Genomic DNA, 72,089 nt, shown 5'->3' with positions numbered 1-72,089 from the left:
CCTCAACCTCTGAACAAATTTTTTTCAAAAAATCCCTTAGTCGCAAGGTCACAATTTCAGCAAAAAAACTGACCTTCTGGAATTCACTCAAAAATGGTGAAAAACTGTTGCAAACCATCCCCTGAAAAGTTTTTCTGTGGAAACAGATGGGTTTTTATCATCGGAATCAGAATTAGCCCTCGACCTCTGAACTACTTTTTTTTGAAAAAATCCCTAAGCCGCACGGTCACAATTTCAGCAAAAAAACTGACCTTCTGAAATTCACTCAAAAATGGTGAAAAACTGTTGCAAACCATCCCCTGAAAAGTTTTTCGGTGGAAACAGATGGGTTTTTATCATCGGAAATAGAATTAACTCTCGACGTCTGAACAACTTTTTTTTGAAAAAAATCCCTAAGCCGCTCGGTCACAATTTCAGGAAAAAACTGACCTTCTGCAAATCACTCAAAAATGGTGGCAAACTGTTGCATACCATCCCCTGAAAGGTTTTTCGGTGGAAACGGATGGGTTTTTATCATGGGAAATAGAATTAGCCCTCAACCTCTGAACAACTTTTTTTTTGAAAAAATCCCTAAGCTGCGCGGTCAGAATTTCAGCAAAAATATGACGTTCTGGAATTCACTGAAAAATGGTGGCAAACTGTTGCAACAGATCCCCTGAAAGGTTTTTCGGTGGAAACAGATTGCTTTTTATCATCGGAAACAGAATTAGCCCTCGAGGTCTGAACAACATTTTTTTGAAAAAATCCCTAAGCCGCGCGGTCACAATTTCAGCAAAAATCTGGCGTTTTGGAATTCACTTAAAAATGGTGCCAAACTGTTGCAAACAACCCCCTGAATGCTTTTTCGGTGGAAACAGATGGGTTTTTATCATCGGAAACAGAATTAGCCCTCGACCTCTGAACAACTTTTTTTTTGATAAAATCCCTAAGCCGCGCGGTCAGAATTTCAGCAAAAAACTGACATTCTGGAATTCACTCAAAAATGGTGCCAAAGTGTTGCAAACAATCCCCTGAAAGGTTTTTCGGTGGAAACATATGGGTTTTTATCATCGGAAATAGAATTAGCCCTCGACCTTAGCCCTCGATCCCATTAGCTAATGGGGCCTCCTGCTGCGGTCACGCCGGCGGAGCACGATTTCTGTTCTCATCCTGAAGCAAAGTTCTTAACCCAAGGTACTATTTCTGGGTTTGCGAAGTCTGTAACCTGAAGCGTATGTAACCCGAGGTACCACTGTATTAGGAAGAAGAACACTGATATTTACCGCTTGCATATTTCAGGGCTCAAATTTCAAATTGTTCAACTTTTAATCTTTCTATTCATATTTAGTTGATTCTACTACACAAGTGACGTGTAGGTCAGAATATATTTGGCAAGAAAATAGCCAAATGGCTCAGAGCCATGTTCTGCAACCTACAAAAAAGGCTTTGGAGAAACTGCAAGAAACGAGTGTGACGTTATCTTGAAACATGACCATCTATAGCACAGATTCATAGCCAAGATCAGTGTTTGGGGGCTCTGCTTCTTGAGAGAGTTCCACGCAAATGTTATGGGCGTTTGATCAATAGGGGCAAGGCTAAACAGATTCATCAACAATATGCAGTGAGCCACCAGGAAGTATAGAGATGGTCCTCATTTGTTCAGCTGGTGCCGTCCTGCCAGATCTGAGCAGAGGAAGTGGCAGAATGAAGGGTGGTGCGTTTTTAATTTTTTGTATTTTGCTTTTTCCCCCAAAAGGCTTTTGCAGAACATTCTTCTGCAAATGTGTTGAAAGTGTCAGCAGTGACAGGGAATGTGCGAAAGGAGAGAGGCAGCTTTTACTAAGCAGTAAGTGAACCATCCACAAAAGGGTCAAAAGCGAAGGAGGAGGAGGTTTGTGAGAGAGAAAGAAGACAGCAATTGTGGATGATTTCACACAAGAGAAAGGGTGTAAAAAGATGTACCGGAAAGGTGGGGGTTTTTTAAATGAGAAAAAAACCCATGTTAAAGAGCTGAGGTTGGGGAAATCTTGACAGGTTTTGTTTTTTTTAAAATTGTATCATCTGTTCAATACTCCCTTCTTGCCTTCACCTACCTTGTGCAAATCGCTAACAGGAAATTAGTGTATTCCTATTACAATTTCGGGATGCGGGTGGTGCTGTGGGTTAAACCACAGAGCCTAGGACTTGCCGATCAGAAGGTCAGCAGTTTGAATCCCCGTGACGGGGTGAGCTCCCGTTGCTCGGTCCCAGCTCCTGCCAACCTAGAAGTTCGAAAGCACATCAAAGTGCAAGTAGATAAATAGGTACCGCTCCAGCGGGAAGGTAAACGGTGTTTCTGTGTGCTGCTCTGGTTCGCCAGAGGTGGACCTAATGGTCAGGGTCCCTTTACCTTTTGTACAATTTCAAACATTTACACTTTCTATGCTAATTTAGAAAAGGAAAAGGGTGTGTATGTGTGGGAAAGTTACTAATTTGCCTCCTGTGATGGACTGCAACTGGAGTGGCATGAAGCATGTGCATTACCCTTCTCTCTCGAATGGAAGAAGGGGGAAATCAGAAAATTCAGCAACCGATGAAGAGGTTAGTTCTTAACCGCCTAAGTGAAAGTAGTTGGTAGGCAGGGAAACACAATATAAGCTGTGTATTTGCAGTACATTGAGTTTTTACTTACTGCTGTCATTAGGTGCTGGGGAAGGGACAGTTCTTGTACAGCTTGGCCCACAGATCTGTGTGATGTGGGGATTTTTCAAAACAGTGTTGGATGCTTCAGCAGCTCTGGCTCCATGCAGTTCAATGACCCAAATGCCACAGCTCCACAGGAGATGTGCAATTCCCCACAAACGCAACGAGGGGAATCGCCATGTAGAAGTCTGATACAGGGACAAAGGTCCCAAATTAGTAAGAAGTTTTTACTTTCTTGGGCTCCATGATCACTGCAGATGGTGACAGCCGCCACAAAAATAAAAGACGCCTGCTTCTTGGAAGGAATGCGATGACAAACCTAGACAGCATCTTGAAAAGCAGAGACATCACCTTGCCAACAAAGGTCCGTATAGTTAAAGCCATGGTTTTCCCAGTAGTGATGTATGGAAGTGAGAGCTGGACCATAAAGAAGGCTGATCACTGAAGAATTGATGCTTTTGAATTATGGTGCTGGAGGAGACTCTTGAGAGTCCCATGGACTGCAAGAAGATCAAACGTATCCATTCTTAAGGAAATCAGCCCTGAGTGCTCACTGGAAGGACAGATCATGAAGCTGAGGCTCCAATACTTTGGCCACCTCATGAGAAGAGAAGACTCCCTGGAAAAGACCCTGATGTTGGGAAAGATGGAGGGCACTAGGAGAAGGGGACGACAGAGGACGAGATGGTTGGACAGTGTTCTCAAAGCCATGGTTTTCCCAGTAGTGATGTATGGAAGTGAGAGCTGGACCATAAAGAAGGCTGATCACTGAAGAATTGATGCTTTTGAATTATGGTGCTGGAGGAGACTCTTGAGAGTCCCATGGACTGCAAGAAGATCAAACGTATCCATTCTTAAGGAAATCAGCCCTGAGTGCTCACTGGAAGGACAGATCCTGAAGCTGAGGCTCCAATACTTTGGCCACCTCATGAGAAGAGAAGACTCCCTGGAAAAGACCCTGATGTTGGGAAAGATGGAGGGCACTAGGAGAAGGGGACGACAGAGGACGAGATGGTTGGACAGTGTTCTCAAAGCTACTAACATGAGTTTGACCAACCTGCGGGAGGCAGTGGAAGACAGGAGTGCCTGGCGTGCTCTGGTCCATGGAGTCACAAAGATTCGGACACAACTAAACAACAACAAATGATGCTAAGAGGTATTCTCACTAGGTAAATGCAGGTCACATTCGCACCATGCTTTTAAAACACTATGGTAGTACTTTAAACAGGCATCACTACCCCCAAATAATTCTGGGAGCTAGATTTTTTCCAAGAGCGTTGAGAGTTGTTAGTTGGGGCCACGTCTCCCTGAGCCACAATTCTCAGAGTTCCCTGTGTACTCTGGACACTAGCTCTTTGAGGGGAATGGGGACCTCCTTGACAATCTATATTTCCCAGGATTTATGTTTATTTTTTTTTGGGGGGGGGGACATGAGGGCCACAGTTTTCCAACCTCTGCTGTACACAATGGGCAGCAGGCATGTTTAGTTAATGCATGAAGGGGTTAAGACCATAGAGTAAGCAGTACTGGCAGACATAACTAGGTCACAACCCCTTACTTGGAGGAGTTGGGGAAGGGTTCCCAAAGCCTTTCCTTATTCTCTTCCAGCAGAAGGGATGTCAGAGCTTAGACTGCATGGTTTTCTCAAGCCATCTTTGTGTTTCTGTACAAATAATTTAGAAACTCTTACCTTTAAAAAGCTAAGTTAAAATGCCTGTCTTTTCTTGCTGCTGTGTAGAACAGCATATGAATGTGACCTTTGAAGAGTTTGTTAGTAAACCATTTTAAGCTTTAAAGGGGGGGGGGGAGCAGGCAATATGCCCCACTGAACATTGCTAGCCTCTCCTTAGAAGTAAAAATCCCTAGGATGGCTCTGCAAATCTACGCCTTAAAGTGGCACAAGGTAAAGGGACCCCTGACCTTTAGGTTCAGTCGTGACCAACTCTGGGGTTGCGGCGCTCATCTCGCTTTACTGGCCGAGGGAGCCAGTGTACAGCTTCCGGGTCATGAGGCCAGCATGACTAAGCCGCTTCTGGTGAACCAGAGCAGCGCATGGAAACGCCGTTTACCTTCCCGCCGGAGCGGTACCTATTTATCTACTTGCACTTTGATGTGCTTTTGAACTGCTAGGTGGGCAGGAGCAGGGACCGAGCAACAGGACCTCACCCCGTCACGGGGATTTGAACCGCCGACCTTCTGATCAGACTCCGCTGCAATAACTGGCCACGCCTCTGGTAATTCATTTACACGGACTGTCGGATCCTGTGTTTATACGGACTGCTCATTTGTGCATTTGTGTTCACTCTCACATCCCGCACTTGTTAAGCGATTTCAGCTTGGATGTTTGATTTGCTAATGTAGATCTTTTTAAAAAAACAAAAATGAAAGGTCAATTTTTGGGAGCTTATCCTGTCTCTGTCATTTACCTTCTCATCGCCAAAGGGAATAGGATTGCTTCTTCTCTGTGCCAGACAAACGCTAGATGTCAGCAGAGGGAAATAAACCAGCTGCTTCTCCAAAATCTTTTTCTGTTGTGTTATGCTGCTCTTAAATTCCCTCTATCCCAAATGCATCATTAGTATGAGTGGAAATTATGAACGGCACTGATGAGGGTCAAAATGAAAGGATGCAAGCTTAAGAAAACCAAAGTACAGTGGTACCTTGGTTTTAGAAAGAGCTTAGTTTATGAACAACTTGGAAATAGAATGCTGCAAACCCAGAAGTAGGTGTTTCGGTTTGTGAACTTTGCCTTGGAAGCTGAACATATTCCGCTTCCTGTTTAGTGTGTCCTGTTTGTAAATTGAGTCCCCCGCTGCTAATCAGAGGCTTCCTGTTGAGTCTGTTGGCTGTTGAGTCCTGAGCACCCACACAACACAGAGGTGATATTTGAAGCTTTTGTTTTTGCTATTTTTTAGCGTTTTTGCTTGTGTGGCTTTTTCTTTTTTTTTTTACTGTGACTTGTTCTTTGTTTTATGGGACTGACTTGTGACTTTGGCTTGTGACTTCACTTTTGTGACTGTGGCTTGTGACTTCATTTTTGTGACTTGTTTTTGTCACTGTGTGGAACCCAGTTCAGCTACTGATTGATTGTGTGACTGCAGAAATGGATAAAAGCCATTTCAAACAATGACTATCATCAGTGCACGTAATAAAATTTTTTTTATCATCTACAATACTGCCTTATTTATTTTATAGTATAGTACATTGATTATTGCTTTCATTTTATGGATCAATGCTCTTGTTAGATAGTAAAATTCATGTTAAAATGCTGTTTTAGGGGTTGTTTTTAAAATTCTGGAACAGATTAATCCATTTTGCATTACTTTCTATGGGAAAGCACACCTTGGTTTTAGAATGCTTTGGTTTTGGAACAGACTTCTGGAACAGATCAAGTTTGGGAACCGAGATACCACTGTACAGAGAAGCTATAAAAGGAGATGGTTTGGAAGACATGGGGAAAACTTGGGTGTTACCTGTGAATCTATACAATACACTTGCATGATATGAGGCATTTGGCACTTATCTCCCCCGGCTGCATAAAATAGGGTGTGTGTTAGGGGGTCAATTTCACTGAAATTAATGAGAAGTGTTACAAAAGCACAGGCGTTCTTGAAGAATGATCTGCAGGATTCCAAATGAAAATAATGCTTTCTTCCAAGGAGCTCAGAATGCTTCCCCCTTTCCCATTTGAACTTCACAACATCCCTGGGAAGTAGGCTAGGCTGAGAGAGAGATCACCCAGCAAACTTTATCACTTTAGTGCATAGCTGTCAAGCATCCCTTATTTGGTGGGATAGTCCCTTATCCCAGCACCATGTCCTGCTGCTGTCCCTCATTGATGATGTCCCTTAAATTTCCCGGGTTTCAAAGGAAGCAGCTCCTCTCCCTCCCTCCCTGCCGGCCAGGGACGAGGGAGGCTCCAACTGTGTTGCTTGGCTACGTTGCTCACCCAATAAGGAGTCTAAGAATGACCCTTTGCCGGGTTGCTGCGCTATGGGAACCACCACTTGAGGCTTCGCTTGGCTGCTGGTTGACTAAAATCCCTTATTTTGGCTGCTGATCCCTTATTTTCGAGGCTGCTGGCCCCTTATTTTCAAATCTGAAAGTTGACAGCTATTCTTTAGTGGAGGTATGAATGCTGCTCTCTCTGGTTTAAGTCCAACACTCTACCTAAGTTGGTCCCCTGATGTTGAAAGCCCTGGAGTCCTGCCAGGAAAAAGGGGGGCAGCCCTCCTTACATTTCAAATCCCCAATATAATGCTGGATAATGAGAAGGTGCAATAGGCTGAATTGGGGAAAGGGTTGCAGCTCAATGATACAGCTCTATATAAGACAAATTCCTGTCTGTGTATCAGAAACGTGTCATTTTAGCTTGTTTGTTTGCCGAAGTTCCTCTGTAGTGGAAATTAATCAGCCAACACAGATATGGGGAACCTGCAAGTTTGTCCAATGATGCGCTATTTCTGGCCTGTAGTTGTTGTCCATATCAAGTTTTTGTGCGCGCGCGAAATCCTTGACATTTGCAGATGCATACCACATTAAAAACCATATTTTAAACCATATTTCCCTAGCATGGGCGTTAATGACAGGACAGTAAACATGGATTCTGAAAGCTCTTGTGGTAGCTAAGAGACTTCAGTACTGGAAGGATAAACATCCACCTATCACACAATGGTCTGGTGACATTTGGACATAAGTCTTATAGATATCAGTTTCGTGTGGATACCTCATGGGAAATATGAGGGCTTATATGTTTAATTTAATATGAATGTACTGATGGTTCTTATATACTGTATTTTTTGCACCATAACACTCACTTTTTTCCTCCTAGAAAGTAAGGCGAAATGTCTGTGCGTGTTATGGAGGGAATGCCTACGGGTGGCATGCCTACGGATTTTCCTCCTCTAAAAACTACGTGTGTGTTATGGTCAGGCGCGTGTTATAGAGCGAAAAATACGGTACTTAATGTGGGCTGATGGTTGTGGTTATTCAAGACTGGGGGCCCTTAATGAAATTTGTGAAGCCCCTTCTCCTGATCTTCTCCTCTGTTTTTTTTCTAGTTTAGGTCTTTTTGTTGTCTTCTGATGCAATAACTAAATGGGCCAGCACAAAAAGGTAAGGGAGCCAGGCACTTTCTCTCCCTTCCCCACAGAATCTGCTGTGTCCTTCAAGACACCTTCCTTGCGCTTACGTGACATTTTATTGGTTTGTCATGAAGTCAGCACTGCAGAGACTGAGACAATCTTGGTATGTCCAGGAACCGAAAACAAAAACAAACAAGATGTCTGCAATCCAACTGTTGTTCACTGCCGCCTTTAAACTGAAGCAATTGACGAAGTGAAGCTTCTTCCTGCTCTTCATTTTCATGCAAGGAAAAGCCTTCATTTCTTTGGCAACCCTATTTTTGCTGCCACAAACATGCTTCAAGTTGCAAATGCAGCCTCTATATTTCAGTAAGTAGTAAGAAACCTTTCTTGCGTATATTTTGAGCCCACTCACACCCCAGTTCCCTCAAACAAGCTGTGACAGGGGTGAAATTCAGTTCTAAATGTGTTTACTTGTAAGCCCCACGCAGTTCAAATGGGACTTTGAAATCAGTGTGCATGGGAGCACAGCCTTATAGCTACCATTATTGTTGCACACTCCTCTTGATAACTGCCGTTGGGTCAGTTCTGCCAGCCCTGCCCGTTCCCCATATTCCATTGGCAGTGCACGTATGGGGATGGGGCACACACTAATGTAGAACAGAATGTCCCTCTTTTTGTCTGAGGAATGTTGGAGGGTATTGTGGGATGTGAAACGCATAGCAGTCAAGTACAACATTCCTAGAGTGGACATGCTAGGGCAGGCACTCCCAAACTCGGCCCTCCAGATGTTTTGGGACCACAATTCCCACCATCCCTGACCACTGGTCCTGTTAGCTAGGGAAGATGGGAGTTGTAGTCCCAAAACATCTGGAGGGCCGAGTTTGGGGGTGCCTGTGCTAGGGGGATGCTTTGTACCAGCCAGGAGAAAACTTCCTGTTTCCTCCTGAGCTGGGACAAACTTCCTCTGCATGTGACTAGAGGCGGGCAGGGACTAATCTGGCCTTGTCTGCCTGAGTAACAAGAGCAAGACAGATGAGCACACCATCTTTTGTTCCTCTCTTCTGCATTTTGTTTTTCTCTATGTGAGAGCAGAAGTGACTGCCTGTCTGCAGGCATAACTCCCTTATGGGATAGTTCAGGTATAGGCAAACTCTGGCCCTCCAGATGTTTGGGACTACAATTCCCATCATCCCTAGCTAACAGGACCAGTGGTCGGGGATGATGGGGATTGTAGTCCCAAACATCTGAAGGGCTGTAGTTTGCCTATGCCTGGGATAGTTCCACATGTATATATACTTTTGCAACCTGAGTCTGCCTTCAGGGATCTAACTGTGAACTGAATGAATGTGAGTAAACTACCGGTACTTTTATATTGACTTTAATAAGATTGCTGTGTTTATTCTTTTTAAGAGGGACAAGAAGGGATCTTACCAGGAATCCTATATTTAGAGGCCAAAACTAGCCTGCAACAAGCAAACCGCTGTTTGTTTAAAGGGAATGTTTAAACTCTGCTAAGATATAGAACTTTTAAAGTTTTGTATAAGGAAAAAATAATTTTTCAATAACATGTTTAATATGTCTTAATGATCTGATTTCCTAGTCAAATTATATTAAAAGTATTTTTAATATATTAAAAATATTTTAAGTATACAGGAATGTATCCCATCCTGGAAAATATTAAATAAAATGAAGAAGAAGCTGTCTGAACCCATAAAAGTGTGTGAGAGAATATGAAGAAAAGTGTTACCAGCCCACAAGAGGTCCCTCTTTTTCATCTGTAAAATGGATAATATGGAGAATATATAAAATAAGCTATAGCTAAAAAGAGCCTTCAAAAGCAACAAAAATGTATTTTCAATTTGCATATAATCAGGATTCTGCACTTCAGAAAAATCTTACATTTTATTTCATAAACATAGGCATCTGCTGCTAATTAAAGCTGCAGCATATAATTACACCCTTTCTTATTAGTAGATATGGAGTCTGACAGTTGCTTAGATACAAAATAAGCAACTACAGATTGTCTCCTGCACTTTAAAAAGCACAGGGAGTTTGAACAACAGGATTTTAAAGTTCTGTATTATCTTCAGTAAATGTGCCTTGGGGAGGGGAAGGATGTTAATCTCATTGGTGGTATGTAATTTTAGAAGTCATGGCATTAAGTTACCGCCTCCTCTGTCTACCCCACAAAATACCCTTGCAAAGAGAGATAAGTGATCATTGTCCTCTAGAGAAGCACTAAACAAGAGAAAGAGCTTTGCATGGTATTGTACGAGTAGTCAATGTTTTGCCAGCACCAAATGTCCTCACATTCTTATAGATCCTATAATGCCACATTCCTCCTTGCTTTTGAAACCAAACACACACAACTTCACTTTTACCTAAAGAAAGAGTGCCATGAAACAGTAGAGGTTAAAACTGGGTGTGATCCAGCAAAATTGCCTGCACTTATGTTTCAGTTAAGTAATTTGAATTCAAACTTGAGGATAAATACCGAGCTCCTTCAGTTTCAATGCAAGTTTGGAGTGTTCCAACTTTTGCTGGATCGTACAGATTGGCTCAAATCGCACAAGGGCACATAGAATCATAGAGTTGGAAGAGACCACAAGGGCCATCGAGTCCAACCCCCTGCCAAGCAGGAAACACCATCAGAGCACTCCTGACATATGGTTGTCAAGCCTCTGCTTAAAGACCTCCAAAGAAGGAGACTCCACCACACTCCTTGGCAGAAAATTCCACTGTCAAACAGCTCTTACTGTCAGGAAGTTCTTTCTAATGTTTAGGTGGAATCTTCTTTCTTGTAGTTTGGATCCATTGCTCCGTGTCCGCTTCTCTGGAGCAGCAGAAAACAACCTTTCTCCCTCCTCTATGTGACATCCTTTTATATATTTGAACATGGCTATCATATCACCCCTTAACCTCCTCTTCTCCAGGCTAAACATGCCCAGCTCCCTTAGCCGTTCCTCATAAGGCATCATTTCCAGGCCTTTGACCATTTTGGTTGCCCTCCTCTGGACACGTTCCAGTTTGTCAGTGTCCTTCTTGAACTGTGGTGCCCAGAACTGGACACAGTACTCCAGGTGAGGTCTGACCAGAGCAGAATACAGTGGCACTATTACTTCCCTTGATCTAGATGCTATACTGCTATTGATGCAGCCCAGAATTGCATTGCAATTGCATGAGGAAACAGCCTTTTGTGTGCTTAGTTGATGTGTTTCTGTTTACGTATTCCCATCAAGTTGAAGTCCCTTAACCTACACCTAAAACTTAACGAGGAAGATGCTGGGCAGACCTGACTGGGGAAGACGTTTCATAAAGCTTCCAAAGGCATGATCTGAAAGTCCATGGTGCATTAGTCCTGATGAAGCTAAGAAGGTCTGATTATGGTCATTGCATGGATGAGAAATCATTTAGGAACTTCCCAGCATGCCAGCTTCAGCTGCATGATGCAAGAAACCATGTATGTTGCGTGATGCCTAACGACATAATGGTTTGCCCACAACTACGGCTGGTTTGGGCCCATAATATTCAGGCCAACCATGCAGCTGGAAAGGGCATTACTTTCAGGAGGGGCAGGGCCGGCCCTATGATGGGACAGAATGAGGCAGCTGCCTCAGGTGACAGATGCTGAGATGCGGGGACATGCCAGAGCTGTGAGTGTTCCCTGCCTTGTGCCCCCTGCACTAGCCCAATGCCCTCAAGTACAGTGGAAGACACTTTTTTCACCAGTACTGGAGTAGAATTCAACTGCCAGTCCCATCAGCTTCCATATGTGTCATGGTGAAGGGCACCATTTTGCCCTTTGTCGCAGGCAGCAAAATGTCCGGAGCCTGGTGGAGCTGATTGTCCTGAGAGAAGAGCTCTTAATTTTAGCAATCTAATAGCTTTTGGTTCCCCACTTCTTGTCTTATCAAGATGACATATAACTGCATGACCACGACAGTGCAGCTGCTTGTGGGCGATGGGCATTGCATGTAATTAAGGAAGCATGTTGCTTTTGCCCAATGCAAGCCAGATCCATCTCACCCCGCTAATAAACTTTTCCCTTTCCCTCATTCGGTTAATAAGCTTTTGCTTTCCTCGCTCACGGGAGTCTGAAATTCAGCTGCGGCACCTCGGAGCACAGAGCCCTTGTTATTAAACTGCAGGGGATGCAATCAGAGAAGTTAATGCCTTGGTAATTCTCCTGATCCATGCTGTTATCTTCCAAAATCTTTTGAGAGGATGCTACCTGCCTGAGGAGCACTGTGTGCCGTGGTTATTCCACGTCGCAAAGCACCTTTGAGACTTGGAATGTTTAGGTATAACTCTATTATTATGTATTTCGAGATGAGTTAAAGAGGAGCCCTTCGCGCTTTGTGAAAGAACCAGGAAAGGGAAACTTAGAAAAGATCAGTTTTGTGTTCTGCACCAGCTGCACACAGATGAGCTTGGCATGGCCAGTAGGGGATGCTGTCTGAGCATCTTCCTCTCTCTCTTGAAAAGAAGAAAAAAATGGTAGGAGAATAATGTCTTTCTCTCCTTCCACTGGAGAAGCTAAGGCAAGCCTTCCTTCCTAGGCTGGATATGTCCGTTTAAGCAAAAAAGAGGACAATGTTTTAGGAAGACGCCAAAGACAAAAGGCAAGGAGAGGAATGATTTAATATGTCCTCTTGCTAGAACAGTTTTTGGAAGCTCTTCCTGTGGAATTCAACTGAATGTTCACATGTCAACTGCGGCACGTAAGGTGATTAGATATAATTTTTGTCAATCAGTTTGACACATCTCTCTCTCCCCCCCCCCCACCTTCCCGCGACAAGGAATGAAAAGCTGGTTCGTGAGCTGCTCAGCAAGGCAGCTGAGCGCCGTGAAGTGAATCATAAGTAAACGTGGGATCAGGGTAGAAGTTGCTGCAGCATCTCCCATCTTTGTGGCTCCAGAACATGGGCCAGGGTGCAGGAACAGCAGCTGCGCAGAGGTGGAAGTGAGTTAACAATGGCCGCAGCTATTTTATTTAGGGTGCTTATCTCCTGCTATATAACCCCGAGAGGCTTACAAAAAATTCTCACAATAAAAATTATAATCCCAGCGACTGGATTGCTCAAGTGGTGCCTTCATGTTTGCTCTTCTTCGATTTTGTTCCCTGAGGCGAAGGAAGAGGAATGAGTAGCTCATCAGCCCATGATGGAGGTAGGTCTTCTTCTATGGATACCTGCCAGTTGCCCGGCAACAGCTCCTGCTGAGCTGAGGTCCTCTGGGACAAGGCAGTGGGGCTGTTCCTGGTCACAGCTCACAGAGTCTGCTGTGGCAAAGGACAAGGATCCAGGTGCAGGACGTCCTGATCACTGGCCAATACCACCGTCTCAGCCTACAGGGATAATGTTGACAGGAGCAGCAGGACTCATAGGCCCAACATGACGTCAATTCTGTGACCTGTGTGCATTGTAGGGTCGGGTCGCTGAAGTGATACCCCAAGATTACATATGGGGTACTGGGAAACTGGGAGCCCAGCCCCACTTTTTTCTGCTGTGGGCCTGGCAGCACAATAATTCCAGCACAATTTAGATTGTGTGGCATGCCTTAAGCTCTTCTTTCTCCAGCTCCCAGTAGAAGCTTACCTTCTGTTTGTGTGACTGGTCTGGAGAACATCCAAAGGATTTTGAAATCTCAGTTACTGAGGGTCCTCAGATGGGCCTTCCTACTGTTTTAACTCTCAAAGAGGCATTGCATTGCCGAAAAGGTAGACTCCTGTGACAGACTGGGACCCTTTTAAGGCGCCCTCAAAGTAGCAGAACAGTGGGGAATAAGACTCTCTCACAAAATTTACAAAGAGTTGAGCGGGGGGGGGGGGGCGCGCTCTAGGGGTTGAGGATCTAGACTTCGGGTGGGGAACCTTTTTTCTTTAAGGACTGTTTTCTCTCGGGGTAATCTCTCAGGTGTTGCATGCCAGGAGTGTGTAAGGCCGGAGCAAACAGTGGGTTGGGGCAAAGCAAAAAGTGAACGGCTGCCTCTGCCTTTGCTACGTTGCCCCCTCGGTTGCACTCAGATGAAATAAGGCTGAGGGTTGCAGGTTGCACCATTCTTGTGCTCCACTGTCTAAATACCAGGAGTCATGCAAATGTTTTAGATATGCCACCACCACCATCATCATCATGTACTTCTGTGTTGAGGCCCTGAAAAAATGGCACATGGCATGAATTCTGCTCAGATTGACACTGTGGAGGATGCTAACCAGAATGAGTGAAATACCACACCCCGGGTTGGATCTAGACCAGTGTTTCCCAAACTTCATTCTCCAGCTGTTTTGGGACTACAATTCCCATCATCCCTGACCACTGCTCCTGCTAGCAAGGGGTGATGGGAGTTGTAGTCCAAAAAACAACTGGAGACCCGAATTTGGGAGACACTGATCTAGACTAACGTCCCTGCAGTTAGTTCCTATTGAAATCATAGAAATTAAGCCGTGACTAACTTGTCCCATAAATCTCAGTGGGTCCTAACTTCAGCTAACTGGATCCAATGAATGGGTTGCAAATTCTCAGGATCATTGGCTCTGTGTAGGAGCAAGCTTAACATGCTTCATCTGAAAGCCTCTTCCATGATTGAGAAATAACAGGATTTGAACTAGTTCTGGCTATGAGTCAATTTAGTATATGACTGGCAGAGTCTACCCATTCATTAATCTTTCCAGCAGCACTGAAAGTTAACTTTTTCTTTGTTCAGAAAAAATCTAGGTCTCGGAAACGTCCTGCATAGCTTCCACAGAATCTGACCACACAATTGTCATAATAGGAATGAGATATAAATAGGGACGTTCAATCTCAAGCCTTAACTACTAGGCATCCCTCCGTGATACATTAACAGAATCTTATATTTTTAAGGCTGCAAACCTACCCACAGAGCTTCTTGGTATGCATGCATACGATGGGTCCATAAGACTGATTTTGTATAGTAGCTACAGATTTGCCAATGTGGTGCCTGCAGCAAGCCAGTACTCCTATAATACCCTTTCCTGTGAAAGGCTATCAAGAGTAAAAATCCACAATGCCTGAGCGATGTGTTTGCTTTACCTGCTCAGTTCCTGTCTGCAATGGCTCAGACTCTCCTACACCGAACATACACCCTTAAACATGCCAATATTTCATTGTATGCCAGGTTTGAACACCCTCACTCCATTCCTTTCTGGACAGAGCAGAGGTATAAAGAGCTTCTTCTATCCATGATCGAGGTGGGTCTGATTCAGTTGCCTCCCCGCCCCACATCAACAGAGGCAGCTTCAGGGCCGGATTTAGGTTTGATGAGGCCCTAAGCTACTGAAGGTAATTGGGCCCTTTATATGTCCAGCTGTAATTCGTCAACAGCAAATTGTTGCTGTTTTTTGTGTTGAATATATGCTATATGGTAATTTATGGACCTAATAGGTATCTAAAGCCATTTGCACATAACAAAATATGCATTGTATCAAAGTAATTGTTATAGAAATGAGCAAACAGTGATATTTTAGGGAGTAGGCGAGCAGGCGGGGCCCATTACTTACATCATAGGAGCCTACACAACACAAAACACTTGCTGTATGTAGATTTTATTTTATTTGTTTTTTATCTTGTATGTTGGAAATGTACATCCAGCTTTCTCCCCATAATTTGTTTGGGGCTCCCAAGAGAGTGGGGCCCTAAGTGGGCTATAGCTTGTTTAGCTTATACGTAAATCTGGCACTGCTGAGGCAGCTGATGCCCAGACCATTTTGGGTTGCTGTTCTCCTCCCTGTCTCTAATATGGCAGCCATTTTGTGTTAAGCCATACACACAGGGCAGAAATCTTGAGATGATGCCTCATCTACACATGGAATGTATTCCTTGATGCTGTGGCCATTAGAGAGGTAAAATTGCACCAAGGGGAGCTGCACATATGCAGAGCAACATGTATTGAAATGGCAGCATCTCATATTTTAGTGTGAGTTGTGACACACTTGCAAAAAGGTCCACTGCTCCTGTACACAACCCAGTGCTTTTTTTCTGGGGGATACGCAGGGGTACGCATACCCCTAAACATTTTGTGAATCTAAGTTTGGCCTCACTGAGGAGCAGTATTTCAATACAAGTAGGAAAATGAGAGTACAGTGGTACCTCAGGTTACAGATACTTCAGGTTACAGACGCTTCAGGTTACAGACTCCGCTAACCCAGAAATAGTACCTCAGGTTAAGAACTTTGCTTCAGGATGAGAACAGAAATTGTTTTCTAGCGGCACGGTGGCAGCAGGAGGCCCCATTAGCTAAAGTGGTACCTCATGTTAAGAACAGTTTCAGGTTAAGAACGGACCTCCAGAACGAATTAAGTTCTTAACCCGAGGTATTTTTTTTTAAAAAAAGAGAGAAAAAGCACTGTTACAACCCATATTGGAGGTAAAGGGATCTTTGCAAGATTCTAGAGAATCATCTTGAAGCCGTAACTCTAAATGTCAGTACATGTACAGATATCTTCTCTCTCAGAGACTACAGATATGCAATTGATCATGTAGTACTGGAAATAATGGGAGTTTTGTCAATCCGTTGCAGAAGATATAGGATTAAAGGAAATGATGAATGTTGGTACCATCACAGAGAAACACACAGAGGTGACATCCACACTGCATATTTAAAACACATGCTTCAAAGAAACCTGGGAACTCTAGTTTGCTAAGGATTCTGGACATTGCAGGTCTGTGAGGGGGTAAACTACAGTTTCCAGGATTATTATTTGTGTGTGCGTGTGTGTGTGTGTGCGCGCGCGCTTTACATGTATGGTGTGGATGTGATCAAAATCTCTTGTCACATTATTATTTTTAAATAAAATAGGAGACTTGAATGTGGCCCCTTACTCCAGGCACAGACCCTCCAGGTGTCCCTATTTTCCAGGGATAATCCTGGATTTACAGAAGTTGTCCCGGATTCTGATTTGATCCTGCAAAATCCTGCTTTTCCTTAGAACGTCCCTATTTTCATCAGAGAAATCTGACCTCCCTGAACCATCTCAAGGCAGTCCTGTAGAGGGAAGCTTTAAAACGTTTAATGCTCTGTTATGTTTTTATATATTTTGGAAGCCACTAGACGAGCTGGGGCTACCCAGTAAAATGATCATGGAATAGGATGTTCCTATTTTCATCGGAGAAATGTTGGAGGGTATGCAGAGGTGAGGGGATAAATCTTGTGTGACACTTGTTTTAGGAAAAGGAGAAAAAAAAATTAGAATCCTTGTTTTCCTATGTTAAATATGCAGAGCTACTTACTCAGGATCACCCAAAAGATAAGGCGTCTAATCCTGAGTGTGTACTTTTCTCTTGTCGGATCAGATTTATTTTTATTTATTAGGGTTATATCCGGCCCCTTCTCCCAAAGGAGCCCAGGCCAGCAAACAACAAGCAACAGAATCATAAAAACATCTTAAAAACTATTCCAATACATAGCATAGACAAGAAGGTGCTGTTACAATCTCAGTAGGTTGGTAAGTTTAAAAGTAGAGAAGTAAAAAAAGGAAAAATTACATCCCTGGGTGGCAATCAACGCTAATTATAGTCCTGTTATCTGCGGAGCTCTGAAGCCTGCTTGCTAAGCCGTCGCCATCTTGGAACTTCAGCTGCTTGTTTTGTGGTCCGCTATTCCAATACAGATGTTGGAAAATACAGACCACAGTTTTAAAAGTAGGTGCCAAGTTAACACCAGAGATAAAAGGTAAAGGGTAAAGGGACCCCTGACCGTTAAGTCCAGTCATGGACGACTCTGGGGTTGCAGTGCTCATCTCGCCTTACTGGCCAAGGGAGCTGGCATTTGTCCGCAGACAGCTTCAGGTTCTAGTGGCCAGCATGACTAAGCTGCTTCTGGTGAACCAGAGCAGCGCATGGAAATGCCATTCACCTTCCTGCCAGAGCGGTACCTATTTATCTACTTGCACTCTGACATGCTTTCGAATTGCTAGGTTGGCAGGAGCAGGGACCGAGAAATGGGAGCTCACTCCATTGTGGGGATTCGAACCGCCGACCTTCCGATCGGCAAGCCCTAGGCTCTGTGGTTTAGACCACAGCGCCACCCATGTCCCACACAAGAGATGGCACCTGTCTAATATTCAGAGTGAGTGAACTCCAAAGGTCAGGTGGCACAACACTTAAGCCCAGATCAACATGAGACCCACTAGATCAAAATCCACTTAGTACATTCTTTGCAAGAATCCTAGAAACCAGCAAGCATTTAATTGGTCTACCAGAAATTAAGTTATGGATTAGCCATCAACAGACTACATGCTCTTGACCTCCTGCCTATTTCGGCAGTTCAGATTCTTCAGGCAAGCATCATTATGCAGCAACACAGAGAGGATAATAAATGTTAGGTTAAAGATACATTTAGCACGGTGAAGACTCTTTGTGCAGAGGTATTCAGCAAATATGAACCTCAGTGATGGAACACTTTGGACAGATACCTAAACCACCCAGAGATTTCTGCTCAGATATTTTCACAGCTCTGGCAGCCCTAAACGAGGTATTCTAAATTTAGAGATACTTAACTGACCTTGCAAGCCCCTCAACAAGGAGCTATTCAGCCTACAGGAATTGCAAGAAGCATTTAAAGCACTTCTGCAACTGGAGCAGTTCTGCTGACAAATATCGCAGTTGCCATAAATGGTGTCCCTAAGTGAATACCCGCGTAGACTGCATGTTCAAGCTTCTTTGAAATTCAAAATCTGTCAGTAGGTGGATGTAAGCACGGATGAAGGTGATTATTAAGCACATGCTCCAATTTCTTTTTTACTTCTCTGTTAAATCTAACTATTAGGTCAGGATATTTTAGCTACTTGTTTCTCTCTGCTGGTCTGCAGCAGGAATTAGGAACTTGGGACCATCTAGATATTGCTGAACTACAGTCCCCATCATCCATGGTCATGCTGCCTGAGGCGGATGGGATCTGTAGTCCAGGAACCTCTGCAGAGCCATAGGTTTCTCTTCCCTGGTCTATAAACATTCCAGACTGCATTCACTGCACTAGCTGACTCTCCAAGTCTCCCTATTTTCCAGGGAAAGTCCCAGATTTACAGAAGCCATCCCAGTTTCTGATTTGATCTCAGAATGTCCTGCTTTTCCTTAGAACGTCCCTATTTTCATTGGAGAAATGTTGGAGGCTATGGAGTTATGCAACCCTCAAGCCAAGGAGATGTAACTATATAACCTTTAGAAGACATCTGAAGGCAGCCTGTATGGGTAAGTTTTTTAATGTGTAATGTTTTACTATGTTTTTATATATGTTGGAAGCCACCAGAGTGGTTGGCGCAACCCAATCAGCTGGGCAAGTTATGATGATGATGATTATAGAATAGGATGTCCCTATTTTCATTGTAGAAATATTGGAGGGTAGGGAGTTATCTGGCCTCCAAGCCAAGGAGATAAGTAACTATACGTTTAGAAAACATTTGAAAGCAGCCCTGTATAGGGAAGTTTTTAAATGCTTAATGTTTTCTTAAACCCAGTCAGATGGGCAGGGTGTAAATATAAATAGAAGAAGAAGAAGAAGAAGAAGAAGAAGAAGAAGAAGAAGAAGAAGAAGAAGAAGAAGAAGAAGAAATACTTCCCTATTTTCGTCAGAGAAATATTGCCAGGAATGCACTAAGCAGAACTTTGCTTATGACAAGTAGGCGGGGCTTAAGCTTGCTGCATTTGAAACAGAAGCTTGCTAGAGTCTTGCTGCTATGACTGCTTCTGTATCTATTTTTGAAAAGGCATCTGAGTTCGATTCGCAGGTGTTTGTGTCCCTTCTGAGGCATGTTGCAGTTCACCTGATAGGTTGTGTGGATTCGAGTTGGCCTGGCCAACAAGTCATTCCACATCATTACCGTATTTTTTGCTCTATAAGACGCACTAGACCACAAGACGCACCTAGTTTTTGGAGGAGGAAAACAAGAAAAAAAATATTCTGAATCTCAGGAGCCAGAACAGCAAGAGGGATCGCTGCGCAGTGAAAGCAGCAATCCCTCTTGCTGTTCTGGCTTCTGTGATAGCTGTGCAGCCTGCATTCGCTCCATAAGATGCACACACATTTCCCCTTACTTTTTAGGAAGGAAAAAGTGAGTCTTATAGAGCAAAAAATACTGTAACTGGCTAACTCGCAAAGGCACAGGCTTGTGCAAATAGAGCATAGACCTAACTGGGAAATATTTTACACCTTTTCAAAGGTTAGGCCTGATGGCTGGCTTGAGGATTAGCCAAATTAATCCAGGGGCAGTATAGCCCTACTATATGAGCACATGAATTGCCCCAGATTTTGGAGTTTCAGGCAAGGTTTTGATCTTCCAGCCGGGCCAAGGGGATCATGCATGAATAGTGCTGCCCCGGATTTGCATTTACCATCTATCTCTCTAGAGTGAAACTTTAAAGAAGTAAAAGCAATCCACCCCCTACTGTATGGCTGCATTTATTTTCTGCCATGTACCTTTCTGCCTGCAGCCCCTTTAATATCCCCAGAACACCGCAGGTCATTCACTTCGTGTCTGCCGCTAGTTGAAAGAAAAGGTGAGGATGTTGCTTGCCTGCACCCTACAAAGGATTTTGCTCTGAGCTTTCGAATGCGAATTGCTGTCTGGTGTGTGCGCATTGCACACACGCAAGGAAAATAAATAGAGTTGGGCGCTCTGGGTGTTAAATCCACAGCTGGGGGTTTGGCCCCCCAAGTCTCCACATATGTTTCCAGTTACGATAAGCATGTGCTGAGATATCATTAACTATCTGGTAGACAAACACACGCACACATGCTAATAGTCTTCTTGCTGTTTGTGGAGCTCTCGGTGGAGTTACACTTCATAAACACCTTTGCAAAAGCAACAACAACAACAACAACAAAGGCCATTGATGCCATCTAAAATAAATTAGGTAAGGCTGCAATGTACCTTTCTTCTTCATCAGCTGTTCAGGCACCAGCTCAGAGGAAATTTGGAAGAACTCCTGGGGCGGGGAGGAAGGGAAAACACATGTCACTTCTATTACGGCAATTGTAAGGGATTGTTTGAGACTCTCAGCTCGGCAGCCTCTTGGGAGCCTTATCTCTATGAACAGAACAAATGTATCATCCCGAGATAATGAAGAAAGTGGTGCTTCTGGTCACTTGTGTGTCAGGTGTTTTGGGGGAAATTTCAGCTTGACACTGACATAGCCAATTATTCCCAAAGAATGATGAATTTGGGGTGTCTCCGAACCGTCACTAGAATTGGCAGGAGAAACGACTTCTCCTTTCTCCTCGGTGATTAATGGTCTTTGGATCAGGATCGGTTATTTGTTTTTGTCGAGTGACTGCTTTACAAGTACTCGGAGCACCCTATTTTAGATTAGATCATATCATTTAGGTTTCTTTATTTCATCAGTCTGATAATCTGCAGCCACCTTCTGTATGCCGGCATGTTTTTGTGCCGCTTCTGACACCAAGGTGTACAAAATTAGGCAAGGCAGCTTGCAGATAAGTGGAGAACAGGGCAGGGGGAGAAGATCACCTGTGGCCAAGTGGATTGGCTGTCCTTCAGTTTATGAGCTCAGAGAAAAATGCATGCAGGTAAAATAAACAGGCACACACTCATTTTTCTGGCTTGGAGCTCCAAAGTTTGCTGTCATTGGCTGTAATGAATGGATCTTCAGGAGCACTTTCAGCCTGCAACATTTCTAGAGCTGTCAAGACAAGGCACGCCTGGGTGGAGCACTCATAAATTGGTCTAACAGTGATGGAAGCGAAGATCCGAGGAAAAGCAACCAAACAGATATGCTTGGCTGAAAAGGAAAGCAATGAATTTGTAATCAGGATTGCGTGTGCCGCTCCATGCTTAAACATTCAAATTTCTGCAAAGTCCACTAGCTGGTCTTTGGGAAATGAAACTTTTTCATCTTGTCTCTCAAAGTATCCGGGATGTCTCTAATGTTTTCATTAGATCTTGATGGTTTCGTTGGCATCTGTTTTCCGCAATAGGTTTTTGCGGCATTGCTATGAGATCATGTTTTGCTCGCTTCCAGCTGTTACCTGCGGTCCTCAGGTGAACTCTGTGGATGTCCAGCTGCCAAATTGGAATGTGATTTACGAATGGCATCATAATACAGCACATTCTTAGTGCACGTATCATATGCTGAATTTTCAAAAGTGATTCTCTTAGATGTGGGTAGCTGCAGCCCAATGGGAATTAAAAGCCTCGCTCAACTGCCGATTAGCATTTGTGCTAGGGATGTGAACATCTCTGGATGTTTTTTCTTAGATCCCTAAATTGCTAGATACAGACATTTATTGCTTTGTTTAGCTTTTTAAGAAGACATCCTCTCCCCCCCCCCCCCCCGCCTCTTAATTTCAGATGCCCTGTAGGTATGTGATGAGGGAGTTTTGTTGCTATGGTGATGGATGCTGCAGGGAAAAAAATGCTAGATGAAAATAATGTGCTCAAACACAGAGATTCAGACAAGTTTATAAAATTCGACCCTTTGGTGTCTAGGAATAGTGTTGCTTCACGTGTCAAAGAGCAGATCTCTTTGGAGACCATGTGTGCTTGTTGCCACACATGTGAAGAGAAAAACAAATGCATATTCTGCTGTGACTTCACATAAAAAGCTTAGGAAGAAGTTAATTTTCTGCAAAGCAATAATGCTTATGTACAAAGGCTGCAGTGGCTGCAACCTTAACCTGGTTCCCCTATGCTGTTTTATAGGAGGTCACAGCACAGTGTGAAGTGAAGATAAGGTAAAAAAGGTAAAGGAGCACTGAATGGTTAAGTCCGGCCAAAGGCGACTTTGAGGTGTGGTGTAAATCTTGCTTTCAGGCCTAGGGAGCCTGTGTTTCTCCACAGACAGCTTTCCGGGTCATGTGGCCAGCATGACTAAACCGCTACTGGCGCAACGGAACACCGTGATAGAAACCAGAGCGCATGGAAACGCCATTTGCTGGATCCAGGAGTTGAAAGGGTTTCTGCATACAGCCTAATCCCTCCTCAACAAACTCATAACAATACAGTACCTCAGGTTAAGTACTTAATTCATTCTGGAGGTCCGTTCGTAACCTGAAACTGTTCTTAACCTGAGGCACCACTTTAGCTAATGGGGCCTCCTGCTGCCGCCGCACCGCTGGAGCCCGATTTCTGTTCTCATCCTGAAGCAAAGTACTTAACCCGAGGTACTATTTCGGGGTTAGTGGAGTCTGTAACTTGAAGCGTATATAACCTGAAGCGTATGTAACCCGAGGTACCACTGTATATACGTCACACACAAACAGACACACACTTTTATCACAGACAACAAGTACCAGAAATCCTGTAGTTCTATATGGGAGATTGAATAAGACTTTTTATGAGATTCATTTATATAGGGGTAAATTCTAGTGATGTAAATGATCTGGCTCACTATCTGCTATTTTGCAAGTTATATTAAGCTCAGAGGGAAACTTGGTTCAATCAACTTTAGCTGTCTTTGGACAAACCTGTTTCTATGTTCAATGGATAAGAAAATGATCAGAAATATATCACAAAAGCCGTTCTTGAGTGCCAGGCAACAAGAGTAAGAAAATGTTTTATTGACTGTACAAATAATCAGCCTTTTTAAATATGGTTTTATTTGTTTTTACCGAAATTTTGGGTATAAACATAGTTTATAGTTTTTGGCGCTTGTTTTTCTTATGTTGATTTTGTTTTGGAAATTGCAATGGTCAGGGGAGCTTGTCAACAAAACGTTTTCTCTGTGTAGTTAATATTTCTCTTTTGCCCTGAAGGACCTCGAGGAAAAGAAAAATGGTCCACATCTTCTTTCTGGAGGAATATAAAGGAGGCTTTGTACAAGAAAGATGAAGAACCTCTTTTAGACCGGAATGCATTGCTTGTGAATTGAGTAAGATGGAAATAAATGGAATATTGTAAATAGACAGTGGAGAAGAGGCACTTTAAAAACTGAATGTACATTCTAATCAATGCAGGTTTTTTCATTTATCCGACAGCTACTAGGAACTCAGGGGCTGATTTAAGTGTCACTTGTGAAAATGGTTATGGTTTGTACAGCTTCTGTACAAAGTGGGAGGGATCTAGGTGCGTGACCAGAAAATGAGTGGCAGAATTATTGTTGAGGAGATTTGAAACGCTGTTATCTGTGAGCTGGTGGTGGCTAGCTTAGAAATGAACAGGGGTTTACAGGGGTTTTTCTCCCCCCTCACAGTACTTACAGACTAGTGTTGTCTCTTGATATGTGGTCTGTGGCAGGCATTTTGCCACCTTTATCGAGATAGGGGAAATGGCACCTCCTTTTTTTAAACACCTCCCCCCAGTACTTGTATCTCAGCCCTGTATGGCTGTGCCTAAGGAACAGACAACCATCATGGTTCTCAAGATGTTACTGAACTGCAACTCTGATCGGTTCCAGAAAGCACAACTGGTGGTCAGGGGTGATTATGGCTTGACGACAATTTGAGATCACTCCATTGGTCACCCCTGATATTGAGCGTCAATAATGGTCACCTGCCAGCTGTTGCAAATGATACAGCATTTGCTGGGCTAGATTAGGGGGTATGCAGGCAGAGGGCCTTCTTGGTAGTGGCGCCCACCATATGGAATGCCCTCCCATCAGATGTCAAAGAAATAAACAACTATCTGACTTTTAGAAGACATCTGAAGGTAGCCCTGTTTAGGGAAGTTTTTAATGTTTGGTGTTTTTAATACAGTGGTACCTCAGGTTAAGTACTTAATTTGTTCTGGAGGTCTGTACTTAACCTGAAACTGTTCTTAACTTGAAGCACCACTTTAGCTAATGGGGCCTCCCACCGCTGCTGCACCACCGGAGCACGATTTCTGTTCTCATCCTGAAGCAAAATTCTTAACCTGAGGTAATATTTCTGGGTTAGTGGAGTCTGTAACCTGAAGCGTATATAACCTGAAGCGTATGTAACCCGAGGTACCACTGTATTCTGTTAGGAGCTGCCCAGAGTGGCTGGGGAAACCCAGTCAGATGGGCGGGGTATAAATAATAAACTATTATAATAATATTATTATTATGTACTCTTCCCACTTGCGATTCATACACAGGCCACCTTTTACAGTGGAGACAGCACGTGCCTCTTTAGCTGCTGAGGAAGAGTTAACATTTATCTGGCTCCTGATACGCGTAGTTTGAGACTTCAAAGCAAAGGAAATAATTTGCTTTATGTTTCCAACTGGCTCTAATCTCACTAGGCCCACTAGAAAAACAACAGGGAAATGGAAGCGTAGCATGATCGACAGTTTATATACTCGCTTGCTTGCTCTGAAGCACATTGACCAACCTAGAGATGGTGAAGTCTAAATTGACTTTTCAACACTGATGAACAGTAAGGGGGTAATGGGAGGAAATATTACGTCTTAATTGTCATTCTCGGCTGGGATCAGCAAATCTGATTCATCCTTGGGCTATTACTGTTTACTAAGTCTCGAGGCCCCACTGTAATTATTTTCTTAATCCCAGAGCACATTGTCTGTGACAAAGAGAAAAATCGTGCCGTAGACAAGGGATCTCATTGCTCTCCCTGCCACTCATGTGCTCACCAACTTCATTGTTGACTGTCCAATCATCAGCCTGCGTGGCTGTGGCTGTATCATTATTTCCGGGGGTTTCGAAGCTGCTTCTAAGGGTGAATTACAGTTTGATAACAATCACTTTAGAATTCTCAACTTCTCTTTTCTACACACCACCTCTAGGATTGTGGGAATCACTGCAATGACTTATGCTGCAATGAAAGAGTAGAAATTCGAGGTAGATTTACCTATCTGCTAATTCTTCCCAAACTCTAGGTTAGGTGAAAATTCTCTCTCTCTCTCTCTCTCTCTCTCTCTCTCTGATGCACACTGCAGTCCTATGAATAATTTGAGCAGGACTTTCCGTATTTTTTGCTCTATAAGACTCACTTTTTCCCTCCTAAAAAGTAAGGAGAAATGTGTGTGCGTCTTATGGAGTGAATGCAGGCTGCGCAGCTATCCCAGAAGCCAGAACAGCAAGAGGGATTGCTGCTTTCACTGCGCAACGATCCCTCTTGCTGTTCTGGCTTCTGAGATTCTGAATATATATTTTTTCTTGTTTTCCTCCCCCAAAAACTAGGTGCGTCTTGTGGTCTGGTGCGTCTTATAGAGCGAAAAATACAGTACTTCCAGGTAAATTTGTTTAAGATTTCTGAATCAGGCTGCAAGTGATGGTTGTACACAGTTACCTGGCATGGGGTGTGGGGGTCAGCAACACTGAATTCAGTGGGGCTGACTTCTGAGAAGGTAAGTATAGGGTTTTGTTTTTTTTAAAATGGGTTCCTTCCTTTGCACAACAGATTGATATTTAGAATTCCAAATGGAAATGTTGAGCAGGAAGAACCTCAATTATGGACTCCCCTTCCTTGGAGCTTTTTAAGCAGAAGTTGGATGTTCCTCTTTCATGGATGCTTTAGTTGAGATTCTAGCACTGCAAGGGGTTGGACTAGATGACCCTTAGGGCCCCTTTGGATAATATCAGAACAATCTTTATTTGCATCAGCCACTAGCCATAGCAATAAAATAAAATAAATTGTACTGAATATAGAGGTAAGAACTTAACTATACAAAATACATTTTGGAGGTTTACATCAATAATCAAATAATAGACCTTATTCTGCGATTATTATTTTTTTGCAGTTTTTGCTGTCATCTGATTATTTTGATCTGCTAGAAGAAAGGACACGGTAGCAATGGTTGAGCAACCATTGGACAATAGTAGAAGGGTAATAGCCTCACTCCTCGTATCTTTATAAAGAGTGCAAGCCAGAAGCTCATGAACCACTGACTCAATACTGCCATCTCCATAGGGATGTGGGTGGCGCTGTGGTCTAAACCACTGAGCCTCTTAGGCTTGCCAATCAGAAGGTCAGCTGTTTGAATCCCTGTGATGGGGTGAGCTCCCGTTGCTCTGTCCCAGCTCCTGCCAACCTAGCAGTTCGAAAGCACGCCAGTGCAAGTAGATAAATAGGTACCACTGTGGTGGGAAGGTAAGCAGCATTTCTGTCCGCCCTGTTTTCTGTCACAGTGTTCCGTTGTGCCAGAAGCGGTTTAGTCATGCTGGCCACATGACCCAGAAAGCTGTCTGTGGACAAACACCAGTTCCCTCGGCCTGAAAGCGAGATGAGCGCCATAACACCATAGTCGCCTCTGACTGGACTTAACTGTCCATGGGTCTTTTACCTTTCCCTGCCACCTCCACATGGACATAACCGTTTTCCCAGTAGAATTTTTTGAAATCGGCCCTCGAGTACAGCCGAAGGCAATATATTCAATCTTGCAAAAGTGAAAGCGTGCCTGTATTTTGGAATTGTTAAATTTTATAAATAGGGTGCCAATGTGCCAAAATAGTTAAGTGGAAAATAACCATACCATGGACAAAATGTCTTTATCATGGCCAAATTATTCTGTCGCTCAATACCATATAGGCACTGTTGGGGTCCCTTCCAACTCTACAATTCTATGATTCTCTGAAGAGGTAAAATATGCTGAAGGATTTATTTATATTACAGAGGCTATTGACTTACCTAATTCAGTGTTCTTATTCGGTTTTGTGGTCTGTCGTGCCCGCCTGAGGCCTCACAAAATCTTGCTCCAAAGAAAGTTGGGTTGGATCCATGTTTGAGGGTTAGAAGTCACTTTGTGAGGGCAACAGGCCCTTTGCACAGGGCACACATTCTTGACAGACACACCAACAACTACCGGCAAAGAGGAACAAAGACTCAGAGAATTGTGGAAATTGTAGTATGGCACAACAGAGAGATGGGACAGTCCTATGTTGTAACCGAATCCATCATGTGGGTCTGTTAATATGCCTGGCACTGACTGCAGTGAAGACTTCACCTACGACAGACACACATCTGGCAAAGCGTTGGTAGATAAGGACGACGAGAGCATCCTTTGAGAGATAAATGGCCAACATCTGAGAGCATTCTTTCTGGTCCGAGCAAGGAGGAGGAGGAGGGGGGGGGACTGGAGAAGAGATGGAGGAGAAATACAGACAAAGAAACTGGGATGTTTTAGAGACCAAGGAGAGAGCTTTACCAGGGAAGGAGGAGGAGGCGTGGCGTGGCGGGGGAAGGTGAGCCATGAAAATTTGGGCCACCTCAGTGAGGACACTGAAGAGGAAAGAGGAAGAGTAACAGGGAAACATTGAATTGAATTATTGGGGCAGGGAAATGTGAAACTGAATGTGAACAGGACCCTCTCTTCAAAGCATTCCAAAAGAAACTCATAAATAAACTGAAGGATACTACCCTGAATAATAGTGACTGGAGTAAAACCACTACTTACATACTATTCCACAATTAATAGAGACAAAGGAACAAGTGTTTGCAACTCTTTAATTGCGTACCATGTAAAGCTCACTTCCAGAACATCTCCCATCTTAATTTGTGCTGTGCTGTTTGAAATGCTAATGAAGCTGGAATTCTCAAAGGTCATATTTGGAATATACTAGTGCTTTCCTTTTCATTCTTTTTTGTTCAGTTTCAAAACAATTAAAATGAGGTTTAGTTCCTAATTTGGCTAACAATGTTAGCTCTTCCGTTAATTAGCCCAAGTGTAAGAATGTCTCCTTGCTCTGGCCATTTGCTGAATGAGAAGGCACTTTATTTTCATTTAAACTATTCCTCTGTGCTTTTTCCTTTTTTCAAAAAAAAGGATGTCTTTTCTCTATTGATTGCGCAAAATAACTGGGGGGGGGGGAATTATTATAAAAAATATATAAAAGGAGAGAGGAAAAGTGCACATTTAGCAAATCCCTGCACTGCATACTTTACGGAGTCATTTATCATCCTTGGAAAGGTTGGAGTCTTCACAAATATTAAAGAAAAGGGCCGGTAATTGCTGTGTGCAACTAATTGACAGATTTGTGTCGTTAAAGGGAGAGAATTTCTATGCCACCATCAGTGTTGACACTCTGAGGATGCTCTCTAAAATCCATGTTTGTGAGATATAATTTTGGGGTGGGGGTGGGGAAACGGAATCACCTTCCTGCATTCATAGCAAATGTGATGGTAGCACTTTTTCATTAGAGAAGGGACAGGCATGGAACTTAAATGCAAACCAACATCTTCAAAGTGTGTCATCAGCACAACATGGAGTGTAGGACTTGGTGTGCAACGGAGCCCTGCTTTCGACTTGTCCATGCAATCCAAGTCCCAGGGGATCGTTGGAAGGGACTGGATAACAATTTTGTCAATCGCCAGTAAAAATAAGCAGGATCTAAATCTAAGTATTGTTTCTGCAACAAAATGTTTGTTGCAAAATAAACACAAAATAAACGGGATAGGTAGGGGGAATTAAAAGGGCATATGGAGTGTTCCAGAATATTTTATTCAACTTACGAACATTTCTCTTTGCAAGATAGATGAATGCACAAAGCATCTACTGTCGAGCAAAGCTCTGCTACGTCGAAGGTGAGCTTCTCTGAATGGGCTGGGAAGGTCGTCTGGTGTTCTATTCCACAAGCTAATTTTGGATTTTCATTAGTATGCTGTGCTAATCATGTTTAATGAATCCAAGTCCAAATTGCATTATGGGTTATTGTCTACGGATAGGCTGGAGACACGGCACATTAACACAGCAGAACAAAAGACACAGGCAACGAACGCTAGACAAACATACGGCTCTTATTAGTTATGGACCTATCCTTTTTACAGTATGTCAGACTTAGGGATTTGAAAAGTAAACAAATATAAATCATCGGGGAGCAAAGCTGTTCCAGAAGTACATTAGAGGAGCATTGCGCATGAAGCTGTGGCTTCTTTGGGGGATTTAGTCCAAATTTTACCCTCATCCTCATTGTGGTGTCCACTCAAGTGGGTTAATAAAATACGTGTAACAATGGATTAAGTTTATAGCAGGCTTTTAGAAAGCACTACTCCCCAGTATATTTATCATATGAATTTCTCCTTCCTCTGCCCTCGTCTAGTCAGAGCTTCAAAGACTTTTAAGGCTGCTCAAAGGATTTCTGAATCCAACACTCTCTGAATAGAAGCACCAGAGCCAAACTTTGTGCAGAACTATTTTCCAAATATTAAAGGGGTTTTGGGGAGCAAAGCTACTTCCCAAGACAGAAAAAACTTCGCAACATCTTTGGATAAATTGTCCCATTACCCTTCTGCCTTACAGTTAGGAAACCTTTAACACCAGTCACCCAAATCAGATGGCCCCTGTATTCACCCGATTGCCTTAGGATGTGTTTGTTAGAATTCCTGCTCCGTGATTGCAGTCATGGGATTGTTGTCTATCACATGACAGTATATGTTTTGAGTGGGAAGTGACGGAGACAGGATGTTTGTGTTACTGTGTTCCATGAAGTGGGACTATTGTCCTTTGTTCTTTTTCTCTTTGCTGTCTGATGCTAGAGAGAGAGGGAGCCATGTTGCAGTGCTCCGTGTGTGTTTGAATGTAAATAATGTAGATTAGCCAAAATGCTGAGTTGCTGAGGTCTGTCACGCGCATGCTGCGCAGACTCTGTGGATCCCTAAGTGTGCCGGTGTCTGTTGGCATTGGTCGCTGTGATGTTCGGGCAGAAGAAAGCTTTTGAAGCTCCCGAGCGAACGACCAGGAGGGAGGGAACATGCCAGTGGGGAATGCGTCTCTACCAGGGTCCTACTCGAGTGTAGGATGAGCTCCTGACAGTGTTCACCCATAAACCTCCCTGAATAACACTCCTGAATGCAGGGTTTCAAGGTCAGTTGATGGATGCCAACTGCATTTTCAGGAGGGATCAGCTGCTCTCTGGAGTTTGTGGTTGGGAATTTCTGCTTGCATCTGAACGAAGTTGGTGTTGAAGAATCATTGCTTCGACACTGGCGATCTTTGCTTCTTCCAGTACACTGGCATTAGTTCGCCTGTCTTCCCAAGTGATATGTAAAATTTTTGGGAGACACCATTGATGCAATCTTTCAGGGAGTTGGACACGGTGTTTATAAGTGGACCGTGTTTCACAAGCATATAGTAAGGTTGGCAGTACAATAGCTTTGCAAACAAGCATTTTGTTTTCCCTGTAAATCTCCTGGTCCTCAGACACTCTGCACTTCCATTGGGAAAAAGCTGCACTTGCAGAGCTAGGTGATGCTGGATTTTGGCATCAATGTCGGCCCTTGCAGAAAGATACGTAACTGCCCAGGTTGGAGAAGTGATCAACATTTTCCAATGTTACACCATTGAGTTGGATTTGTGGGGCTGCAGAGGGGTTGTTTTGTGCTTGTTGGTGCAGCACTTTGGTTTTTTGGATGTTGAGCGATAGGCCAAGCTTCTTGTAAGCTTCTTTAGGATATATTTAGGATGGTTTGGAGGTCATCCTCTGAGTGTGCACACACTATGTTGCCATCAGCATCCTGAAGCTCTATGTGCATCTTGCTATACAGTACATAATTGGTCTAATGACTGGCCTGCATCAGCAGACTCATAAATCACATGGAATCCACGATTATGCTAAAACCATCCGTTCAGGCCTCTTCTGGAAGAAAACAACTTTGCCGGCAATTAGTCTGTGTGTGTTGTTTGGGATGCCGCATAATAAGTATTGAGCTTATACGATGCTAGTGATTTACGTACCACCAAGTCACCAAAACTAAGCTTGGCTGTAGCACATCATCAATCTTTTCTCAATAGTTCAACAAAAGAATCCATTTTCTTTTGATAAAAGCCCCATTGGTCTTGTGATCTATAAATCATCCTTTCAAAAGAAACCCTTTGAAATATCAATTCAAGGTATTCTCACAGACTATCATTTTATAGCATTTCCTAGTGATGGAAGATAATGCCGGTGCCTATCAAAAAGGAAAATGCTGCCCATTTTTCACTGAATTTTCACAACTTTAGCAGGAGCTCTCAAGAGTCTCTAATATTACCCTCCCCGTTCTTCTGTAGCTTGTGAATTGAGTTAGAAAGCTTGTGTCAAAAAGACACATTTTTAATATGAGGGAAAGAGTGTGGCGGTTAAAAACAGATTAGATTATAAAGGAGGGCTTGATTTTTTCTTCTACCACTACTGCCAATTTTTAAAATCCGGTCCCTGCCATATGAACCATGCACCAGTTTGTTTGCTGAAAGAATAAGTTATCTAATATGACCAAAAGCACTGTGACACCTTAGAGACTAACTGGTTTATTTGCTATGAGCTTTTGTAAGCCATAGTGTACTTCATTCAATGCACAAAGCAAGTTTGCTTTAAAAATAAAAGTAAAAATGATAGCTCCACGTTTTGTTTTGCAAACTTGGATATTAAATCTTAACTCCATTTTGATAGGAGAAGATGAGGAGTTGAGCTTTGAGATGGCCACGTGTCTGTGATGCTGCAAAATGACCCTGATCTCACACTGGAACCTGCCAAGGCCTCCAGAGTTCTTGAAATAAGAGGCTGCACTTGAAGCCACAGATGGGAAAAAAAAAAAGAAACCTCAGGAGTTAGAGAGAGGTTGCAGACCTAGACTTCCACAAACTCTGAGAGTTTGCTAACCTGGCAAGCGAGCAAAAGAAAGGAAATTCGCAGGACTGCCCAGAGTGTGGCAAGTCATTTCACAGTCCGATAAACCGAACATAGTAAGCTTCAGGAAAGGGAAGACTATGGTGCAGGATGCATCTATAAACATATGCTGGAACTGGTTCTCCAAGAAGACCTCTACCAGGGACATGAAAAATGTGAACCTGGGAACCATCGGTTGATACAGCCAGTAGTACCAAGGACTGCCACCATTGACTTGGGAGAGCTCTGTGCTGACACTGCTGTGCTCCCAGTGTCATTGTATGGGAAGTTAGAGGTGGCAAAATTTCAGGGCCCCCAGATGATATGAAAAGGTTCAGGGCAATCGGTGCTCAATATGTTTCAGGTTCTTGTAGGTAGCTAAGATGAGTGAAAGAACTCAAATTCGAAAGAAATTGGTCTGGATGAAAAAAAAAACACAACCTTTGCAAACTTCAGTCACACGGCACTTTATGAACTGCAAGAGCTTTGTCACTTTTATGAGAAGATAACGAACTGGACTTCACATGCTGTCATATTCACATTCAAGCAACTAAACCTGGCACATTGCGAAATGGTCAGTCACCATTCAAAGAGGTGGCTGGCTGTTCCTTCATTTTTCAGTCAGAAAGAAGCATTGCCAAGAGACAGAATGCCACCCCCCTTTTCAAAGAGTTACATCTGCAAAATTCAGTTTTCCTAATGAAATTACAGATGTGATCGCTCAGCAGAGAAACATGCATCCTTCTGCTTCATAGACTGACTGTGAGCTCATTAAAAACGAAATCACAGCGATAATGGAAATCTTTGTTAATCCTATATTGATTTGGCCACACCATATCCTTCCATTGCATTCTGAATGGCAGCTTGCTTTTCCTGTTGAAAAATGGATTCTGGAAACATGTGACCAGCCTTCTAGATGGTATTGATTCATGTGATTTTTAGATGTTATTGCACTTACATATTGAGGTTGGATTAAACAGTCCGTTAGGTATGCTAGAGTTGGGTGTGTGGGAATCAAAATGCAAGTCAGTGTTGCATTGTATGTTGCAAGTGGACTCTGGCTTTCTCTGCAGCTCAGAACATGGTTCCTGTTTCCTATCCACATGATAAAGAAATAATACTGTAGCTATGCTACCTGTTGTAAGAAATGTAATAGTTTACTCCACATCTCCATCACTTATGTAGACTAAGGGGTTTATTTACAGGAAGGGAAAATGTTTCCAGTATGGCTACTAAACATGATGCTTCATTCTACCTTCACTCCTGAATACAGTGGTGCCTCGCAAGACGAAATTAATTCGTTCTGCGAGTTTTTTCGTCTTGTGAATTTTTCGTCTTGCGAAGCACGGTTTCCCATAGGAAATGCATTGATGGTTTCCCATAGGAATGCATTGAAAAAGGCGCAAGACGTTTTCATCTTGCGAAGCAAGCCCATAGGGAAATTCGTCTTGCGAAGCAACTCAAAAAACAAAAAACTCTTTCGTCTTGTGAGTTTTTCGTCTTGCGAGGCATTCGTCTTGCGAGGTACCACTGTATGCTTCTGAATACCTGGTCCTGGAAACTGAAGGAGGGGTGATTCCCGTCTTGGTGATTCCCAGAAACATCTGGTTGGCCACTGTGTGAGAACAGGGTATGGACTAGATTAGATTCTGGCCCAATTCAGCAAGGCTTCTCCTATGTTCTTTCTGCTGTAAAATTGATCTAATCTTGGTTCTTCCGGGTCATCCAGAAAAGTGACTGACAAGTCACACCTCCCATTCCTTCAAGTCTTGCTTGCCATGGGCAGGCAAACTAAGGCCTGGGGGCCAGATTCGGCCCAATCGCCTTCTAAATCCGGCCCACGGATGGTCCGGGAACCAGTGTGTTTTTACATGAGTAGATAGTGTCCTTTTACAGTATTTAAAATGCATCTCTGGGTTATTTGTGGGGCCTGCCAGGTGTTTTTACATGAGTAGAATGTGTGCTTTTATTTAAAATGCATCTCTGGGTTATTTGTGGGGCAAAGGAATTCGTTCATTTCTCTCTCTCTTCAAAATATAGTCCAGCCCCCCCCCAAGGTCTGAGGGACAGTGGACCAGCCCCCTGCTGAAAAAGTTTGCTGGCCCCTGGTGCTAAGCCATAGCAAAGCATCATTATTAACTGAGCCATAAGACACATTTAGATTTAGTCAACAAACATTCTTTCAGTGCATCTGCATTAGCACTGAGGTGACAGTTTAAGGCTGCGATCCTACACGCACTTACCTGGAAAGAAGTCCTATTGAGCTCAGTGATGCTTACTTCTCAGTACAGATGTATAAGGCTGTGTTGCAAGATCTCCTGTTTGCCTAATGTTTTCTTTATGGTTGTATTAGTCATACTCAGAGGAGACCCATTGGAATTAATAGACACAAATAATTCAGGATCATTATTTCAGCAGGTCTACTCTGCATAGAATTTAGCTGGACACAAAATTTAGTCTCAGAAACAGTGGGTATAATGTATCTACGCCCGTTTCCAGGAACATTTCAATAGGTATCCTCTGGTTGCTTCCTGACTGATTTATGATGACACAATACATCGCAGAAATCAGTCCACAGATCCTAGTCTGTTATTTAACATCTTTTTAAAAAAATAATAAGCTGCAAAGTGGATTTCTATTTGATTTTACAGAAACTGGATCAAAGCCACATTTATTTTCATGAAGCATTCCCAAAAGTTGAAAGCTATATGACAGCCTCTTTGGTTATTTAAATGATGGAAAGATATCGTTAGTGAGCATGAGACACTTCTATGCTTTTTTATAGAACAACATTGGGAAGATGAGACAGAAAGGAAAGTATTAGGTCTGACAGCGGAGGCAGACCATTGCATACCCTCTAAGCATCCCAATTTCCTAGGGACATTTATTTTATCAAGAATATATAATTAAACAACATTCAAAAAATAAAGGAAAAACAATACAATTGAATAAAAATTTAACATACCCACACACCAAAAAAATGAAATACAAATTTGGGTTGTTTCATTCACAATCCCTGGGAATTATTATTATTATTGGTGTTGGAGGGTAGTAATATTTTTGCAAAGATTTGCTTTATTTATAAATATCCTTGAGATCTTATTACATTCTCACTTGAAGCTGAAATGTTCTTAAGAATTCTACTTAGTAGCATATTTCACAAGAGGCATTTGAACATTGTCATCATTATTTAGATGCAGTATAAAGTAAGTTTTTCAACATAGCTAAAAATGAATCTTTATTTTTTTGTCCCCTAGTATACCTTAATTTTTGAGCCCATCCCTGCAATAGTTCCAGACCTGATTTGACTATACCACAAATTGTTATTTAACCCCACTAAATATTTCTGTTTACTTACAGTAACTATCTTGGCAGCTGACACTAAATATCAAATTGATTCTTTGTCCAGTTAATCTTCATTTGGCATGGTCCCCTTTCCACAGTAATGCTATAAGGATAATAATAATAAGAATAATAATAAGAATTTATTTATTATTTATACCCCTCCCATTTGGCTGGGTTTCCCCAGCCACTCTGGGCGGCTCCCAACAGAATATTTAAAACACAATAATAAAACATCAAACATTAAAAACTTCCCTAAACAGGGTTGCTAATGAAGGGATTGCTATGAATCCCTAACTTAATTTCTAGGAATACCATCTTGGTATTCAACTTGCATGGGGTGGAACCCTGGACTTTAAAAGCCTACTGGTCCCCCCCCCCCATTCTTTTCATTTTCTTCTCAGTGACAGTCACCTTAGGGCTAGTGATGCAGTGATGCAGGGACTGTTGTGGTGTAGTGGTTAAGAGCTGTAGTCTCGTAATCTGGTGAACCGGGTTTGCTTCCCCGCTCCTCCACATGCACCTGCTGGGTGACTGTGATAGCCTGGGAATCTGATTCAGAAGCTGAATCTGAGGAGTCCCAGCTTACACAGGAGTCCCCGCCTCCAGGGCCAGCTGAGCCGGGGCAGGGGCTTGAATCTGAAGGACCTGCACCTGTGCCGGATCCTCAGGAGCAGACACCAGATATATCCACTCTGGCTCCAGAGGTGATGGCGGGCCCATTGCCTGCAGGTGCGCCTCTCCCAGCCCTGTCAGGGGAAGGTGAAGCTGCCCCTGGGTCCAGTAACCCTCCAGCCTCTCCTGAGCTGCAGAGGCTCAGGGCAGAGAGACGGAGGGAACTAAGTTCTCTCAGGAGGAGTGCTCGCCTTAAGGCCAGGAGAGGCAGGTCACCTGTGGGCCGGGACTGCCCCTGGCCACCTTCTTCTTCTTCTTCTTCTTCTTCTTCTTCTTCTTCTTCTTCTTCCTTTTTTATTTCAATCTTTACAGAGAGAGGTTATAGAACTCAGCCTCTTAGATAATAGCGTTGTCCCGAGTGAATCTCCACTCCCCTGTCTCTCCCACTTCCTTGTTCATCATCCTCATCACCTCCTCTACGGGTGCTGCTACGTGCCCTCTGTCTTTGAGCTCTTTGCTCTCCTACTTTTAAAGCTTGCCGGGTTCTGGGAGATGGAGGGTCTGGAATGCTTTCAAATGACGTGTCAGCCGGGTGTTGCTCTGGCTCTCCTGCAATTTCCCAACTTCCCCCCTCATCTGCCTCTGTGCTGTGACCTCCCGCAACCCCCTGTTATAAATTTTACTGCCTTCCCCTTCCTCCTCCCTGGAAAGGTCAGGATGGGGAGGCAGTCTCCACCATTCCTCCTCTGCCCAGTCCCTGACATCAAGATTACATTAATTGAACGGTAAATGGGCTAAAATCATGTCACAGGCTAAGGGTGTTGCATTCTTTCTGTCCTGACTGCAACATGCATGCCTCGCCCACCCAGCCCTGCCATGAAAACACAGTAAAATTACAACATTTGAATCAGTGGCTACATCGAGAGCAAAATGTTTTGCATGAAATTGTCTGTGGGGCTGAGTTTTCCACATCCACAGAAAGCATTGCGGTTTGAGTTCAGTGGCCTGAATACTGCAATGTGCAGACAGAGCAAGAACCAGGATAAATTGTCTTAATAAACTGTTCTTTTACTTGATGGAACAACCATAATAAGCTTGTGACTTGTCAATGCTGTAGCAGACAGGTCAATAATCTGCTTCCTAATTCACTCAGAATTATATTAGATCACTCCAAAGAAAGCATCTTATTATAGTTAATCTTCAACATTCATCTTTAATCTCCCACTTTCATTAAAATCAGATGATGGCCAAACTCGTGGGTATGGTAGTGATACCCTCTCTCCATCTCACATAGAAGAGAAGCATATTTTTAGATTTATGCCGGATAAAACTAAATCTCACCATTCTCCTGTGACGAAGGCAAGGGATACAAAGGGCTCTGCGAGGTGGAATGTAATGATTTATCAGAATGTGATGGCGCAGCTTCCAACTTATTTTGCAGTGCATCATGATGTGTTTTTTATATAAGAAAATCAGGCAGAGCTGCACTGAAGAGTGAGCTACATCTGCCTTTCTGCAATGTGCGTGATGAGTTGTGTGCTTTGATGATGCCAGACTCTGCTCTCCGTAAAGTCCCCTTGGTGCCGTTTCTGACTATGCAATTTCATTTTAACATTTTTTTGCGAATTCCAAATACGCTTATTCAGAAGTTAGTCTTATCAAGTGCAAAGGTATTTGCTTACTGGTAAGTATACTTATGACTGCATGTCTGTGCAGTCAGATTTCTTATTTATTTGATTTGATGCTTGGCAAGCAGATCTCTAAGGGGAGAAAAACCCACTTTGTAAATAGATTATATTTATGTGGTTTGTTTGAGTTGTTCACGAACGAAATGAAGATTTGCATAGAAATCTGCTTCTTTACGTTGCTGCTGCTGGGGAAACCTTCCTTTATCTGGTCCTTGGGATTTTCCCTAGGCCAGCCACCTCCTTAGAACAGAGTTTGCCCCCCAGCTTTCTTCCTAGTCTCTTTGAGTGCTTTTGCTTGGCTGAACTGTGACAGTACCTTCTGCCTGCCTGGAAGGAGGTGTGTGTGCTGGAGAAATTTAAAAAGGGGTTCCTCGACTGCAGGTATCTCTCCTGGAACCCCCAAATACAGTGGTACCTTGGGGTTACATACGCTTCAGGTTACAGACTCCGCTAACCCAGAAATAGTGCTTCAGGTTAAGAACTTTGCTTCAGGATGAGAACAGAAATCGTGCTCCGGCGGCGTGGCGGCAGCAGGAGGCCCCATTAGCTAAAGTGGTGCTTCAGGTTAAGAACAGTTTCAGGTTAAGAACGGACCTCCGGAATGAATTAAGTACTTAACCTGAGGTACCACTGTAAAAGGATGCACACTCCAAGTGAAAAGACAGGCCTTTATTGAAATACAAGTGTTCATAGAGACAGCCTCAAAAATAAGGAGGCTGTAAAGACCCACATTCAAAGAAATGCTTTGTATACACTTCCAGATTACACATGTGATTTCTGTTCACCTATCAAAGGGTCGCAGCAATGTTAATAATTGCAACCCAATGTCACCAACCTGAACCAATCAAAATCACTTAGTTCTTCAGATCAGCCTGCATCAGATCGTGATTAGGTAAAGGTAAAGGTACCCCTGCCCGTTCGGGCCAGTCTTGCCAGACTCTAGGGTTGTGCGCTCATCTCACTCTATCGGCCGGGAGCCAACGCTGTCCGCAGACACTTCCGGGTCACGTGGCCAGCGTGACAAACTGCATCTGGCGAGCCAGCGCAGCACACAGAACGCCATTTACCTTCCTGCTGGTAAGCAGTCCCTATTTATCAACTTGCACCCGGGGGTGCTTTCGAACTGTTAGGTTGGCAGGCACTGGGACCGAACGACGGGAGCGCACCCCGTCGCGGGGATTTGAACCGCCGACCATGCGATCGGCAAGTCCTAGGTGCTGAGGTTTTACCCACAGCGCCACCCGCGTCCCGCCAGATCGTGATTACATATAATCATTTTTCAGTGTCTTTCCTTATTAAGACTTTGACTATTCATTAAATGTCTCCAAATATCATTTTTTTTCATCTATCTACAAAACTGACTCGGAAGTGGGCAGCTGCACAGTGCAGTGCCGGTAAGAGCGGGTGGCAGCAGCGGGCAGCGGGGGTTGCCGTGGGCCGGATAAACGAGTCCCTCGGGCCTTATCTGGCCTGCAGCCCTTAGTTTAGGGACCCCTGGAGTAGACTGTGGCTCTTGTGTCCTGCTTTGTGGACTTACTGTAGGCATCTGCTTGGCCACTGTGAGAAAGAGGAAGCCTTTGCTCTGATCAAACAGGGCTCTTCTTGTGTTCTTATCTATACACCTTGCCATCATACAAATCTCAGCAGACGTCTCAGGCAGCACTTAATAAGAAGCACCCCTTTTCAAGAGACATCGGAAAGTAAGAAATTCTTGAAGTTGCTTTGTTCTTCAGTTCTTCCTTTTCTTCACACAGCGTGATGGGGAAAATGTTAAATTAGCTGATTTTTTTTTAAAGCTCACTAAGTCATGGCAATCCACTGTTTTGAAGACATGCCAAATGTAATTAAACCAAGCTTGGATGCTTTCATATCTAGCCAGAGCAAGTTTATATGGCTGTTGTTCCGAACTTCTTTTTATTGAAGAAGTTCTTGTTGAGAAATAACTGTAATAACCAGGGTGTCAACTTAGCTGGCTCACTAATATTATCCAGTAAGTACCAAAACTACAAGGTCAGGGCCCAAATCAAATCACCGTCCAGGGAGTCAGATGTTGACATATCATTATTAAAAACCCCACTCTGAGGAAGTCATTTCAGTGTTTTGCTATGAGTCAGCAAGCGGCCATCAACCTTCAGTGGCTTGACAGCCCACACTTCTAGAACTTTCTAGAGCTGATTTATGACTGCTATGAAAGGAAACCTGCTCTGCACTTATTGTCATCTGGGAAGGGCATAACGGACTGTTAACTTTCCGCTGCTAAAACATGGGCTGCGTTCAGGAAGAAAGGTTGATTTCAAAGGTAACATGTTCTGGCATAAGATGATGTTGAGAATAAAAACCTCCTCTAAGGTAACATCAAGCAATAGCGTTAATAAAACAACTTCACTTCTTCGATACAGCTTTTATTTAACTATCTATCTATTACAGCCAATGCAACTATCGTTTTGAAACTTTCGACCTTTGTGGAACTCTTCGTACGCTGACATCTACTGAGGAATCCCTGCACAATTGCATCCACAGGATGGGGGAATTTTGTAGGATTTTGTAGGCTTTTGTTGTTGTGTTGTTGTGTTGTTGTGTTGTTGTTTAGTCGTTTAGTCGTGTCCGACTCTTCATGACCCCATGGACCACGGCACGCCAGGCACTCCTGTCTTAGCCTCTGTCTTGCCATATGTGAACTGAGATTTTACGTTACAGCCAGTGTCATAGCATTGTAAATCACCTCCAACCAGGGGTAGGGGAGATACTTGCTCCCATTCAGGCTACTTCTCCAGCTATTTAATTTCTATGGAACACTTTGGTCCAAGTTTCACATAAACATATTGAAGCTTAGCCTACCTGGCTTGGGCAAAGAGGCAGGTCTGAGCATGTTAGCAGTCCCTTTTTATTTGCAGAAATCCCATCTTACAAATGTAAAATCTTGGGCTTAGTGAGGACTCCCAAAAGGAAATCTCAGCCAAAATTTGCAATATTATTTACAGTTTTTAAAATACAGTGGTACCTTGGGTTAACAACTTAATTCGTTCTGGAGGTCCATTCTTAACCTGAAACTGTTTTTAACCCGAGGTACTGCTTTAGCTAATGGGGCCTCCTGCTGCCGCCGTGCCGCCAGAGCACGATTTCTGTTCTCATCCTGAAGCAAAGTTCTTAACCCAAGGTACTATTTCTGTGTTAGCGGAGTCTGTAACCTGAAGCATCTGTAACCTGAAGTGTCTGTAACCCGAGGTATCACTGTAATATTGAATGCACAGGGAAATCCCATGAAGCCCTTCTAAGCTCAGTGGGACGTACTCTCTACTAAAGGAGTGGCCCAGCCCCCCCCCCATTGGCCATCTCTTGGGGGACACATGCCAACACTGGGAGAGGCTAAAGTCAGTCCTGAGCAGGACCAGAGCTGCTTCTCCCTCTTAAGAATCTCAGCAGAGGAAGACAGAGAGATGGCAAATGGTGGTAGTGATCTTAACAGAGAGAGAGAGAAAGAACAAATATGCTGTTTTCTTCCATGCCACCTGCATTAAACAAGGCTTGCAGCTCTGGCATCACAGGCTGCCAACTGCTGCTCCAGAATGTAGTTTTAGGATTGCAGCCTAATCAATGTCTTCTTTTTTATTTTGAAAAAAATCAGAGAGGCCATCAACCAACGCCATCAATGTGCAGCTTTGTGCATGAAAAGATCTCAGTGTAGTATCTTTTTTAACTTCCATCCCTCTCCTCAGCCCTGCACACTGGGCTGGAGGTGGGAACGGCCTCTGGTTTCTGCCACTCAAGGTGGGCACCTCACCTTGCCTCACAAGTGGGCTAGGCCAATACAATAACATACAGGCTGCATATACACCATATGTTTAATGTGCATGATCATGTCAGGAGTTCAGCTTACACTCAAGTAGGACCCTGGCATGTTCCCTCCCTCCTTTCTTCAGCCCGAACATCACAGCGACCGATGCCAACAGACACCAGCACACTTAGGGATCCGCAGAGTTTGCGCAGCATGCGCGTGACAGACCTCAGCAACTCAGCATTTTGGCTAATCTACTTTAGTTACATACAAACACACACGGAGCACTGCAACATGGCTCCCTCTCTCTCTCTAGCATCAGACAGCAAAGAGAAAAGGAACAAAGGACAATAGTCCCACTTCACAGAACACAGTAACGCAAACATCCTGCCTCCGTCACTTTCCACTCTGTGGAGTCAAAACACACACTGTCATGTGATAGACAAAAATCCTATCACTGCAATCATGGAGCAGGAATTCCAACAGATCAGTCATGAGTCCATTTATGTTACTAATCTCTGCTTTAAAATAAAATAAGTACAGGAATTTGCATTTAAATGCACATACTACTTTAAACCGTCATGGCTTCCTCCTAAGATTCCTGGGGACTGCACTTAGTTAAGGATGCCAAGAGTTGTTTAGATACCCCTGTTTCCCTTGGAGTAGTTTCGCAGCCAGGGAACTCTGGGAATGGTATAATAGGAGAAACTTGCATTAAATGCTGACAAATTTGCACACATCCTTAAAATAAAGTTCACAAACTGGGGGGGGGGGGGACAAGTGTGTGAGAATCCTGGGAATTGTCCCCTACGCCTCACAGAGTTACAATTCCCAGCACTGCTAACAAGCGACAGTACCCAGAATTCTTTGGGGGAAGTTATGCGTGTTTAAATGGGCTTTAAAAGTATGCTGTGTATGCAGCCAAACACCCACCCCACAGGTTTTTTTTTTCTTGTTTGTGCAATTTTTCCTCAAGGTCTCTGCTCATCCTGATGTCACAGCACCATCCTTAATCAGCGAGGATGCAACCTCCTTCAGCAAACTCACATTTGGCTTTTGAAAGTTCCTGTTGCTTAATCACACAAATCCACAGCTGTTCCCGTGAGCGTCAAGGTCTGGAGGGGAAGCAGCGAGGCCTCCGTCCCATCCCTTGATGCCGACTCCATGCTTTTAATTGCCATCTGGGAAGGTGTTGCTGAAAAATTGTTTCTTATTCAAAAATTGGTGTGTCCTCCCCTTCTTCAAAATGAAAAAACATAATATGCTGACAAGTGCCAGAGCAGTAGGCGGGAAGCTGCGAAAATGTGGGGGTGAAGGAAAGCTTTTTGCAGCTGCGCTGCCTCTACTACCTTTGATTCTGAACAGCCCTTGAACTAGCAGCACTCTTTAGGCAGCGGTTTGCCCTGCCCAAGTAACTTTGTAACATAGAGGAGATCAAGAAATCGTTTTGTAAAGCAGAGGAGACAAAGCGGAATAACAAAGAGCCCTCAAGGCTGGCACCATAAAGATTTTTATTTTTTTAAAAAAAGATTGCACCATCAGCTTTACTGTGGCACCTGTGGTTCAGAAACGAAGCAATGTTTCAGAAATTCCCGATCCGAATCTTGCTTCTGCCATGTATCTGCTCAGCTACCAATGCACAGGATGATGGCGGTATTCCTACATTTCAGGCGGGATTTACAAGAAGATAAGGATGATGAAGCCTAACTCTTCTGAAGCACTGCTTGAAATGCTAAATATTGTTGTTGTTGTTTAGTCGTTCAGTCGTGTCCGACTCTTCGTGACCCCATGGACCAGAGCACGCCAGGCACTCCTGTCTTCCACTGCCACCCACAGTTTGGTCAGATTCATGTTTGTAGCTTCGAGAACACTGTCTAACCATCTCGTCCTCTGCCATCCCCTTCTCCTTGTGCCCTCCATCTTTCCCAACATCAGGGTCTTTTCCAGTGAGTCTTCTCTTCTCATGAGGTGGCCAAAGTATTGGAGCCTCAGCTTCACAATCTGTCCTTCCAGTGAGCACTCAGGGCTGATTTCCTTAAGAATGGATGCATTTGATCTTCTTGCAGTCCATGGGACTCTCAAGAGTTTCCTCCAGCACCATAATTCAAAAGCGTCAATTCTTCGGCGATCAGCCTTCTTTATGGTCCAGCTCTCACTTCCATACATCACTACTGGGAAAACCATAGCTTTTACTATACGGACCTTTGTTGGCAAGGTGATGTCTCTACTTTTTAAAATGCTGTTCTTATTAAAATGCTGTTATAAATGCTAAATATTACCATGGGCTAAATGAATAAATAGAAGTGGGGTCTTCTAAATGTGTCCCTTCCATGTATGGGTTACCTGAGTCTGGTTTTTAACTGGGGATGCTATCCAGTCTCAGCTTGACCTCTCACCAGCGCTAGTAACATTGGGCTGCATCATGAGACTCCCATAACCTACTTTTGGAGTGCACGCACCCCTGGTCCACTTTAATAGGTATTACAGAGAGCTACACCAAAGGGTTGTCATATTCTCCTCTTGGCCCATACTGAAACATGGGGATGAAGGCAATGCATATATTGCAAGACTGTTGCAAATGACTTTCTGAGCTTCACTCTACCCCTGAACCCACAATAGAAGTCCAATACCTTTTGCACAGCATTCCAGGTCTGACATACGGTGATCAATGTAGTCCTCTCCCAGCCACAGCCCCTTCAAACCTGCAGTAAGGACACAATGAACTGCGTATGCTTTGGAATGTTTTAACATAGCAGAATGAGTTGGCAGAGTTGGGGAAAGTAGAAGTTCTTTTCTTCGCTGCTCCCTTTTGGGATTTTTTTTGGGGGGTGGGGGTGTTGACATGCCATTGCCCAGTGCCAGCTGCATCAAAACCTTGGCTTTTCCCATGGATATCTATGGGCAGCTCTCACTTCAGTCCCAGGGAATTTTGAAATAGCTTCTCAGCTGAGCCAGGAAAGGATCTGTCCAGATAATGAGATCATTCCCTCCGTTATGGAGGGACAGGAGGAAAGGTAAGCAAAATGGACCAAAGAACAACAAAAAAAGGCAAAAGTTAGAACTGTCCACCTTTAACCCTCCTCCTCGCTCGCTGCTCCTTGCCTTTTCCCTCAGCTAGCCTCTCCTGCCAGCCGATGGGGTGGCATTTTGAAGTGACACAGGTTGCCACAGCCATGCCCTCTTTGTGCCAGTCATTTTCCGCCAGCGCTCCCTCCCCATAGCTTCTCTCTTCCAACTCACAACTTGCCAGTGGCTGTTTGGGGGTTTCCCTACTGTCTAGTGTTGAGTTTGGTTTTCCTATTAAAAAAAAGAAATTGTGCTTCTGCAAATCTTCACATTCCCCCAACCCTACTGATACCTTCCTCTTATGTGTTGGCCACATACCAATCAACACATACCTTTGAATTATGCTAAGCAGCAGGGTTTTTTTCCACAGTTAGTTCAGTTATCAACTGTGTGAGTGACTTTTAACTGTGAGAGCAGCAAGTGTGCTGTGCTATAGGTAAACTTCGTTGGACTGGTCACGTTGTTCGGATGCTTGATTATCGTCTTCCAAAGCAACTACTCTATTCCGAACTTCAAAACGGAAAGCGTCATGCTGGTTGTCAACATAAGAGCTTTAAAGACTCTCTCAAGGCAAATCTAAATAAACACTGACAATTGGGAAACACTGGCCTGCGAGCTCTCCAACTGGAGAACAGCCTTTACCAAAGGTGTCATGGGCTTTGAAGATACTTGAACTCAGGATGAAAGGGAGAAATGTGCTAAGAAGAAGGCACATTTGGCAAACCCTCACCATGATCAACTCCTGCCCGGAAACCTATGTCCCCACTGTGGAAGGACGTGTCGATCCAGAATTGACCTCCACAGTCACTTGTGGACCCACTGTTAAGCCTGTGTTCATGAAAGACAATCTTAAGAAGTTGTGCTATACCTGCCTCAGAGCCAATCTGTAAATACTGTATCAGTCAGTCTCAGATGCAAATTCATGTAAATATATTTCAGTAACGTAAGTATCACCTGCCTCTCTTGTACATTCAATCTGACAAGATTTACAGCAAGTAAAAGTCATGCTTTTTTTAAAAAAAACTTTAAAAGCATGTGTTGCATGGTTTTTCTAGGAGAAAAGAGAAATATTAAAAAGGGGTCAATTTCCACACAACTCTGTAAAATATAATTATCACAATAAACGCACCATGGTCTCTGCTGCCCCTCATTCCAAGGAAACAGAACCCCAGGGATCTCACTCTGCTTGGAGATTGGGGTGGCATGCAACAATATAGATGTAAATAAAACAATTTGTCACAAAGACGTAAGCCTCCAGTGACCTCCCTTCCAAGGAAGCCATAGTATGCATTGAGACTCCTGGGAATTCTGACCACTTGATGGCTGGGCTGCGTGTGACCAGATAACACAAGCCCATTGAATCTGCTTTGTACTCGTGCTCAGAGTATGCTTGAGGCAGCTGCCCCATTGCTCCCCTCCTCATGCCAGTGGTTAAGGTTGTCCAGGAAGTTATTTCATCTCATAGTATTAGCTTGAGACAGTTCACGGTTTGCCCTCTTTCTGCAAGATTGGCCCTTTATAAATTCTCAGCACCAATGCAAGATTCAGCATCGTAAAGGTGAATGTTACAACGCTCAGTGTTTGTTGCAGGCATTAGCCCAAAGATTCCTGTAACAACATCTCTATATAAGTGATAACCATGTTAGAAGTATCTGATGGTGACAAAATTTTCAGAATCAAAGGTATGGAGATAATTAGGACTCTGGTTAATCATTCTTCATCCCCCCCCCTCAATGAAATGAGATTCACACAGATTAATTACTACCTGCTATAAATAAACTCTGAGAATGGCAATCTGCATAGCAGAGGCAGAGGGTAACTGTCATTTAATATATCACAGCTTTTCATGCACCTGTTCTCTCTATGCTGTTACCATGGAAACCCCACTTTTATAAGAGAAGCCCTGGATAATTAGCATGGATCGAGGTCTATATCAATCAGAATAATTTGGAGGAATACAAGGAACCCAAAGGAGCAGGCAAAAACTACTTTGTCTCAGTGAGAAGATATCAGATCACTGCTGTGTAGTAAATCGCAGGAGAGCAGGAGGCCAAGAGGTCTGGTGGTAACAGACTTAATACAAAACCCCACTCCCCTGATTAAAAAATAAAAATAAAAACCATAAAAATAACCTTCCTTTGAAAATAGCAAGGCAGGATGGGAAACCATTTTGGGGCCAAATATCACATCGTTGGGGGCTGTAGTCAAGTAGAGGGTGGAGGCAGACCTAACCATCAGTCGACACACAATCACAAAAGGCTGTTTCTTATGGAAACAGAGGCATATCTTGAATTCTTAGTAAGGCCACTTAAGTTTCACGGACCATTTTCTTTACTTTATTTTTTCAAATTTTATAAAAATGCTGCTCAGCACCTTATATCTTTCCTGATTGTGCAGAAGGCAAAAACAAAACCCTCCAGTAATGTTGGGATACTGCCAGGGAGACAAAGTCCATCATGACTCCACGTTGTCTCCGGACGTCCATCGATCTCCCGTAGACACGCAGTATCAGCAATTAGCGACACGAGCTCCAGAAATAGCTTGCCACATTCCAGAGCCGATGCACGCTCTATCAGCAGATAATGCACAGCGAAAGATGCACGCAGGAGAGCATTATTTACAAGTTTATTTCTGCGTTGATCAGAACAAAGAAAACATGACTGCCTGCTTCAGTGTCTCCGGCACAGAGAGAGAAACGAAAACAAAGACACAACAGAAACATCCTGTGAAACAGGAAATACGCAGGCTGTGACACAAACATCCTGCTTCCTTTTAAGGTGGAATGGAAATATCCTAACAAGTAATTCCAACAGAATAATGCAGCAATACAACTTCCATCCCTGATCACTGGCTATCCTTGCTGGGACCAATGACAACTTCTGGAAGGCCAAAGGTTCCCAATGCCTGATTTAAAGCAAACTTCAAAATGCAGTTGCATCCAGAAAATGGAATTCATGCAGTTGCAAAATTCGTGGAATGCTTTTTGTATATTTGCAAGAATCAGAACTGTGTTGTGATTTTTCCTTCTCTGTTTTGAAGCTGATGGAAACTATGAATCTCCTCCCCCCGCAAATGTACATAAACACATACACACACAATGCTGAATACAAATTATTTTACTGCATTGGATAAATCTATTCCCCCTTCCACCACCAAGTTCATGGACCCTTTGAAAATTCAGTGCAATAAAAACATACAAACAACACAACACAACAACAACAAAACAAAAAACCCAAAAACGCCCTGCACACTAAATTTTGTCAAACCCTCCAAGTGTCCCTATTTTCCAGGGGCATCCCTGATTTAGAGAAGCTGTCCCAGTTTCTGATTTTATCCTGGAATGTCCCACTTTTCCTTAGGATGTCCCTGTTTTCATGGGAGAAATGTTGGAGGGTATGGAGTTATCTGACCCTGGAGCCATCTGAAGGCAATCCTGTATAGGGAAGGGTTTTTGTTTGTTTGTTTTTTTAAAATAATGTTTAATGTTTTATTATGCTTTTATATTTGTTGGAAGCCACCCAGAGTAGCTGAGGCAACCCAGTAAGATGTTTGGAGTATAACAGTAAAATTATCATTATGGATGGGACATCCTTATTTTCATCGGAGGGTCAGGGGTGCGTGCAGGAGACAGGCCCTGTGACCGGTAGGGCTTCACAAGACTGGGGCTTTCCTAACTTTGTTCTGAAGTGGCAAGGCGTGGCCACACAGGTGAGGCCGATTGGTAACTCACAGCACCTGGTGGCAAGAGCCGGGACGGGATATAAGGTCAGATATAAGGCTCTTTGCCACAGCAACACGCTTCCTGCCTTGCTGCGTTTGGCTTCTTGACTCTTTGCATCCTGATCCTCGGACCCTTGGCTTCTTGACTCCCAGCTCTCAGATCCTTGACTTCCTGACTCCTGGCTTCCAGACTCCCATTCCTGCTCCCACCCCGCTGTCTTGCCCCTGGTCCCGACGTCGTCAGCCGGGACTTTGACCTCCTGTAAACCGGACCACGACCCGGAGAAATGTGGAGAAATGTATGTGTTTATGTACATTTTCCTGGGGAGGGAGTCCAGAGCTTTCATCAGATTCTCAAAGCCGTTTGTGAGCCTTCCCTTTCCCAAATCACAGATCTAATGTTGTTTAAAAGAAAAAGAGCTCAAGACACATTGTTACACTAGTTTCCATGAGATCCAGTGTGGAGAGCCAGTATGGAATAGTTTCCAATGAGAGCCAGTGTGGTGTAGTGGTTAAGAGCGGTAGTCTCGTAATCTGGGGAACCGGGTTCGCGTCTCCGCTCCTCCATATGAAGCTCCTGGGTGACCTTGGGCTAGTCACACTTCTCTGAAGTCTCTCAGCCCCACTCACCTCACAGAGTGTTTGTTGTGGGGGAGGAAGGGAAAGGAGAATGTTAGCCACTTTGAGACTCCTTAAAGGGAGTGAAAAGCGGGATATCAAATCCAAACTCCTCTTCTTCTTCTTCTTCTTCTTCTTCCAAAATACACATTTTCACTTGAACAGGGTGAGGAAGCCGTCTTTGACAGTGGACGTGGGGGCAGCAAAGTGCTAGAGGAATGGTGGCAAGATGTTGGAGGAGGAAGCCAGGCATGCCATGTAGCCTTGACTTTCACCCTCTAAGCCCAAGGGTCAACAACCTTTTGAGTGAACCCCTTCTGCTCACTTCTCTCCCCGTCCCCCCAGATCAGCACACTCCCTCCCAAGAAACAGTCAGACAGACAGAAAGACACTTCACTTTATCACAGAACCCAGGTACGCAGCATGCCCTCCAACATTTCTCCAATGAAAACAGACATCCCATTCCATACCCTCTACCATTTCTCTGATGAAGATTGGGACACCCAAAGGAAAAGCAGGACACTCCAGGATCAAATCAGAAACCAGGACAGCTTCTGAAAATCCGGGCTGGTCCTTGGAAAATAGGGATGCTTGTGGTATCAATCTGAACCTGGGAAAAGCACAAAAAGTTCAAAGAGGAACCAGGGGGAAAATGTCACTCTTCCAACTTCCTCCTTCAACTCTATACTTTGCAAGGGCGGCTCAGAGGTTTCATGGGTGGCAAGGTAAGATCTGAAGGGCACCAGTGTACCCGTGGGCACCATGTTGGCAATCTTTGCTCTAAGCTAAGCCTGCTGCCCTGGGTTATAGTGGAAGGTGCTGTTTTGACACCAGTGTGGAAGCTAGACTGAATTGCCATTCCAGCTGTCTTCTGTGGATGTCCCGAAGAGGAACTATGTTGTCCTTTACTTTGAGCAGTAAAATGTTTTGTGCTGGCTCTGCATATAGCGTGACTTTTTGTGAAACGGAAAGGCAATCGCTAGTCGCTTTCCATGCCATCTACCTCCCTGAGATCTTCGTATGAGGGGCGGAATATAAATTTAATTAATAATAATAGTAATCTGAAAGGAATTCATTTTTCCTGCCTCCTTTCAGTTCAGTTTTAGACTTAACTGTCATGTATGCATTCATGGTTTTTTTGACATATAAGCAAAAAATGAACACTGTCTCTCTCTGTTGCACCCTGAAAAATGACCAATTGGAGACTCTCTTACACATTGCATAGAGAAAACAAACAGAGAGCCTATAGGATACATGGGTTTGTTTGCATTTGCACTTTTCTTTTTAGATGGATACTTAAAACATCTTTATTGCATCCGTAAAAATATGGTTTGCCAGTTTCCTTCTGAGAAACAGAAGACATGTTATTTTCCCCTGGTGCTAGTGAATAAAACCAAGAGCCATGTTTAGCATAGTATTGCATCCTTTGGGTGAGGAGGTGGGAAGAAACAGTTCTATAGCCTGGGGAATGAATGGCCTGGAGGTATTTGAGTGACCTATCCTATTATGAGCGAAAGCAGCTTGTGGAGAAGGAAAAGGAAGCTTAAGCCAGTGAAAATACACAATAATAGGTTTAACTGCATCACTGCTACCGGATAATTCCTTAGGCGAAATGTTTGTAACTGCGGTGTTCACAGCCAATCGAATCCAGAAATCTTGCAAGGGATTGAAAGGTTATCTAAATCCGGCTGACTGTTCCGAAGGCAAGGCCATTCAGTACAGATCAGTCTACGCAGGCTAGACTATAGCACGTCTCAGCTGTTGCCAAGGGACTGGAGCCCAAGAAAAGAATGGTTACCAGGGAATACCTTTAAATCCACCTCTAGTCTCCCAGGATCCTGAGGGACATGGGCGAATATTCCTTCTTTGCATCAAATACGACACGTAGACAGCATAAGCAAAAGCCAGCTGCTGATATTTCCAAAGGAGAGCAAGACACACACACACACACAAACACATACACACACACACACACACACACACACACACACACACACACACACACTGTTCTATATCTTAAAAACATATATCTTTAATTGAAGCATTCTTTTGTGCAGCTGCAAAGGGTGCAGGGGACATGCCAAGACAATGCAAGGGACACCTGTGTGGATTCAGGAGGCAGAGGTGCAGCCAGGTAAGCAGTTCTGAAACTTCATAACTGTACAATTTACCTGGAAAAAAACCCCTTGGCTTATTTTAGATGCGTCCAGGAGTGAGCTTAACCGATCTTGAAACACATCTCACAACTCAACACGGCAGTCATGTCAGAAGCTGCCATTCTTTCCTGCCAAATGTCTTCTTTGATGACGCTGACACTGTTGGGGCGCATTGTCAATAAAGCAGTGCACACCTGCTCACAGTGAGCCTCTTATCGGAGCCATGGTAATTATGCACCCCATGTTCACTTATAGAGTCAACATTTCTCCACTCTCCTCAGCGTAGTTAGGAAAAGTTCATGGCCTTAAAAGGAAAACCCCAAACTCCACTTTAGCACAACATGTGAAGGTGATCATTCTTCATACACCAATTGGTAGCACTCAGCAAAACATACACAATTATGTTTTTATATTCTGTTGGAAGCCACCCAGAGTGGCTGGGGAAACCCAGCCAGATGGGCAACTTATAAATAATAAGAATAATAAAATTATTATTATTATTACGACTACTATTTTTTGATTCTCTATCCTGCCTTTCTTCCCCAAGGAGCTTAAGGGGGCAAACAGATAAGCAAATTAAATACAAAAAAACAAAGCATTTTAAAACAGTTTAAAACGTTCTAAAAACAATTATAAATTAAGAACATCTAAAAGCAGCTGCAGTTAAAAACATTTTTTCCATCCAGTTCTTCCAAACACTCCTCCATCTCAGGGTTGCCAGCAATACCCAAAATACAAAAACAGTAAACGACAAAAACAAAATAGAGTTACATCTTGTAATTACTAACAGAAGGTAATATGTTTAGGTAAGCATATTTGTAAGATCTATTGGCAACTTGGAGACGTTCCGTATACTTCATCATAATATCACAGTTTGTAATTAGTCTCTTTTCTATAATCTGAGGCAAAGCTTTGATAGATGTTGCTGCATATGTCCCTAATTTGTATGTGAGATAAAATCATGCCACACAATTTACAAATCAAGTGCTTAAGCTCTGTTTTGGCTGATGGATTCGTTTTTCAAACGCCCAACGTGAAATATTGTTCCGCTTAATATCTTGCTATATCACTGCAAGCAGCGCAAGACCGATGTCCGGCAACCCATAGATTAAGGGCCACTGCTTTATTCGTAATAAATCTAAACACAAACATTGATGGACAATTAAAGCAAGATAAAAGGATCCTAAAATAGAGATTTTCCAAGGGTGCATAGCACTTAAAGACCTGGGACTTATCTTGTCATCTTGCTAGATTAACAATATTTCCCCCTACTAGTTCCAGGCACACAATGCTTTATGGCACTGTTATGTATCCTCTGCTGCTGCTTCTTCTGATTCTTTTGCACTGATCGAAATATGGCCAGGATAACTGTTCCCAGTTGCCACTGTCAAGTTTCCAGTTCTGTAACAAAACAGTCCTTGGCTAGATATTTTAGTGCAGGTGCACTTGCTACTCAGTAGCATGCAATGCAAGAACTGTGCCTTAGAAAGCAGAGTAGATCAATACCTGATAGTTACAAAACTGTGTCACCGAGGAGGTCAGCAAGCAGAGCACGTGTACACTTGACATTAGTCTCTGGGGAAACGGAGGAACATCCTTATGGACTGCCAAAGGAACATCAGGATGTGTATACAGTAAGTAGCAAGAGAGTTCAACCAGATCAATGCTGAAGACAACCACATTTCTTTAATAGAAACAGGGGGAGTTGCCTTACTCTGAATCAGAGCATCGATCCATCTAACTCAGTATTGTCTACACAGACTGGCAGGGGCTCTCCAGGGTCTCAAATCCAGCCTTGCCTGTCAATTATTGCAAAAGAACCTGGGATTTTCTGAATGCAAGCTGTGTGCTACCACTGAACTAGGGACTGTCCCCAAATGACAGCGATGATGTGGAATAAGGGGTACTTTATATTTTAATAACTTTTGTTGTTGCTGCTTTTTTTCAGCCAGAGCTCACCAGAACTCAGTTCCAGCACCTCTCAGGTGGGCACCATTGTCATTCTAAGAGAACAAGGAAGGTCTTCATGGTGAGTTCCAGCACCTTTCCCCCCTAGAGAGCCAGTGTGGTGTAGTGGTTAAGAGCAGTAGACTTGTAATCTGGTGAACCGGGTTCGCTTCCCCGCTCATCCACATGCAGCTGCTGGGTGACCTTGGGCCAGTCACACTTCTCTGAAGTCTCTCAGCCCCACTCACCTCACAGAGTGTTTGTTGTGGGGGAGGAAGGGAAAGGAGAATGTTAGCTGCTTTGAGACTCCTTTGGGTAGTGGTAAAGCGGGATATCAAATCCAAACTCTTCTTCTAGAAAAATAGCACTGTCTATACTGTAGCTCACCCCTCTCTGGCTTGCTGCCACCACATCTGAAAGCAGTCCATAAGCCTTCCATGCCAAAAAATGATAAGAAGCATACGCGTCAACTAAGAAGCATAAGAGGAACGGGCAGTGATGTCACATGTCTGTGTGATGTCATACACATGTGCCGAGTGCCCTGAGTACCGGCTTCTCCAGTTGCTGCTGTTGAGGGCAGAGGCCCCAGCTCCTGCCATTGTTGTGACACACCCCACTCCCTACAGGCTGTGTGCGCTGTACATGCCACAAGTTGCGTGCCACACGCACAACATCAGGAACAGCCAGGGCCTCTTTCCCTGACAGCTGCAGTGGCAGGAGGAGGAGAAGTCAGCTGTGGAAGCTGTGGCTCCATGCTTAGTCTCCTCTGTCCCCTGAACATTGGGGGTGCCATATACGATCTCTGTGCCATATATGATGCCATGTGTGGTATTGAATTATTTGAGTAGGTTTGAACAATTTGGGGTAATTAAAATGTTAAAAGTTAAATAAACCTTGTGGAGGGAGGAGTATTAAATATATATAAAATTGTACATATGGTTGATTTGAATAAGTTATTATTGATTAACTATACCCAATGTTTCAGCCGCCTGGGGGGTTTTCACTGCTGTCTGTGTTTTGGTTGTTAGTAAAAAATAAAAATTTTAAACTTTTTTTTTTTTGAATGATGCCATGTGTGCGACAGGCTCACAGAGTTTGGAGAAAATGGCTTTGCAGACCAAACTAGGATCCATGCCAGGCCCAATGCCCTACCCTGGCTTTGGAGAGCTTCTGATAAAGTAGATCTGCCACAGTCAACATGTTACCCTCCAGATGTTGCTGGACTACAGCTTCCATCATCCCTGACCATTGGCTATTCCTGCTGTGGCTCATGGGAGTTGGAGTCCATCAACATACGGAGAACACCAGCTGTCCCTGAGGGAGGCAATCCTGGGTTAAATGCACCAATACTTTGACTTGGTCTAAGGCAGCCTCATACCTTCCTGTACCCCTTGCTGTTTAGGAGTACTTTTAATAGCGATTTCTTGCTGCCCCTCACACCCTGGAGCTGGCACCTTCTCTATGGTTTGGCAGTGTGTGTGTAATGGTGCCATCATTTCATTTCATTTCACTTTTGTGTACTGCCTTCCTCTACTACTACACGCAAGGTGGTTTACGAGCTAAAGAAACAACAAAATTGACAGCAAAGATCACACACCTAGTAACAATCCGATGCAATACAAGTCATGATAAAAACATAACTTTAAAATAAACACATCAAATAAAGCAGTATTCAACGATCCATTAGAATATAACAGTAAACAGTAAAATTAAACATCGGCAAACAATAATTAAACAGTTCACACTTAACAATTACAATTAAGAGTTACAAAACTATAATCAATCAAGATAACGGCCAGTCAAATGCGCAAAATACCACAAAGCATAAAAAAGGATCAAACTGAGAAACAAAGATACACAAGTTATAATTTATTTATTTAAAAAATACCCCTCTTCTCTTCTACTCTCTTCTCAGAAGTCAAGGTCTGGGAAAGGCCACCACGACTGGAGGCTGGGCCAAGGCAGATGGAAAAAGCCATTGCGTGATGGTCAGCGAAGTCTCTCTACCCTCACAGTTCTTCATCTGAAAACATCTTTCTTATGAAGACGAAGGCTTTGGGAGCAGACATCTGGGACCCTACTCTGCAGAAAGAACTGGAAAGCCCCAAAGCACAGAAGGGCTGGCTTATTACATTGGGGAATAAGTGAAGTAATACACTCCTCTGAAAACTATCAGGTTCAGAGTCCAAAACTGGACCGCTGTGTGCATGTGTGACTGCCTTGAGGCACGTGATCTTGTTAAACCTCCAGTTACTGAGGGAGGGAGTAGAATAAAGACCAGGACAACCTGGGTGTATCTTAAAGACAACTTCATTGAAAGGGCACAGACCTGCATGACAAGTTGGGACACTGCGTGACATGTTGCTATCAAGATCTATGCTCCATCATGATGCATCATGTAAAATGTAGGCAACTTCTTCTTCTTCTTCTTCTTCTTCTTCTTCTTCTTCTTCTTCTTCTTCTTCGGCGATCACTCGTAGCCAAGTAAGATTGTCTTCCAAAAACATGGTCTTAACAGTGAGCCCGTAAGTGACTGTGGAGGCCAATTCTGGATCCACACGTCCTTCTACAGTGGGGACATAGGTTTCCGGGCAGGAGCTGATCACAGTGAGGGTTTGCCAAGCATGCCTTCCTCTTAGCACGTTTCTCCCTTTTGTCCTGAGTTCAGGTATCTTCAAAGCTCATGACACCTTTGGTAAAGTCTGTTCTCCAAATGAAGTGCTCGCAGGCCAGTGTTTCCCAGTTGTCGGTGTTTATACTAGATTTATTTAGATTTGCCTTGAGAGTCTTTAAACCTCTTTTGTTGACCACCAGCATGACGCTTTCCATTTTGAAGTTCAGAATACAGTAGTTGTTTTGGAAGACGATAATCAGGCATCTGCACAACATGGCCAGTCCAATGAAGTTGATGTTGAAGTTTAATACTTAGTTTAATTGACTGCTCCTTAGCTAAGTGTTGGCATTCACATGCATGTGTTTGTGCAAGAGAGACTTTGTTAGACCCCAATTAAAACTCAGCCAGGATCCTGAACCACCCCTCAAGCTCCAAATCTACTTACACCAAAGGCAGCTGAAGATATGGTTTAAACTACCCCAGAATCACAGGAATCATTGTCAGTTTAGAGATAAAAAGTTCAATCAAAAGCAGTTTTGTCTGTTGACATCATCAAAAGGGCTTTTTTTTGGAACAAGGTAAGCAGGACAAGAAGAAAATTATGCATTTTTTATTGCGGGAGAATCTGTGAGCATTACCGAGATTCCTCAGTTTATGTAGATTTAGCAATTAAGCAAATAAGTATCACTTTGATTTCATAATTACCTCTTGGAAATATCATTCCCATTCCAGGTGTTTTCTGTAACAACAGGAAAATTAGTTTCAATTAAGCAGGAGAAAATACAAGCTGAGTAAGAGTCTTCAAGAAATAAACCCCAACATTCATTTCTTGGAGGGTACTTGATTTAGATAATTAAATATCTGCCATGTGATTGGACCTTTTGGTGGAGAAGTGCACTTTAGAATGACATTTAAGATTAAAATGTCTAGAGGCAAATATTGAAAATGTTAAAAGGGAAAAGATAGACTTTACTAAGCAGACTTCTACTAAGACAGGCTTTACTAATTTTCTTTAGACTTTTTTGTTGGAATATGTTTGTAATGTTGGAAAAGATAATACACTTTTATGTTTGATTCTCCCAAATGAAGTGTGCCCATCCCTTATTTTATTTTATTTCATTTCATTTTCTTATACCCTTTAACCTAGAAGTTCCCAGAGTGGTACACAGCATTTAATTAAAATAAAACATGCACAGGATTAAAAAAAAAGCAGCATTCCAGTAAAATACTTGTCTAAACATAGAGAGCCCTGTAATGAAAGAACAGCAATTCAGTAGCAAGGACTGCAGTTCTTTCTTCAACTCAATCACCCCAATAAACCCACTGAAAAGGTTGTGTCTTAAGTTGCTGCTGTCACACTGTTGGTGCAGAGGACAATCCTAAATCTGATGGGAGGGCGTTCCACATCCGAGCTGCCCTAAGACTGAAAGATCTGTCTTCCATGTTGTTGAAAAGTGAACCACAGATCCCTTGCAGATCTTAAAACATGGCATAGCAGACCCTCCAAGTGTCCCTGTTTTCCAGGGACAGTCCCGGTTTTACAGAAGCTGTCCCGGTTTCTGATTTGATCCCGGAATGTCCCACTTTTCCTTAGGATGTCCCTATTTTCATCGCAGAAATGTTGATGTGTGTGGTAGGACATCCCTATTTACATCAGAGAAATTGGACAGTATGGAGTTACATGACCCCAGAGCCCAGGAGATAAGTAACTATACAACCTTTAGAAGACATCTGAAGGCAGCCCTGTATAGAGATTTTTTTTTTAATGTTTAATGTTTTGTTTTGTTTTTATATATGCTAGAAGTTGCCCAGAGTGACTGGGGCAACCCAGTCAAATGGGTGGGATATAAATAATAACATCATCATCATCATCATTAAATAGGCCTTCCCTATTTTCATCACAGAAAGGTTGGAGGGTATGACATAGGAAGTATTTTTGTTACAGCCTCCCCCTCCCCCAATCCCTGCTGACTCGTGCACAGGATTCCAGGGATCTTTGGAGAATTTAGACACTGAGGAGGCTGTCGCAGCTTTAAGAAATATGATTTATACCTTCAGTTTGCATGGAGGGAGTACAGATCTTGCAGCATGGTCATGTCAATAGGGGCTGGTTCCCCACAGCAGTGCATCACTGGAGTCCAAGGCATCTCTCCCAGCCTACCTTTAGCCAGCCTGCCCAAGACAGATCTGGCCTTTTTTGATGTCAAGGGCCCAAAGCGCTTCCTGTGACATCACACTCAGCTACCCTGGCAACCTTCCCAATCTCCAGTCTCTCTTCACACTTCAGAGGATGGGGGAAGGACAGTTCTACTTGCATTGTGAATGGCTCTTGATGGCCCTGTATGCTTTCTTCATGGCCTTGAGCTTAGCCAAGTCATTTTGCATAGACTAGCCCAGGATTTCCTCTGCAGCTTGTATATCGCCTTCATACCCCCCAAAATCAAAATCTTTTGAATAATGATTGTAAAATATTGTCTAAAATGTATAAATTGCTGCAGGAATGGCATTTGAAAGATGAAGAGGTAAATTTGGTTATGATACATTGGGCCAAGGATATACAGCTAAAAGAGTGGGAAAAACTGTGGAAGGAAGGATTAAAATTTACAGTATGCAATGCTTTGAAAGAAAATGTGATGGAAATGATGTATAGATGGTATATTACACCAGTGAAATTGGCTAAAATAAGTAAAGTAAAATAAGTAACAAATGTTGGAAAAAGAAAACGAAAAAGAAAAAGAAAAAGAAGGATCTTTTTATCACATGTGGTGGGAATGCAAGAAAGTGAAAAGCTTCTGGGAAATGATATATAATGAGATGAAAAAGTGGAAAGCCACTGCTTTTTTCCTTTCTTTTCTTTTTGCATCACAGCCCCCTTTGTAAATCGGGTGAAAGCTATGACTTCCATCCCAGAAAAATGTACATAAACAAATGCACACACAATTCTATATACAATTTATTTTATTGCATTGGAAAAATCTGTTTTTGTGTGTGTGAGTGCCTAGTTCATAGACTTCCTAAAGCCCATCTATGGACCACATCTTGAGAACTCCTGAGCTAGATGATCCCAAAGGCAGCTTCCTGTGGTCCTATGAGGGAAGGAACTCTAGTGCAGAAAGGCTCTGTAGGAAACGCCCAATGGTGTTCTATCTCCTCTCTTGGAGGCAGTCTGCCTTTGAATACCAGCTGCCAGGAATCACAAGCGAGGAGAGTGCTGCTCTGTGGTCCTGTTTGGCTCAGATGCTCTTCAAGGGTTTCCAGTTGGCCACTGTGAGAACAGGATACAAGGTGGGCCTTGGGCCTCTGACAGCCACCGAGTTATTTCTTACGTTCTTATCACAAAGGAGGACAGAAGCTGAAGACAGAGAGTCTGCTAAAGTAGGAAGAGGTTTCGAAGCGATGTTTGTGGGTCAATAATTAGGATATGCTCTGACTACTCTGAATTCTCCTAAAACACCCAAGCTTATATATCCACATAATGCCAATTCATGCGATTTGAACATTTCCCCCCATATAATTCTTTCTTTGTGAGAGACAAAAGGCTATTTTTGTTAAAAACTTGATACTCGACAACCTCTCTTTCTCCTGCGCTGATGGAGACAAATCACAATGCCTTGTTATTTGTGATATTTCCATGGCGACAAACTAGTGCCCAAAGCATTGGACTGTGACTTCAGTGAGGGATTAAGGAGTCATTCAATGCTAATTAAAATATGCCCATGGTCAACCAGACTGAAAGGTACTCATATAAAAAGACAATTAATTTTAGTGAACATTTATATTTGTTTGTTCGTATTTGCATAAATGAAAAGCTTTCATTTCAATGGGATTTTTAATTGTGCCAGATCTGATGAATTAGGCTGAAGCTTACAAGCCTTAGAAAACATCTTAGTGAAAAAGCAATAGTCTAATAGCATATTATGAGCCAATCAGGACAATGGCTATAGCATACGTATTCCTAATACGATGCATATACTTTTATAAGCAGTTTCCATTTGTTCAATGAGACTATGGGCTGTCCATACCGGAATTTACTGTGTGTTTGCAGCTGTTTGCATTCCCATTTAATTCACGTGGTCCTCAAAGAACACAAATATGGACACTTCGGTAAATCTGGGTATATGTGATACAGGGATAATCCAAAGAATTGGGAAAATTGGGCCCCAAATCACTCCACTTGGGGTCACAGAAGATTTCTTTTGGTGTTTGGGTGTGGTCACTTTCTGTTACACCTCTTTCCATGCCCAATGCTTTCTCAGTGCTTCCATTTATTTTCTAGTTGAGCTTATAACTATTTCCTGTGCACTTCCGAATGCATACCCTCCAACATTTCTCTGAAGAAAATGGGGACATCCCATTCCATAATGATCATTTTACTATTTATACCCCACACATCTTACTGGGTTGCCCCAGCCACTCTGGGCAGTTTCCAACATATATAAAAACAGAATAAAACATCAATCATTTTTTTGAAAACCCTCCCTATACACAGTGGCGTAGCGTGGGGGGTGCAGGGGGGGCCGGCCACACCGGGCACAACATCTGGGGGTTAGGGTTAGGGGGCACAAATCCACGGGTTAGGGGGTGCAAATTACTTGCCTTGCCCTGGGTGCTGACAACCCATGCTACGCCACTGCCTATACAGGATTGCCTTCAGACAGCTTGGGGTTTGGATAACTCCATACCCTCCAAGGAATCTGGAATCACACAATAAAGACAGCAAACGGAGAGTATCTGAGTGAGCTAAGTGAATAGAAGTGTTTTTAATTGCCAACAGCAACACATCACTGAGGGTTCCTGCTGGATTTCTGAGGGGAGACTATACAGGCGCCACTGAACATAATGTTGTTCTCCTGTTTGATGACAGATGGATCAGAGCAGGCTTTGGCACCACTAGGCCTGCGCGCACACACACAGAATACATTTTAAAAAATCACATGTCTTTCTCAAAGAATCCTGGGAACTGTGGTTTATTAAGGGTGCTTGGAGCAGCAGCTCTATGGGAGTAAACTACAATTCCCAGGATTCTTTGGGGGAGGGGACTGTAGTTGAAATGTATGGTGTGTATACAGCCTAGGACAGGATCCTCTGGAGTCATGGGCCAGTTCATATGGGGGAAGGCTTTCTCTCCCATAACTGGCATTAGATTTCCTAAGATGCTCAGGGAGAGAGAAGCAAAGGAGGAAAAGAGATGAAGGAAACAGACAGGGGCATAGCTGTCAACCTTCCCTTATTTGGCGGGAAATCCCCTTATTCCAGTGCCGTTTCCTGCTGCTATCCCGGATTGTTAGATATCCCGTAAATTTTCTGGATTTCAAAGGAAGCAGCTCCTCTCCCTCCCTGTCAGCCAGGGAGTCTCCTCAGCTGCGTTGCTTGGCTGCGTTGCTCACCCAATAAGGAGTCTGAGAACGACTGGGGGGTGGAGCTTGCATGCCTTGTGCCAATCAAATTGCCCGTGTTGCCTGGGGACACGCCTTTGCTTCAGCGCTTCCCAGCGGTGTGGTGGCTTCCTTGCTGCTGTATCCCTTTGTGGGGTTGCTGCACTGTGGGAACCACCGCTTGAGGCTTCGTTTGGCTGCTGGCTGGGCTTTCGGCCTTTGGCTTGGAGGGGCTCAGAACGTACCTGTGCTCGGAATCAGATGGATACATCGACAGCCCACTCACCCTTGCCAGGGATAAGATCTGTCTGGAGCAGGGGCACATGGGGGAAAGAGAAGGAGTGGCTGGTTGAGTACAATGGCGGGTGGCGATCTCGTGGGAGGGGGGGCTTTTGGATTTGTTTTGGAGGCTCCTTCGATTGACTGTTATGGGGGAAAGGAAAGGAGCTGGTTAACGAAAATGGCAGGTGGCGATCTCATGGCGAGGAGCGGAGGCTGCCAGCGCCTCGTGTGTGTGTGTGGCTAGTTAATGCAAGCTGAGAGGTTTTTTGAATGCTGGACACTGTTTTGTTGCACGTGCTGCTGCAAAGCCAGCCTGGGGAGCCATCTTAAGTTGAGGCTGCATAGGCCTTGTGGTGCATGTGATTCAGACGCTATTCAGTTGAACCTCTGGTTACAAAGTTGAACCGTAGAGTGTCCCTGGGACAGGTGAGGCTGCTGATCCCTTATTTTGGCTGCTGATCCCTTATTTTCAAATCTGAAAGTTGACAGCTACGGACAAGGGACAGGAGTTTATAGCAAGCAAACATTCTAGTGTTTCAAATTTTAGCTAGTGTGTCTTCCAGGTAGGAACAAGCTTGGGCTTTGAAAAGGAAGAGTTTTGTATCCCCTGCCCCTCTGTTTGATGAAACCATGCTGATTCTCGGAGCGAACGACGGCAACAAACCAGCCAGAATTAATAGATGCACATAGGCTCTGCGCAGATGCCACGGTTCCTCCACATTCGCATGCTTACCGTTTCTGCTATTGATTTGCTGATCCAAATGAGTATTTTGAAACTCTGTGGGAGTTTTCCAATTAGTTAAGAGGCAATTCTTGTCACCCTGCTGCAACGCTAACAGCTATAGCTCAGAGAACACGCCGAGGACTTCTTAGCGGAACAACCTAGTTTAATCAAGGCCGGCCCCCTTCAGAGCAGCCTCATCTGTGGGACATTTTCTCTTAATATGCAATGCTTCCTTTATTAGAAGTGTAGAATAATAGACCACCGCAGCCAGCAAACAGCAGTGACGGAGCTTTGCAGGTCGACAAGGTGGTTTGTGGGGAAGATGCATGAGCTTGCCTGCCGTAGGCTGCTTCTCAAATTAAGGAGCAGGGGCTGAGCACAGGCAGTTCAGCGCCTTGCTCCCATCAAAGCTGCCACCTGAGTGACCCCTTCTCAAAGGAGAACAAAGTGTCTCCGCAGAATGTGACAGCCGCCAGAGGAACGCTGCAGCTGTTGCGGCAAAGGCGGCCTCTTGGAATCTGACAACCTGCTAATATACATAATCTAAGGAAAGCTGCGTGCCGCATGCTGCACCCTGAAACAACCTCCCTTTTCCCTCTAGGTGCGGCAATGTGCCTTGTGTGTGTGTGTGTGTGTTTTATTCACAGCCGGGTTCCAAGATTCTGTCATGTCCCAACTTGTAGCAAGACAAGGAAATGCAATGCAAAATTAGGCTGCGTGGGTGAAGAGGCAGAACTATGGAGAAAGAGACAGGATCGATTCTATCAATGCATCTTCAGGCACTTGCCAGTGCCACATGACCCAGCAAGAAGGTCCAAGGTATAGAAATTTGCCTGCCCGCGGTGGCTCCTCCTCCTGGGTGCTGGTAGAGAAGATGGCAGAGAGACTCATAATAATGCCAGGTAGAGCCGATGGGTCACTATATTTTTGTCTTCATCCTCCTCTGCAAGTGATTCTAGGAAGGCAACTCTGCGATGGTGTACACACTGCGCTTTTAAAGCACCTTTGAAGCACAGCATTCCCCCCAGAGAATTCTGGGCACCGTAGTTTGTTAAGGGTTGCTAGGGATTCCCTGCGAGGGGCAAACTACAGCACCCAGAATTCCTTGAGGGAAAGACTGTGCCTCAACTGTGTTTTATAGTGTGTGTGTGTGTGTGTGTGTGTGTGTGTGTGCGTAGCCTGAGATGAAGGAGGAGGGAGCTGACCAGAAGTGCCACCCCCTGAACTCATTGTAAGAAGGAAGTCAAGTGTGGGTCGGCTGAGGTTAGTGGGGCAGTGCCCCATTTGCCCCAAAGCACCAGCGTCTTCTGTTGCCCTCCTTCAGTCCACTTGCTCTCCTGGAAGATTGAGTTTTGGAAGCCACAATCCAACAGGTGGCCACCATGTTGTTCTCTCCCATAATGCACTGGACGTCCTGTTAGTCTGATGCATTCTGGGGGTCTGCAAGGATACTGCCTCTCAGAAGCTTTGCTGTGCCTTATAGTTTTTTAAAAAGAATAGCAGACCTGCTGCCCTGCAAGGGGAGCCTTCCTGCATATCTGAAGAGGACCTGACCCTCACAGGATTGGGTCCCCTGGGGTCACTTTGCTGAGGGCCCTGTTAAACTTGGAGATGACCCACTTCTTAATGACTCTCATTCACTTCAATGGGACAAAGTATAAACGGGCAGCAACGGTTGAGAGTCGTGAGGAAACTCAACCTGCCCCTTGCCTCGCTCGCAGAAGACTCCAGGAGCAATGTCAAGTGTAGCGCTGAGGCAAAGATAAGACTGGGAGACTTAAGCACATGCTAACTCAGGGGTCAGCAACCTTTTTCAGCAGGGGGCCGGTCCACCATCCCTCAGACCTTGTGGGGGGCTGGACTATATTTTGAAGGGAAAAAATGAACGAATTCCTATGCCCCACAAATAACCCAGAGATGCATTTTAAATAAAAGCACACATTCTACTCATGTAAGAACATGCTGATTCCTGGACAATCTGCGGGCCAGATTGAGAAGGCGATTGGGCTGCATCCAGCCCCCGGGCCTTAGGTTGCCTACTGCTGTGCTAACTGGTCAGATCTCGGCTCAGTCTGAAGGATCTCAAGTAAATGATTGGTAAGCATGACTGCCGGAGATTTTTGGAGAGTCACAGCAGTGATCAGTGAACAGTAAGTGGACTGACAGTATTAGGCAGCTTCACATGTTCTTATATAATACTTTCTGCGTCATCTCCACCTGTCATGGTGAAAAAGAGAAAGGAAAAAACCCTCCATAAATGAAATTTATGCCAGGTCCAAAAGTTTTGCTGGGTGGCTGGTGGGGGGAAATTCCTTCATTGTGAGCATGTTTCTAGGAGCAATTCTTAAATGCCAGGGATGCTAAAGTCCTATGCGAGTCTTCTTCTCCTTCTCCTTCTGCTTTTTTATCCTGCTGTTGTGTTTTTGGAGCTGTTTTTTTCCCTCCATCTGACACGGAAAACCACCTGCGGCTTTGTGGCTTTTGCTAAAATGTTCTATCTGTGCATTTCTCCATTTTGGGCAGGGTGGGGAATGTGTCCTACTTTGCTGAATACAGTCCTCTGTTTGACAGGAAAGCCAGAGAAAAGACTGCCATTTGAAGGGCTCTCCAAAAGTCTGGTTTGAAGATAAAGAAGATAAAAAGAGGGCAGGAGGGGCCTTGAAGTTGTCAGTCCACAGTTAGCTATTTCCTGCTGTGGTGAGATATCTATTTCTACTTAAAGTATGGAAACCATTTCTTTATTATTATTATTTTTAAAAATATTGACTTGTCTTAAAGTTACATACAAACTAACTAACACATAACTATGTAGACAATAACAAAACCATACACGGGGCAAATTCAGTATGCAAAGCAAATCTCAGATATGCAGTTCCATTGAGCAAAGTGTATATAACCCAACCACAATGAGGAGTGAGTCATGGGAAGAGTGATTATATGACTCTCCCCATTGATATAAAATTTGCATCTGTTCATGTAAATCAACCCATGCAATTTTTATGTAGATCTGCATCCCCTTTGGTGTTCCTTTTTGGTGATGCATTTGCGGTGCAAACGTGGCCACACTATGCCTTGAAGTCATGGGTTCTTGCCTTCTTGACCAATCACATGGGAATTGGTCTCCTTCTGAGTTCTTAAGAGTCTCTGGTTTCTGTTTTCAATCCTACTTATGCACCACCTGATTGATTAAACATGGTCTTTAGCCCTCTTCCGCCTGGGAAGCAGGGGGACTAGTGAAGGCTGTTCTGTAATTAACCTTCCACCTAAGGTAAGAATTATTTCTTCGTGATTAGTTCCCTGGACGTACTTCTAAAGCTGACCTGCAGAACCCAGCTATATGACACACAAGGAATTAGTCTGGTACGTCTGTGCAAGGCTGAGTAAAATGTTTTCAGCCCTCCAGCCACTGATCCTAGGGGAAAGGGGAAAGGTGCCCATAATTGCCAGATGAGCACATGAGGGTTATCTTAACAACAGCCTCCCTGATTTCATAACAACAGATTTCCTCCCACAATTCTCCCTAATTGGCATAAGTTAAAACAGTAAAATCACAAAATCATACAAAGTCATCCAAATACATTGATAATCCCAACACATACAATATATAAAAGACTAGATAACCACCACTGAATAAATCAGGCAACTTTAGATTTAGCTTTAAAGATCTCGGCTAAGTACTCCAAAACAATCTTGGTCATTTCAGAAGTATCATCCCTCAACAAATATTGGATTACAGACTCTTTGCAAATCGATAGTTTGAGCTGTAAGGGAGTCACTAGGAGATCTCTGCAATGGGTGTCAAGAAGAGGACAATCCAAAATTATGTGTGGTATTGCTTCTGGTGTTTTCCTATTACAGGAACAGAATCTGTTCTGGAAGGGGATTTTTTTTTAAACCTTCCAAACATTACAGATGAGGGGAATGCATTTAGATGAGCTAGCATAAAATATCTGCATTTCCTCCCCTCGATGCTGCTGCCCTGTGTAATGTACTGTACACTACAGATCCAAGTGAATTGCGCCCAGGTTGCAAAGGCAGAGGTTGTGTGCGTACACTTCTGAATTTCCCATTGCTGCTTCTGAGCTTAAAAATCTAACAAATCTACAGTATCTCGTTCCTTGGTTTTGCAATTTTGCTCTGAACAGAGCCATAAGTTAGCACGGAACTGTAGAAATTGCCATTACTGTCTAATGTGCAATTCCCCCTGCTTAGCCCTGTTTCCCACCCCCTCCTTGTTCTGTAAGTTTTTAATTGCCTAATGTTGTGCTGTATGACATAAAGAGCAGGTGTTCAGCAGCCGCGTAGCAATAAAAAAAAGAGGCAAGGGTGGCGAGAAGAATCTAGGTTATCTTTTGACTAAGACATCTCCTTTGGTGTTTGGAAGGTTCGGGAGATAAATGAAGAGCAGAGTTCATCTAGCAGTTTTGCAGGTAGTGCTGCAGGCTATTAAAAAGCCTAGGCAATGAATCAGGACGTGCAAATGATACTGATCAGGTAAACATCACATAACTTGGCATCTCTGGCCAATTAGGGAAACCTCTGAAAGTTGTCACTTGCTGTGAGGAGGTGAAGATGGCCGTCGTTTTTGAAAGCATGATTGACTTTCACAGGGAAGTGATGTCAAAAATATGTTTAAATGTTCAGACTCTTAACTCTGAGAGGCGTTCATGTATTTACAAGAACTTTTTTTTCTGCAGACTGAGGGGAAAAAAACTCGTAAGAAAATGTGGATAGTTTCAGGATTACGGGCTGGTTCACCCAGAGCCCAGTTGTATAAATAATCTATGTGCCCTCTTTCAAAGCTCATATAAATCTCTACAGTGAACAGGAACTTTTGCGCATAAATGTCTATGCTAATAGGCCCTATGACACAAACTGCCCATTGCAAAATATTGCTGGTACTTTGACACACTAGCCCACAGGTACAAACAAGCTGCCTGCACTTCCCATGGCACTCAAAAAAGGACTCTGTAAATATCTCTCCCCCCCAAAAAAATTCACAAAGCATGAGAGACTGTTCACTCTTCCTGCTCATTTCTGTTTTGCATTGGCCCAGCCTCTCCTACAATGTACACATCCCCTTAAACATGCCCACATTTCATTGGATGCCAGGCTGGACACTCACCCTCCCATACCCTCCAACATTTCTCCGATGAAAATAGGGACGTCCCCATTCAATAACGATAGTTTTACTATTTATACCCCACACATGTCACTGGGTTGCCCCAGCCACTCTGGGTGGCTTCCAACATATATAAAGACATATTAAATATTGAAAAAAACCCTTCACTATACAGAATTGCCTTCAGATAACTCCATATCATCCAACATTTCTCCAATGCAAATAGGGGCATCCTAAGGAAAAGCAGGACACTCCAGGATCAAATCAGAAACCGGGATGGCTTCTCTAAATCAGGTACATTCCTGGAAAATAGTGACACTTGAAGAGTCTTGAATGGAGCAATATATATTTTTTTCTTTTGATCCCTCAGATTTTCACAAAACCAGAAGAAGAGTTTGGATTTGATACCCCGCATTATCACTACCCTAAGGAGTCTCAAAGCGGCTAACATTCTCCTTTCCCTTCCTCCCCCACAACAAACACGCTGTGAGGTGAGTGAGGCTGAGAGACTTCAGAGAAGTGTGACTAGCCCAAGGTCACCCAGCAGCTGCATGTGGAGGAGCAGGGAAGCAAACCTGGTTCACCAGATTACAAGTCCACCGCTCTTAACCACCACACCACACTGGCTCTCAAAACTGCACAAGCAAACCACATTAGAAATTTCAACACTAGAATCTGAAAGGTGTTTGCTGAGAATTTACAATTGCTTTCATTTCCCATCTAGCATGCTAGTAAGGATGGGTCTTAAGTTCAACCATGCATAGATGTGTGTGTGTGCACGTGTGTGTGTTTCTTTTGATCCCTTAGATTTTCACAAAACAAAAAACAAAAAAACCAGCACAAGCAAATCTAACATGGCCCGTTTGTGTGCTTTTTCAGGCTTCTTGGGTGATTACAATTTTATTTTATTTTTTAAGAAACGCACATCGCTATCTGCATGCATGCACCGTTGGTACTTAATGGGAATTAGAAGGCAGCAACAAACACAAAAGGGAATGCTTACTGGTATGAAGTGGAAAGGCAGAAGTTCCTCCAAATATATGTGCAGGTGTGGTCTACTCTGGTTTAAGAAGAAAATGGATTAACAGCTAAATAACCCTCAAATAATGCTACCTGGGACTGCTGAGGGGGGTGGACACGCCTGCACCATTTTGTGGTCCGGTGTCTATTTCTTCTTTTCTAAGATGTGGCAGCCATTTTGTGCCACGCTCTCAAAGCTGCCATTTTGTGACTGGCACCCACCCCCAATTTCTCAAAATTTAAAATGTCCCATTGGGCCCCCAAAGGTTGGCAACCCCTGAATAAAACCAGGGCACCCATTCATTATGTACGCAAATGAATGCAAGGAGAATGGAGACTGGGATAGGCCCTTATGCTCTTTCCTACACATCCTGACCACCACTCTCTTTTTAAGGTGGAACGGAAATATCCTAACAATCCATGCTCCTATTTATACACATAATTCTCCTCAGTTTTTGCAAGAATATGGATCACGTGTAGAATGCATTTTCAGATGTATTTGTATTGGTTGCTGTGCAAATCAGGACCTGTATGTATGGAGGAAAGGGGGAAAATAAAATACTGTCCTCCTCTACGTAATCATTTGTACTCTTAAAGTGTGCCTACACAGGGCTCCCGGCTTTTCTTACTCGTGAACCCAGCACATCAGAGACTATTTAAACATGAACTCTGAAACATGACGGGAACAAGCCTTTACTAAATAAAGGAAGAACATGTCCCACTGTAGTCCATTATTTCAGTTTTCAAATAATGCAACATGGTTAGAAATTGGGCCAAATCAATACAGCTGTATCTGTTTCTCTGCAGGGAAAGACTGAAATCTAAACCTGTGTTTAGCAAAACTTAAATCCTTTTGTGCTTCCAAGGCTGTGCTCTGTTTTATGAGATTTGAAGGGGCAGCAGAGTTCACCTGCCCTAGAAATATTCAGAGTTAAGGTTCATGCCCAGTGGAATTTGAGGTCACAGAAACCTTCAGGAACTTGATATTGTTGGAAATACATTCTTGTGATTGATACTATATTTATGGCGCAGCGTCCCTGCTCCCCTCCTTCAAGCAGAGCTTTTGAAATATTCTGTTTCATCACGATCTTCTTCCAGTATCACATTCAGTTATTGGATCAAACTGCCATTAATAGCGGAGCGAAGACTTTCATAGCTGTACTTGTGGAGCAAGAAAAAAACAACCCAAAACATTTTAAGTAGGCCCATTAGCCCCAGATTTTGGAGAAACCCATAATTTAGTGACTATATTGGGGTGCAGCTGCACATAACTAACTGCAAAATTTGGAGAGGAGTCACTCAAATCTTTGTTGGGTTAGTCTAGGTCCAGAGCTAAGCCAGAGACCACTGATGACACCATCAATGAGCACCATTATCTAGAGACCTCTGGGTCTTGTGTCTGCTGCGTGCTGAGATATCCCCAGCACTAAACCACTCAAGGAGAAGTGGACAGGATCTAATTCAGGCATAGGCAAACTCGGTCCTCCAGATGTTTTGGGACTACAACTCCTCCCTGACCACTGGTACTGTTAGCTAGGGATGATGGGACTTGTAGTCCCAAAACATCTGGAGAGCCGAGTTTGCCTGTGCCTGATCTAATTCACACATAGTAGGCTTGAGACCATTGGATACTCCATTGGAAGACTCAGACTTTTCTACCACTCTGCACCTTTAGTGAGCCTATGTCAGGGACTGGGCAGAGGACCTTTCCAGGGAAGAGGAAGACAGTATAGATTTGCAACAGCGGTTTGAGGGAGGTTGCAGCTCAGAGGCAGATGAGGGGAAAAGTTGGGAATAAATCATGGGAGAGCCAGAGCAACACCAGGCTGACACATTGTCATTATAAATCATTCCAGACTCTCCATCTCCCAGAACCCGGCGAGCCTTAAAAGTAGAAGAGCAAAGAGCTCAAAGACAGAGGGCATGTAGCAGCACCCGTAGAGGAGGTGATGAGGATAATGAATGAGGAAGTGGGAGAGATGGTGTGTGTGTGTGTGTGGAGATTCATCAGGACAACGCCATTATCCAAGAGGCTGGGTTCCATAGCCTCTCTCTGTAAAGTTTGAATTAAAAAAGGACAGCAAGAAACTTTTCCTTGTCTGACAGCATCCTGACAACCTATGAGGACAGTAGGGGGGCAGTCCTCCTTGATGGTTGTGGACTATGACCAATACAAATACCTTTAATCGTCGATTAACACTGATGATATGATTTTCGCATGACCAGGCCGGTGCTTCTTAATACCAGTAGCTGGACGTCACAGGAGGGGAGAAGACTCTTGGGCTCAGATTCTGCTTGTGGGTTTCCTCACAGGTTGGCCAATTCGAGAACAGGTTGCTGGACTAGATGGGCCATCGGCCGGATCCAGCGAGGCAATTCTTACGTTCTTAAATTTGCACCTCTGGTAAAGTAGGAACCTCACAAGATTTCCAATATCTAACAACCAACATTCTTGCTTTGACTACTGAATTCACAAAAGGTTTCCTATAACATGCATTCTATTAAACTGAAAAATCCTTTCCCAAGGTTCACTTCGGTCTCATAATTCATTGGAGAGCTTTTACTAAAGCATACAAAAGTGGTTTAATAAGCCATATACTGAGTAAAGGTCAATTTTAGATATATTGGTTCTAGTCCACTCTAGTTCTGATCAGCCAGTTGTGTGCAACACTTAGCAGCTCTGAATGAGACTTTGTTGCCATAATTAAAGAGGTTTCCTTAGGCCTTGGAACAGTACTGTGATAGAACCACACATCCCAATTTGTAGCCATATTTTCTCAACCATATTCACGTAGCTCTCTTCTGCACAGACATCTCTCTCGCTGGATTGGGGCAAATGACCTCAATCAGATATATGGCTTGTAGGGTACATGTTTTTGCACTCCAGTTTCCCTACAGATTAATTGTTAATTCGGCTTCAGTGCATTTTAATCAGACATCTCCAGGCAGCCAATTTCTTTTTTTATTCTTAACCATGGGTAGGCAAACTAAGGCCCGGGGACCGGATCCGGCCCAATCGCCTTCTAAATCTGGTCTGCGGACGGTCCAGGAATCAGTGTGTTTTTACATGAGTATGTGTCTTTTTATTTAAAATGCATCTCTGGGTTATTTGTGGGGCATGGGTGGGGTTCATCTCCCCCCCCCCCCAAAAAAAAATATAGTCCGGCCTCCCACAAGGTCTGAAGGACAGTGGACCGGCTCCCTGCTGAAAAAGTTTGCTGACTCCTGTCTTAACAAACAAATGAATAAATCAAACAACTAACCAAGGTTACTAGCTTCAGGTTACATACGCTTCAGGTTACAGACTCTGCTAACCCAGAAATAGTGCTTCAGGTTAAGAACTTTGCTTCAGGATGAGAACAGAAATCGTGCTCCGGCGGCGCGGCAGCAACAGGAGGCCCCATTAGCTAAAGTGGTGCTTCAGGTCAAGAACAGTTTCAGGTTAAGAACGGAACCTCCGGAACGAATTAAGTACTTAACCTGAGGTACCACTGTACAAGCTACAACTAGCTGTTTATGGTGGTCTGCCGAGCGCTTTTGCCATCTCCATGCTGACTTTTTGCCATCTTAGGCAGCAGCAAAAGCAGGGATTTTATTTTGAGGGGCTGTCACACATGGTCAGTGGGCTATCTTTGGCTTTGTGGGTCACCAGTTGTGAAGACCTGATCGTGACACACAATAATATTAAGGATGAGGGTGTGCTAATATCCAATGAACATATAGGGAAGGTTCGGATGTTTATTTTACTTGTTTTTTTATTTACAGACTTATAAACTGCTTCACAACCAAAAGTTACCAAATTGGTGTACA

The 72,089-nt window shown here is 43.6% G+C and overlaps 3 long non-coding RNA genes across 3 annotated transcripts; 1 reads left to right on the top strand and 2 right to left on the bottom strand.

Moving 5' to 3' along the window:
* Positions 1-20,143: 20,143 nt before the first annotated feature.
* On the bottom strand, positions 20,144-27,514 carry LOC310660529. Its single transcript, XR_014503483.1, has 3 exons — positions 27,264-27,514; positions 25,267-25,346; positions 20,144-21,780 (listed from the first exon to the last, which is right to left on the bottom strand). It is a non-coding gene; the product is annotated as an uncharacterized lncRNA (long non-coding RNA).
* Positions 27,515-33,748: 6,234 nt separating this feature from the next.
* LOC310660523 lies at positions 33,749-36,058 on the bottom strand. The gene is made up of 3 exons (XR_014503476.1): positions 35,972-36,058; positions 35,574-35,663; positions 33,749-33,830 (listed from the first exon to the last, which is right to left on the bottom strand). It is a non-coding gene; the product is annotated as an uncharacterized lncRNA (long non-coding RNA).
* A 17,454-nt stretch (positions 36,059-53,512) lies between these two features.
* Positions 53,513-55,338, top strand: LOC310660541. Its single transcript, XR_014503495.1, has 2 exons — positions 53,513-53,886; positions 55,058-55,338. It is a non-coding gene; the product is annotated as an uncharacterized lncRNA (long non-coding RNA).
* The last annotated feature ends 16,751 nt before the right edge of the window (positions 55,339-72,089 follow it).

Source organism: Podarcis tiliguerta (genome assembly GCF_965153285.1).
Source record: "Podarcis tiliguerta genome assembly, chromosome: 12".
NCBI lineage: Eukaryota > Metazoa > Chordata > Lepidosauria > Squamata > Lacertidae > Podarcis > Podarcis tiliguerta.
The sequence above is the reverse complement of the archived record's forward strand: the minus strand, read 5'-3'. Positions and strand labels throughout refer to the sequence as shown.